This window comes from Nerophis lumbriciformis, linkage group LG28 (genome assembly GCF_033978685.3).
Source record: "Nerophis lumbriciformis linkage group LG28, RoL_Nlum_v2.1, whole genome shotgun sequence".
NCBI lineage: Eukaryota > Metazoa > Chordata > Actinopteri > Syngnathiformes > Syngnathidae > Nerophis > Nerophis lumbriciformis.
Window position 1 is genome coordinate 22233620 of NC_084575.2, and position 72089 is coordinate 22305708.

At 37.8% G+C, this 72089-nt stretch overlaps 5 protein-coding genes across 8 annotated transcripts in view; 4 read left to right on the plus strand and 1 right to left on the minus strand.

Moving 5' to 3' along the window:
- Positions 1-11108: 11108 nt before the first annotated feature.
- On the plus strand, positions 11109-13030 carry LOC133570983 (red-sensitive opsin). The gene is made up of 6 exons (XM_061923887.2): positions 11109-11273; positions 11622-11918; positions 11992-12160; positions 12235-12400; positions 12470-12709; positions 12789-13030. Exons 1-6 carry the CDS (start codon positions 11165-11167, stop codon positions 12885-12887), a joined length of 1080 nt encoding a protein of 359 aa, XP_061779871.2. The 5' UTR covers positions 11109-11164; the 3' UTR covers positions 12888-13030.
- Positions 13031-15660: 2630 nt separating this feature from the next.
- On the plus strand, positions 15661-32963 carry gnl3l (G protein nucleolar 3 like). The gene is given in 16 exon segments (XM_061923888.2): positions 15661-15684; positions 15687-15723; positions 15803-15846; positions 17122-17208; positions 17294-17410; positions 17517-17600; positions 19907-20042; positions 20166-20269; positions 20358-20502; positions 20672-20759; positions 22707-22884; positions 22957-23099; positions 23172-23308; positions 27315-27481; positions 29869-30043; positions 32866-32963. Coding segments are annotated over 16 exon segments (1734 nt in total). The 3' UTR covers positions 32934-32963.
- Positions 32964-33132: 169 nt separating this feature from the next.
- tfe3b (transcription factor binding to IGHM enhancer 3b) lies at positions 33133-54447 on the plus strand. 3 transcript variants are annotated; one of them, XM_061923891.2, is made up of 9 exons: positions 33133-33283; positions 37922-38146; positions 38225-38449; positions 38836-38931; positions 41779-41890; positions 41990-42046; positions 47023-47098; positions 47194-47341; positions 48754-54447. In XM_061923891.2, the coding sequence occupies exons 2-9, from the start codon at positions 37955-37957 to the stop codon at positions 49219-49221; spliced, it is 1374 nt and encodes a 457-aa protein (XP_061779875.1). In that variant the 5' UTR covers positions 33133-33283; positions 37922-37954; the 3' UTR covers positions 49222-54447. The 3 variants fall into 3 exon arrangements, with proteins under 3 accessions (XP_061779875.1, XP_061779874.1, XP_061779873.1); XM_061923890.2 differs by having other exon boundaries at positions 38225-38284; positions 38360-38449; positions 41779-42046; XM_061923889.2 differs by having other exon boundaries at positions 41779-42046.
- A 30-nt stretch (positions 54448-54477) lies between these two features.
- LOC140680192 (uncharacterized) lies at positions 54478-57593 on the minus strand. Its single transcript, XM_072916617.1, has 3 exons — positions 57470-57593; positions 54851-55015; positions 54478-54764 (listed from the first exon to the last, which is right to left on the minus strand). Exons 1-3 carry the CDS (start codon positions 57591-57593, stop codon positions 54478-54480), a joined length of 576 nt encoding a protein of 191 aa, XP_072772718.1.
- Positions 57594-60346: 2753 nt separating this feature from the next.
- cxxc1b (CXXC finger protein 1b) overlaps positions 60347-72089 on the plus strand; it is a 19833-nt gene continuing 8090 nt past the window's right edge. Inside the window, exons 1-8 of one of the 2 annotated variants that reach the window (XM_061923464.2) lie at positions 60347-60477; positions 61823-61938; positions 62056-62156; positions 63449-63588; positions 67100-67255; positions 71012-71158; positions 71252-71362; positions 71444-71622. In XM_061923464.2, the coding sequence (XP_061779448.1) occupies positions 60475-60477; positions 61823-61938; positions 62056-62156; positions 63449-63588; positions 67100-67255; positions 71012-71158; positions 71252-71362; positions 71444-71622 (953 nt within the window). In that variant the 5' untranslated portion in view covers positions 60347-60474. Of the gene's footprint in view, positions 60478-61822; positions 61939-62055; positions 62157-63448; positions 63589-67099; positions 67256-71011; positions 71159-71251; positions 71623-72089 lie in introns of both variants that reach the window. The other variant, XM_061923463.2, reaches the window with a different exon arrangement.

Below are 72089 nucleotides of genomic sequence, written 5' to 3' on the forward strand. Positions count from 1 at the left end.
TGTTTATCAACAACTTTAGCATTTTATTCATTACATTTTGAAGCTCTCAGAAGCCAAGTTATGTTATATTCATTAAGATTTATTTATGCAAGTTTGAAGTATCAATTATCTAAACACAGTTGTGTTTGCATATTTTCAGGATGTGTATATATATATGTATGTATATACAGTATATATATATGTGTGTGTATGGAATGCTTGACTTGGTGAATTCTAGCTGTCAATATACTCCTCCCCTTTTAACCACGCCCCCCACCCCCACCTCCCGAAATCGGAGGTCTCAAGGTTGGCAAGTATGCATAAACACATCACCAAAACATTAGTAAAAAAAAAATTGTTTAGCAAAACTGGTCATTTTCTGCAGTACAAACCAGACCAAAAGCAACTTTGTTATATCAACAGCAGCCGCTCGCTCTTTCTCACTTGCGCCAACACATGCACATATGGCACTTAGCCAGTGATGCGTTCACAGCCACACAAAAAGTCGGACATCTCCAACACCATACATAAAGTGTAATTCCAGGTCGTTACACTATGATTTACCAATCAAATGTGTGCTTATTCTAGTGTAATTTTTTAGGAATCTTAATTTATAAATATTAATCATGAAATGCTGTTAGTATATTAAATAAATACTAATAAAAATATATTTTTTACAAACAGGAAGTTGCAGGAATGTACATATGATCCCCTGCTTACATCTCATTGTGCAACATGTGAATGTTTTAATGGGAACTAAATGCAATGTCTGAAAGGGGTACAAATTACTTCCAAAGCAGGACCTCCACCCAGAGAAACAATACAAGTACACAGTTCATGAAAAACAATATTTTTTGTTATTGTCATTGTAAGTGGGCCTAAACACTTATATTAGAAAATAACCTCATGGAAATGACTGCTGTCATTTGATTATAATAATAAGAGAATGTTGTCTGTCTATCTGTGTTGGCCCTGCGATGAGGTGGGGACTTGTCCAGGGTGTACCCCGCCTTCCGCCCGAATGCAGCTGAGATAGGCTCCAGCACCCCCCGTGACCCCGAAAGGGACAAGCGGTAGAAAAAGGAAGGATGGATGGAGATTTAACTTGTTATTTAGTCAGGTTTGGGACAGGTGTGCTGCTGGTGTAGCCACAGTGTGCACGTCTGATGTTGCTCACATGGGCTCCACTGAATGCTAAGGGAGTTTTTGCATTTGCTCACACACATGAAAAATTAGAGGGAACATTGATCGTGGTGATATGTTTGCACTGTCAAACAGAGCTGGCATTTTACAATAGCACTACATCAATGATGCATATAGAAAGCATTCTTGGTATTCAAGAGCAGCAAACAATATTTTTTAGGGCAAGACGACTTGGTGGAGTGACGGTAGGGCAGGTGGAGATGTGGCCGTGCGGATGGGCAGGGGGGTTGGGGGGGTTAGGTTTAGAGTTAGGGTTAGGGTTAGGGTTAGGTTAGGGTTAACCCTAACCCCTGACATTTTTCGACTGTCATTTGCAGTCTTCTTCAGAAGGGTCACCTGAATTTCATCAAATGTACCAAAAATACTGTCTGACTACAAGAAAATGTTAAACGTATATGAAGAAGAAGACATAATGAACCTTTTTGAGCAACACATGTTTCAAGTCAATTCCGATGTTCGGGGTGATGATTCAATTCAGAATCAGTTCTCGATTCAACATAATTCTCGATTCGAACCGATTCTCGCAATTTATTATTTGATATTAAGATGATAACAATACAACCTGTTAAAAAAAAGGTTATGGATTACAAAATATTATTTTGGCTGCTCATGTACAGTATATGTAAGCAGAGGATATGGCCTGAAAAATGTTATTAAACATATTTTTTTTTTAATTTGTGAAAAAAAACTTTGAAAATTACAAATTGTAATAAATAGGAATTTTGATTCGAGTGTGAATATTTTTTTTTAGCACCCCTACATATATATATATATATATATATATATATATATATATATATATATATATATATATATATATATATATATATATATATATATATATATATGTATATATATATATATATATATATATATATATATATATATATATATATATATATACATATATCATTTTTATTTGTTTATTTTTTTGTTTGCAAAAAAATAAAACTAAAGTCAAAATATCCAACACAGATTTCAGATTTTAAATTGGTTATTTATTTAGGTGTGTTCTGCTATTGGTTGGCGACTAGTCCAGGGTGTACCCAGCCTCTCGCTCGAAGTCAGCTGGTATAGGCTCCAGTTTACGTTTCCTGTTTTCGGCAGCAGTGGCTCTCGAGCGGCTGGGCTGGGGGCGGCCCAGTTTGGGGTCTCAGCTGCATGATCGGCCCGGGTGGTTTTCTCCCTCTTTGGTACAGCTGCGTGCAGTTGCCCTCTTGGGGCCATCCTCGCCACGGTCTGCTGCTATGTGGGGGTGTGGCACAAGGTTCATTGGGGTGTTTGGGCGGTTGGCGGGGTTGCCCCGAAATCCGGCGGGATGTCGCTTCTCTGCTGGGCCTTGCTGTTGGGTGCTCACGCCTCTGTGCCGTCTGCCCAACCCCATTGATAGAGCAAGAAATTCCACTAATCAACCCTGATAAGGCACACCTGTGAAGTGAAAACCATTTCAGGTGACTACCTTTAAAGCTCATCGAGAGAATGCCAAGAGTGTGCAAAACAGTAATCAGAGCAAAGGGTGGCTATTTTGAAGAAACTCGAATATAAAACATGTTTTCAGTTATTTCACATGTTTTTGTTAAGTACATAACTCCACATGTTTATTCATAGTTTTGATGCAGTGACAATCTAAAATGTAAGTAGTCATGAAAATAAAGAAAATACATCGAATAAGAAGGTGTGTCCAAACTTTTGACCTGTACTGTATATGTGTATGTACATAAATATGAATATATACATATGTATATACATATCAGTGACGTGCGGTGAGGTTGATGGCTGGTGAGGCACTGACTTCATCACAGTCAGATTTACAAACATATGAACCCTAAAGAGTATCTTATTCACCATTTGATTGGCAGCAGTTAACAGGTTATGTTTAAAAGCTCATACCAGCATTCTTCCCTGCTTGGCACTCAGCATCAAGGGTTGGAATTGGCGGTTAAATCACCAAAAATGATTCCCGGGCGCGGCGCCGCTGCTGCCCAGTGCTCCCCTCACCTCCCAGGGGGTGATGAAGGGGATGGGTCAAATGCAGAGGACACATTTCACCACACATAGTGTGTGTGTGACAACCATTGGTACTTTAACTTAACTTTACACATACAAACTGTAGCACACAAAAAAGCACATTTAATTAAAAAAAACGTTATTATGGTCTTACCTTTACTTATAAATGAAGTCCATGCGCTGCTCCTTTTGAACAAAAGCATCGATAACTTGTTTATTGAAGTCTTCCTTATCTTTCTTCAGTTTTAAAAGTCCCTCTGTCTCGATGGAGATCTTCCTTTAAGTATTACCTCCTCCTTTGATTGAAAGTCCAGTTTAGAAAATTGTTTTATTTTAGATATGTAATCCTCCATGTTAAAAGTCCAGGCAAGAGGAAAAAATAAACGATCGCTGCTAACTGTTGCTGCTTGTTGTCACTTCTTCTGCCGCCGAGTAGTCGCAGAAATGCTCCTTGGGATCATTACCGCCCTCTACCACCAGGAGGCGGGATTACTGCGAGCCTCACACAGTGCGTCTTCGCAGCAGTTTTATGATTGCTCAGCACAAGAAATACGTTACACACATACAGTTGTTGACAAAATACACTGTACATTATATACCTCAGCTAACTAAACTATGGAAATGTATAATATAATTCATATAGCAATACGGTCTCACTGCACAGCAGGCCAGCAGTTAGCCGAGTCATTGCGCAATCCATGGTGAGGCTCAACTCAGTGACGTGCCTCAACTGGCTGCTGACTCACCGTAAGTCTCTTCTCAGTATTTGAATGGCAAATGTGAAAAATCAGCGATTTTGAATAAAAAATAATCTAAAACTGGTGAAGTTAAATGGAAAATAACTTTATAGTATAATCACTGGATACATATAACAATTACATTTATTTTTTTTTATTTTTAAATGTTTTTTCTTTCCATGATGGCACGTGAGGCCCCGCCTCACCTGCCTCCAGTGACTGCATGTCACTGATACATATGTATATGAACATGTGACCATGTGCAAAGGTGGTGTGTATATATACATATATTTATATATATATATATATACTGTCTATATATATATATATATATATATATATATATATATATATATATATATATATATATATATATATATATATATATATATACTGTCTATATATATATATGAAGAAAAAAAATAACGAGACAGGCGGTAGAAAATAGATGGATGGATGGATGTATATATATATGTTATTCTTCCAGATACTATAAAAAAGTATTTTGTTTAAAAAATATATATATTTTGTACCCCTTTCCTTCATTTTTTGTCATTGTGACATACATTACCATTCATATAGTCCTTTATGGGTTGCTGCATATATCTTTAGTTTTTGCAAATATGTATGCACTCTTAGAAATAAGGGTTCCAAAAGGGTTCTTCTACAAGGGCTGAGGTTCTAACTGGAACCATTTGCTTCTGAAAAACCCTTTCCCAAAGAAAGGGTTTTTCAAGGGTTCTTGGTAACGCTAATGGTTCCAGTAAGAACCATTTTGATCCAGAGAACCCTTTAAAACCCCTTTTCTGAATAATTGGTTTAAAAGGGTTCTCACTAACACTAAGGGTTCCAGTAAGAACTATTTTGATCCAGAGAACCGTTTTTGGAAGAAAGAGTTCTTCAGGGATTGTTGAAAGCATGGGTAAGATCCTGTGTCACCAGGGACATACTTCCTGATAACATTTGCCAATAATGGTGCAAAATACATTTCCTTGTGACTACTGATACAAATACTTTTCATATACAATTTTTTTGTTTATTTTAAAGCAAACTCTTCTACCCCAGATCCTGTTGATCAAACTGTAACATAATTGCCCATCTTGGGATTTGAACACCTGCCACCCAGTCTAAAGTCACTGGCAATAGTGACTGAGCTAAACAGCTGGCTGCCTTCAGTCATCAGGTCCACCATACTAGTCTATTACCTTACACCTTCTGATCAGACATACAAATAATGGCAGTCCTATAACTGAAATGTTCTGTTACCAATTTATTTCCACAACCATTAATTATAAGAAAGCAAGATCTTCATCAGCAAATCTTGTTGACTCAGGCAAAGATTAGCTGTGACTGGGAGGACCATTTTTGACAACTGCTGTCTGGCTGGTGATTCTGTTTGAGAAATAGCTCAGTGATTTAGGAGCTGGTTCTTGGTGCCAAAGAACCTGGGTTCAAGCCCTGACAAAGGTGGTGATGACAGCTCATGAAAATGCCAGATGGTCTTTGTGAAGCAAACATATACATTTTAGAGTCTCGATAGACTAAACATCAGTTATTAACTTATGGAGCAAATTGAATCAATTAAAAAATCAAATTACCAATATCTCCATTCTGTCTGGATGCAATATGTGTATTTTCAGATTTTTGTCTTGATAACTGATATATTTACAGTGGTTTCAAATCTGCATGCACAACAGTGAATGGCTTAATCAATTTGTGAAGCCACTGTTGAATTGTCACTTGCCAATTAGCTCAGCATGATAGACCACAGTCTTTGGTTCTATTGTTGTGGATTTTAGCCTCAACTGGTGCAAAAGGAACTTTATAATTTCAACTGTCTTGCCTTCCTGTTCTCCTGTTTGTTGCTCAGAATTGCCTTAATTTGCCAAAAATCGCCCGGACCCGACCCATCACTGCACAGCAGTTATTATTGTGTTTATTTAGTTTAGTTACACTACTCCCTTCTTCAGGAGGAAATGACACACAGCAAAGAACTAGCAAGATGGTCCCTGCGGCAAGGATATAACCCCTCTTTCTGGGGCATCTAAGTGAGCTATATGACTCACTGGACAAAGGCTTTTGAAAGTTTGTTACAAGTCAGGTGATCTAGGGATACAGTTTGAAGTTGTGAGTTCAAGGCCTGGTTGATGCAGAGTGACCATGTTAATGCATACTGAGGTGATGTGTGGATTAGTGACAGACAATTTAAAAAATATTAAACACTTATTTTACAGACAATTTTACTCATGTATTTGTCTCCTCCTCATACTTTTCCATGATCGGCCTCATCCCATGGCTGCTGTATCCTGCTGACTGGCTTAGTCCAGTTGTGAAGCTGCACATAAGTTCATTGATAGACGGTCTTTGATGTCAGAGGCCAAGCCTTAACTGATGCAAAAAACACACCGTAATGCTGACTTTTAGGCTACTACATCAGGGTTTGTTGATGCTGGGAATTGAACCCTGATCTCCCAGGGGAAAGGGCAAGGTTTGGTGTGTTGGGCCAGGGAGCTGGCATGATGGTGGCTGTCATGTGTGAGTTAAGAGCTGGTTGCCCCATGGATTGCACCACATGGTCTGGTCTTCCCTGCCTACAAACCAGGTGTGACATACCAATAGTGATTACTGTGAACAGAACAGAACAAAGAAGAACAGGAGAGAGAACAGAAGAAACTTCCGAGAATCAAGGTGAGCTAAATATAATATCTAATTTCAGCATGCTTGACCCTAGCTGAGGACTTTTATGGTAAAAGGTGGACTAAGCATTTGTTTCTTGTTATGTTTTGTTTGTTTGCTTATTTGTTTGTTTTCTTGTAGAAAACAAACAAACAAATTGTATTGTGGTCAAACAATACAATACCTGACAAAGCTCTGCTGAGAGCTGCCATAACAAAATAGGTTACAATATGTCTGTACAATTAATCTTAAATCATCCTAAAAAGGTTATCGTAGTTGTTATTTTAATGAAACATTATAGTATAAATTGTCAATGTTAGAAGGAGCTTTAACATTGTCGGTAGCGGCAATGCGGTCGCCATCTAGCTCGTCTTTGGAGGGATGGATGGGCTGGTGAGCACCATGGATCTAATACATCCATGTTGAGCACACACTAATGTGCGGGTAGGAGGAGCAGGGAGACTGGGCTTGAGCTTGGTCTCCAACATAGTGGTAGCAGAAAGATAACACAAGACGAAGGTTACAGAGAGGATGATTCTTCCATATTATATAACTTTTTTTAAAACATGTACACCTCATCTTAATGGTTACCTCTTACTATATTGCTTGTCATTTTTCTTGAATGCATATAGGCTCAGGAGAGTGAAGAATGTAGAGAGGATGAAAGGAGCATTGAAGCTCATATCAATGAAATGTCTACAGAGATGCTTAAGGTACACCCAGATCTGAACTCTTTAAAGGAGAGAATGAGACGAACCTATGCATACCGAAAGACTTTCATGGCAACTGCCAAGGCAGAGGAAATCATTGAAAAGTTTCCCGCACTGAAGCTTCCTAAAATAGTTGGTATCTTCAAGCATTGAATTGACCATATTTAATTGTATGTGTATTATTTCATTTATGATCATCAAGTATTTTGAGATGACACTTTTTATCCCTCCTTACAGCTTCTGTGGGAGATGAAGGAGCAATTCCTTGTAGAAGCTGATTGCTAATGGTCACAGAGTTGGATCGAATGGCAACGAAGATGGTTCAAAGAGCATCTATGTGTGACCTAAAGGACTGCTGCCAAATCAATGCCTGCCTGGGTGATTCAGTAAGACGAGGCATCTAGGCCTATATGTGTATCTATAGGAGCCACAATCTATTTCTGAAAACTAAAAATATTACAGAATAATTTTATTTCCTCAGGACTCATTAGGGATGCAGCAATTCTACTGCTGCCTTCCATTTTCAGAGAGGACTCATCCTTTCTATACACTCTACTGGAGGTAAATACTGCATTTAAGGTCAAGATTTAGGAATTGGCATTATCCATATTATGGCAACATTGAGTCATTTTGCTGTTTTCACAGCAGGTTTTATTTACTGACATGTATCTGTTTTTATTGCATAGGAGCCAAGCGTGCCTACTCCAGCAATCATGCTCCATAACACACACGAGGGGAACCCTTTGCAGGCACAAAGGATAGTCCTATACCTGGATGGTATACAGGTTTTGACTGAGGACAGCAGCATGGACAAATCATATGCTATGAGTGCATTAATGTCACTCTATATTGTTTTTGCTGTCCAGTACCCAAAGGAACTGAGAAAAACTCTTATTTTCATTGAAAGATTTGTGTTGGGGATCAAGGACCACAGTGTTGTACCCATTTCAGTGAAGAGACTATACAACTGTGTCGGAAGTGGGGAGTAGTGAGTAGATGTGTTGCAGCATGGGATTTCATACTTTATGTTCTTGTTAATGGTCAAATTCCTGCTGCTGCCCTTTGTTTGTACATATTGATAAAAAAAAAAATCCCTTATTTAATACATATTTTGGACCAATACATTTTGTTTGATTTTGGCATAGTGACGTCTCTAGATTTCCATTATTGTTACAATACGTAACATTTTGAGTACTTGTTACATAACACTGAAAAGTATTTCAACATTATTTAAATCAATGTGAAAACTTTGTGGGATTCCCTCACTTTCTCATGATTCTGTTCCACTGTCACAATTAGTACATACAGTATGTACACTGATTCTTTTCATTGGACCATGCATTATTTTATTGTTTGTAGATAGCTTACAATAAGGCGCAGTAAGTGCACCTTGGATTGATTGAACTAAAACTATTTTGTGTCTCTTTCTGCCATGTCACCATTGCTGGAGATTTATTTACACAAATTCACCTACTGAGGACAGCATGATGTGTCTGGCCTGTCATGTTGCTGATTCCACTGGACCTATGCTGACTTTTGACCTGTTCTCCCCTGGGACCTACACAGCCTTTCCTGTTTTGTTGGACTATCTTTAAATAAATGTTTTTCTCATTAAAATGTTTTGAATGTTTGTTCAATGTCAACATGATAAATGACCACAACATACTATGAACTAAACTGATCTGTAGAATACAATATGGTTCTTTATAGAACCCTCAGAAGACAAGACGGTTATCGGTGAAAACCTTTGAAAAGGGATGTTTTTAGAACCCCCTGTGTCAGGTCTAGATGAAACCCTTGAAACATGAAATAGTTCTTAGTGGAACTCCCTGTGTGGGTTCTAGATGAAACCCTTGAAACATGAAAGGGTTCTTATTGGAACTCCCTGCATGGGTTCTAGATGAAACCCTTGACAAACGAAATGGTTCTTAGTGGAACTCCCTGTGTGGGTTCTAGATGAAACCCTTGAAACATGAAAGGGTTCTTATTGGAACTCCCTGCATGGGTTCTAGATGAAACCCTTGACAAACGAAATGGTTCTTAGTGGAACTCCCTGTGTGGGTTCTAGATGAAACCCTTGAAACATGAAAGGGTTCTTAGTGGAACTCCCTGCATGGGTTCTAGATGAAACCCTTGACAAACGAAATGGTTCTTAGTGGAACTCCCTGTGTGGGTTCTAGATGAAACCCTTGAAACATGAAAGGGTTCTTATTGGAACTCCCTGCATGGGTTCTAGATGAAACCCTTGACAAACGAAATGGTTCTTAGTGGAACTCCCTGTGTGGGTTCTAGATGAAACCCTTGAAACATCAAAGGGTTCTTAGTGGAACTCCCTGCGTGGGTTCTTTGTAGAACCTCTCATGGGGGGTTCTGGGTGGAACCTTACACACACAGTTCTAGGTATAACCCTTCATGTTGGGTTCTAGGTAGAACCCTCCAAAAGGGTTCCAGGTGGAACCTTTATAAAAAGGTTCTACCTGGAGCCAAAAAGGGTTCTCCTATGAGGATGAGCCGAAGAACCTTATATGGTTCTACTTAGCACTTTTATTTCTAAGAGTGTGCTGACACATCCAGAGGGAACACAAACCGTCACTTTCCTAAAAAACTCAACTTAATGCCAGGTATTTTGCATCACTTCATTTTCTTCTATTTCTCAGCCTGATGCTGCCAAAACTGCAATTTTTCCCGACTCTTATAGCTCATTCTGACCAATCTAAAGTGCTCAAAAGTGCCTTTGAGATCATCTGCTGGAACCAGCAACTCCCTGGGAGTACACAAGTAAATACAAGCTTTCACACGAGGAAAATCATTCCAAGAAAAGGCAAAGGCCAAACGCCTGTGTCAAGTCAGCATGTTTGAACAGCTCTTGGATTGCATTAAATTTCCAAGGTGTGCCTCATGTTGTCTTTTTTGACTGTTTAAATGTTAATACATTTATGCAATACAGTATGCAATGGTACCCACAAACATAATCTGAGTTTGTTTGTTTGTTTGTTTTATTATTTGTTGTATTGAATCAATAAGATCTTATCAATTATGTGTTTGGGTATCACAGAGGAACCACATTTCTAAGGAAGATCTGCTTTACAGAAACACCAACTTACTGGGGACACCCTGAACCATGAGGCTTTGAGCAGACAAAGCTGAAGAAGTCTGTTTCTCTGCTCCATTCCTATCAAAGTGTCTTCCCCGAGGATTGCTCCACATAAATCACGATACGTTAATCACCTTTACTGTGCCCTCTTCGTGAGGACGATGACGCGAGTGTAAAGGATCAAAGGGGGGTGTGCAATCCTGCTCCGAGTTTAACTCTATTTACGAGGGGATTATAGGTGTCTGCATTCCGTCACATGTCAACCACAAAAACTGTTATTATAACAGCAACGTATTTTGTTGCCATCTTCATTTTCATCACGAACTAACTGAATAACATTAAGTGTCATGTTTTTATCGCTATGATTATTGCCATGCTATTCTTGATCCGGATGTTGTATCAAAAATGCAGATTAAATGTTGTCCTATATTTATTTTTCATTGTTTTTTACTATGTGGTAGAACATTTATTGCACATTATAGTCAAAGATCTTTCACTTAATCCTCATCTCATCAGTGAGTGTACGGAAATCCGCTTTCGGACAAGATTATTATGGCATTTTGTGTCTTAAACCAATTAGCTGATGGTTTTAATTACATCTGAGGTTCATTGACTTCTGGATTGCAGCAAGAAAGCACCCAGGGACCGTAATTTGATTTTGACCTAATCCTGTCAGAGTTCTCGAAAGCAGAGGTATAAAAGCTAAAGTCAAGTGGTCGAAGTGATGATAGAGGTGTTGAGGTGCTCCTTGTGATATCATGGCGATGGCACAGGCTTGGGATAAACCAGTGTTTGCTGCCAGGCGATATCACGAAGATACAACAAGAGGATCGGCCTTCGCTTATACAAACAGCAATCATACCAGAGGTTTGGTTTTGTGTTTTCTATCATTTGGGCTTTTAATGACTCCTTATAACAAACATTATGGGAATAGTGCCAACAGAATTTTGAGTGTTTAATGTTTGCCTGGTGTGTTTACTATTCTTACTAATGCTAAAATACAAAAATAAATCTGAATTTAGTTTGCAGTTTGACCTGTATTCCATTGACTACTGGCTGTTGTGTACTAATATGCAACTAATGTGCAACCTACTAATAAAAGTCTCAATCAATCAATCAATCAATATACTTGAATTTAGAGACATGACAGTTCCAAACAGATCAGGTAAAGGCTTCGGGACTCTTAAATCCTATACTTTATTCTTTATTCCTCAGATCCCTTCGAAGGTCCTAACTACCACATTGCTCCTCGATGGGTTTACAATGCCTCCACCGTCTGGATGTTAATCGTGGTTGTCTTATCCGTATTCACCAACGGTCTCGTACTGGTGGCCACAGCAAAGTTTAAGAAACTCCGTCACCCTCTCAACTGGATTTTGGTCAATCTTGCTATCGCTGATCTGGGAGAAACCGTTTTTGCAAGCACTATTAGTGTTTGTAACCAGTTCTTTGGTTACTTTATTCTAGGACACCCAATGTGCATCTTCGAGGGCTACACAGTCTCAGTGTGTGGTAAGTGTTCCCAATTGTTATGAAAACATTCTCAAGGAAAACTAATTTATTGAGAACTATGCTTCTTACACAGGTATCACTGCTCTCTGGTCCCTGACTATCATTTCCTGGGAGAGATGGATTGTGGTTTGCAAACCCTTTGGAAATATTAAATTTGATGCCAAGTGGGCCACAGGTGGAATTGTGTTCTCCTGGGTCTGGTCAGCCGTTTGGTGTGCTCCTCCAATCTTTGGATGGAGCAGGTATGACATGTCCCTTCTCCGTCTGGTTTTATTTCTTCACTGGGCTGCAAAAACATATACCTTTCGTGCATCAGGTACTGGCCTCACGGGTTGAAGACTTCTTGCGGACCTGATGTGTTCAGCGGAAGTGAAGACCCCGGTGTTCAGTCCTACATGGTTGTTCTAATGACTACATGTTGCTTAATCCCTCTGGCTATCATCCTTCTTTGCTACCTGGCAGTGTGGTGGGCTATTCGAACTGTAAGTTTGTTTGATTGCTTGCGTATGCATCATGGATCTCTTTAAGTACGTCCATCTTTTTTGCCACAGGTTGCCATGCAGCAGAAGGAATCTGAGTCCACCCAGAAAGCAGAGAGAGAAGTATCCCGGATGGTTGTTGTCATGATTGTGGCATATGTGGTATGCTGGGGACCCTACACCTTTTTTGCATGCTTTGCTGCAGCCAATCCTGGATATGCTTTCCATCCTCTTGCTGCTGCCATGCCCGCTTACTTTGCCAAGAGCGCAACCATCTACAACCCAATCATCTATGTCTTCATGAATCGACAGGTTGAAACATCATAGTCATGGTCAACAATGACTGACTTTGTCCACCTTTCTGATCTACTTTTTTGTTTTCTCTCATCAGTTCCGCACATGCATCATGCAGCTCTTTGGCAAACAGGTAGACGATGGTTCGGAAGTATCCACATCGAAGACAGAGGTCTCCTCTGTGGCGCCAGCTTAAAGTCCATGCGCTATCTTTTGAGGTTCTGGGAGCCATCCTAATTTGTACACATTATTGTATTGTATTGCTTGCTTTTTGTCCCTTTTTTAGTAAATGTAGTTTTCTGGCAAACAAAAAACTCATTAAAAACAGAGAAAACAGCATTTGTTCTCTGATCTTTTCTCTATTTTAAATGTCAGCGTGTTGTACTGATGAACTTTCACTACTTGGGGAATTTGGGTGTAAAGAGAACAAAAAACGACTCACAATACAGCAGCATTAAACTATGTTCAACATTTCTTGCACATTATTAGGGGTGGAACTCTTACAACAACACAGGTTTCATATACTTTTCAAATTTTCTTGTTGTCAAACTATTTTTGGTATATTAGACGGAATTTTTACCTGACATTTTTTGACTGTCTTCTTCAGAAGGCTCACCTGAATTTCATCTAATATACCAAAAATACTGTCTGACTACAAGAAAATGTAAAACATATATGATGAAGAAAACATAATGAACCTTTCTGAGCAACAAAGGTTTCAATTAAATTCCGATTTTTGGGGTGGCGATTGAATTGCCGATTCTCGCAATTTATTATTTGGTATTAAGATAACAATAAAACCTGTTCAAAAAAGGTTATAGGTTATAAAATATTATTTTGGCTGCTCATGTATAATATGAGTAAGCAGCGGATATGGCCTGAAAAATGTCATTTAAAAAAATTACAAAACCTTTTTTTTTTAGCACCCCTACATATTCTATATATTTTTGGGGGTATTTTTTTTAACTCGCAGAGTTGTTTGCAAAAAACATAAAACTAAACTCAACACAGATTTTTAAAATTGGTTATTTATTTAGGTGTGTCCTGCTATTGGTTGCCGACTCTTCCAGAGTGTACCCAGCCTCTCGCTCGAAGTCAGCTGGTATAGGCCCTAATGAAGATAAACAGGATAGAAAATGGATAGATAGATGGATTTATTTAAGTGACTTTAATTAATTAAAAAGTAAAAGTTAAATAAATCCCTAATTAAAATCAAATCACTTTTCCTACCCACCATTCACAATTTTTTCCATGTACATTTTTATTTATTTTTATTTTTATTAGGAAACGAGCAGCAAAAATCTGTGAAGGCCCTATTGAAATCGCCCTGTTTATTATTATCTTCCCACTTCGATCGCATTTATGAGGACCTTAACATGCACAAAAAAGTTTTGGAGGCACAACTCAGAAGAAAAATTATATATTTTAGGAGGCCATTCATCCATCCATTTTCTACCGCTTGTCCCTCTTTGGGTCATGGGGGTGCTGGAGCCTATCCCAGCTGCATTTGGCCGGAAGACGGGGTACATGGAGAACGTAAAATTTCAAAATTGATTTACCAGCGCCCAGTTAAAAAATACAAAAAATTACGCCCTGCTACCAAATTCTCGTATCGTCACAAAAATCGATGGAGACATATCTCATGAGAGGACACACGTAAACGTCTCGAAAACGCATATTTGAAAAAAAAAAACAGGAAGTCTGTCATCTTGGCTTTCTGTTGGACATTTTTAGGTCAAAAACAGGGGTCATACTTTAACAACTCCACCAAGAGACTTTGAAAAAATGAGCCACAGTTAAAATGAAAGAGATAGGCAATGATACATGTATATATATATATATATATATATATATATATATATATATATATATATATATATATATATATATATATATATATATGTATGTATATATATATATATATATATATATATATATATATATATATATATATACATATATATATATATATATATATATATATATATATATATATATATATATATATATATATATATATATATATATATATATATATATATATACATATATATATATATATATATGGCCTGCGAATGCCTTGGGATCCCCCGGGAGGAGCTGGACAAAGTGGCTGGGGAGAGGGAAGTCTGGGCTTCTCTGCTTAGGCTCAAATAAGCGGAAGAAAATGGATGGATATATATATATATATATATATATATATATATATATATATATATATATATGTATATATATATATATATACATACATTTTCTACCGCGACCCGACCTCGGATAAGCGGAAGAAAATGGATGGATATATATATATATATATATATATATATATATATATATATATATATATATATATATATATATACATACATTTTCTACCGCTTGTCCTGTTCGGGGTCGCAGGGGTGCTGGGGCCTATCTGAGCTACAATCGGGCGGAAGGCGGGGTACACCCTGGACAAATCGCCACCTTATGGCTGGGCCAACACAGATAGACAGACATTCACACTCACATTCACACACTAGGGCCAATTTCGTGTTGCCAATCAACCTATATATATATGTATATATATATATGTATATTTATTTTTATTTTATTTTATTTATTTATTTATTTATTTTTTCATACTGTGTATGTATGTATACATATATATATATATATATATATATATATATATATATATATATATATATATATATACATACACAGTATGAAAACACACAAATAGATGTTTACATTTGATAAAAAAATAGGCTATATATTTTTTTACATACATACATTACATAATAAGAGAACAACCAATGATAGCATGAGTGAGACCAATAATACCAATCGTTAAACAAAGACATTAGGAAAAATTTTAAGTTTCCTTCGGGCCTCCTAAAAATGTCTCATTTTGTTTATGTGCTTGCAGTACTATTTGTTTTTGCTTTTATTTTGAAATAATACCGGATGTTACGCATGTAATTTTGCGCATGCCCACATCTGCGCCTCAGCCACACGTGAGGTCAATGTGGAAGAAGCTATGTCTAAATCAAGTACGTTGTATTTCTATTTCAACTTTGTCTCTAAACTAACCAAATTTGAAATTAATCCGACCACATATTGTTTTTACAGAACAAAGACGAGCGAAGCGTCTTGGTTTACTTGGTAAATGTAAGGTAAGCGCTTTTTGACAAATGTCCGCCTCAGATAACTTGTTGTTGACGATTAACTGACAAAAAATAAGTACAGTTAAGAAGGATTGCTGAAGTGAATACGTCATTATTGTGTTTCATAATAAACGTTTAGCTAGCTACGTTGTATTTGTATAGTATGTTTTTTCACGTGTTGTGAATGTCTTAAAGCTGCACTGCTAGCCTACTTACAAAACCACTGTGTACTCGTGTCAACATTAGGTTTATATTATATTTATTCATAACATATTTTAAGTACGTGACGAAAAAGTTTAAATGCAAAATAGGCCAAAAAATCAAGGGAGCTATGAATTTTTTATGTTAAAAAAATTATTAGTTTTTTTGTCCTGGATTATCCATTAAGGCAACCCTACACAGAGAAAAAGACGATCACCTCAAAACCGCTGCCTTAGCAATAATGATAACTGGATCAGCGGTCGATTGTCATGTACCTACATATTTATATTATATATAACCAATTTAGTGTTGATCATTTAAATAACATATACAATTAGTTATTTATAGACCAAAGCCTCATCCATTTGCTTGAGTATGTATTTTTCAAAACATTTAACTCGGGTAGTATTAGGGATGATGTTCGAAACCGGTTCTCCCGGTTGTTCGATAAGAAAAGAACCGTTTGATAAGAAAAGAACCGATTCAATGGACTCGAATCCCTTTTTGAGAACCGGTTACCGTTATCGAGGCCGCTATAGTAAAGAAAAAGAGTTGGTTCTTTATTCGAATCCCTGGGAACGAATCCCGTCCCACAAAAAATGCCCTGTGGGACATCACAGGAAATGACGTCATTTCCTGTGATGTCACACAAGCAGCAAAAATAATGGACCGGACAAAAACACCTCAAGGCATGGCTATTCACCTATAGTGATCACAGAGACAGGTTGTTTTTGTGTTACTGTATATATTTGTTTTTCTAAAAAAATCCCACTTAATATACTTTAGGTAACAATAGTCAATATTTATTTATTTTATTTTTTTAGGGGGGTAACAGTCAATAATTATTTATTTTATTTTTTATTTTTATTTTAAAATAAAAGTGAGCTTTTTTTAAACCAAATATTGTGTTTTTTTCAATATACAACAACCTGTCTGGATTCGATAAGAGAATGGATAAGGAATCGGTTCGATAAGAGGATTCGATAATGGGCCCGAACTCGATAATTTCTTATCAAACATCATCCCTAAGTATGTGTTCACTTATTAAATATACCACACATTTGGCATGTCCTCTCTCCGCAGACTAAAGATGGGAGGACAACAAATAAAGAGCAGCAATCAGCGCGAAAAGTCAAGGACAAAAAGCCAGAAGAAACTAGGAAGCAAAGGGTAATATATCCATGACACTTTTACCTGATTTGAGGCTGAGTGCTACAGTGTACTTAATATGATTCATTTCTTTTCACCGAACAAGCTTGAAGAGTTGCAAGCAAGGCAGAAGATCTCCAGAGAACAACAGCTGTTGAAGAGGAGGAGTTTACAAAGCTTTCAAAATGACATCCTGCAGAGGCAAAAAGCATTTGAACAAAGGGTAAATATTCAGTGGATGTTTGGGGGGGACACAGAACTGTAGTTCTGCATCAATGTTGTTGACTAAATAAATGCTGTCATTTACACGTGCATATTTGTGATCACAGGAAACAGAGATGCAGAGTTTGGAAAAGCATGTCAACTTTGAAACTGAGAATTCCAGAAAAGCATACTACAGAGAATTTAAAAAGGTATTTTTCAACTTTGTACACATTGTAAAACTCAATAATGAATATTTCCAACTAGGCCTCGGCTGATAACTAATTTTGCTTGACGATATAGTGTCCCACAAATTATTGCAGATAAACAATATTATTGTCAGTGTTATATTGAGGCCAACTTAAAGGGGAACTGCAATTTGGGGGGGATTTTTTGTCTATCATTCACAATCCTTTTGTGAGACAAGCACAAGCACCTTTTTAATGCATTCTAACTCTTAAAGAACTGCTAGCAAGAGACAGCTCACAATATTGGTAATGGGATTCGCTTTATTCTGACTATAAAGCGCTCCAAGAAACATCCAAAAACCTTCATCAAAAAAAGTGCAGTTTTAGCTCTAATGTAATCATTATATGAAATGATAATGAAGGTAACCCTTTTAAACGCAAAAAAACTTTTAATTGGAAGATTTTACTTTTTAATTATTCAAAATTAGTAAACAAAAAATTAAATTGACTCAATCTCTGTTAGCAAAAAATGCACTTTATTAGATTTTAATGCTGTTTTAAAAAATGTAATCTTTTAATCAGAATAATCAAACTTGCATTTTGATTTAACCCAGTAAATTCTTTGCATACATATTGTAAACTTTAAACACCCCAATATTTTGACACAAATACAATTTTATTGTCAGAATGTCATACAGGAACATTTTTAAGTGTTTTACTGGAATGCGCGACAGTTTGTTACTCAAAAGTTGCTAACAGTTGTATCTAAAGTTATATTTGAGTGTATTTTGAAGTGAAATTTGCCAGCGAGCACACCAGTCAAAAGTCTCCTCACTCATCTTTGTACTGACATATGCATGGAATGAGCTAAAAATAAATTGCGTGATTAATCTGTGTTCGTACATGATTAATCACACGAGTTAAATCGTTAACTTTGACAGCCCTAATAAATATTGAACATCTTGAAGTGTAGTTTTTTTTTCCCCATTTGGTAAACTGAGTGTTTTTCTTTGTTGTTGCTATAACTTTATAATTTCGGTTTACTGGCTCATACGTCCGCTTTGATAGGCTAATCTTGCGCATTCGGTTTGAAGCCAAAATATTCCCACACTGGGACATTTGGCTTCGCAATCATCTTTTTTCCTTTCATTTTTGTTACTTGCAGTGCTTCTAACTAGCAAGGCTCCGTTGCTGTCGAAGCTAGCAGTCCCGCATCCACCCACCGAGACAAAGCTTGTGGATGACTGACAAGAGGGTTCACTCTCTTCATTTAATTTTGCCGTTGAACGAATGTGCTGATTGCGATGCAGAGAGTGAAACCTCTTGCACCCTGTTTGAAAGCAAGAGACGAAGAAAACAAAACACAATTTGGCAATTTATCGATGCTATCCAAATTATTGAGTTTGTTTTAATTTATCGTTCAATTAATTAACTTATTGATTATCGGCCCAGGTCTACTTTCAACTAGAGATGTCCGATAATGGCTTTTTTGCCGATTTCCGATATTGTCCAACTCTTAATTACCGATACCGATATCAACCGATACCGATATATACAGTTGTGGAATTAACACATTATTATGCTTAATTTTGCTGTGATGCCCCGCTGGATGCATTAAACAATGTAACAAGGTTTTCCAAAATAAATCAACTCAAGTTATGGAAAAAAATGCCAACATGGTACTGCCATATTTATTATTGAAGTCACAAAGTGCATTATTTTTTTAACATGCCTCAAAACAGCAGCTTGGAATTTGGGACATGCTCTCCCTGAAAGAGCATGAGGAGGTTGAGGTGGGCGGGGTTGGGAGGGGCGTGGTTGGGGTTGGGGGGGGGGGGGATTAGGGGGTAGTGGGGGGTGTATATTGTAGCGTCCCGGAAGAGTTAGTGCTGCCAGGGGTTCTAGGTATTTGTTCTGTTGTGTTTATGTTGTGTTACAGTGCGGATGTTCTCCCGAAATGTGTTTGTCATTCTTGTTTGGTGTGGGTTCACAGTGTGGCGCATATTTGCAACAGTGTTAAAGTTGTTTATACGGCCACCCTCAGTGTGACCTCTATGGCTGTTGACCAAGTATGTCTTGCATTCAATTGTGTGTGAAAAGCCGTAGATATTATGTGACTGGGCCGGCACGCAAAGGAAGTGCCTTAAGGTTTATTGGCGCTCTGTACTTTTCCCTACGTCCTTGTACACAGCGGCGTTTTAAAAAGTCATACATTTTACTTTTTGATACCGATAATTTTGAAACCGATACCGATAATTCCTGATATTACATTTTAAAGCATCTCTACTTTCAACTGTGGTAGAATATTTTTTTTATACCTTATCTTGTAGGTAGTTGAGGCTGCAGATGTGATCCTGGAAGTTTTAGATGCACGTGATCCTATTGGGTGCAGATGTCCTCAGGTTGAGCAGGCGGTCATTCAAAGTGGAACAAACAAAAAGATTGTGTTGGTGCTCAATAAAATTGGTAAGTTCGAGAGATGTCCTTTTTGAATATCATATTTACAATGCTTGCATAAAGCGTTAAAATACTTGAAAATTAAAAGGGCTTGACTAATGTCTGAATTTGAATGTTTAATGTTGATCTTAGATTTGGTGTCAAAGGAAATCGTGGAGAAGTGGATCAAGTATCTGCGGAATGAGTTTCCCACAGTGGCTTTTAAAGCATCGACTCAACAACAGTCCAAAAACTTGGTATTTGTCAAACATTTCTGCATTTTTTTGAACGTTCTCAGGAGAGCATTGCAGACTAAGGCTTAGTTATGCTTCCTGGCTTTGACAGAAACGCAGTAATGTACCAGTCACTCAAGCCACCACAGAGCTTCTGAGCACCAGTGCTTGTGTTGGCGCAGACTGCTTGATGAAGTTACTCGCTAATTACTGCCGCAACCTCGACATAAAGACGGCCATCACGGTAGGCGTTGTAGGTGAGAACACAACTGAGTCGACTGACCTAATTTCTACACAAAGTGTAGTTTGCGTGGGTCTTTGGTTAACCTATTCTTAAATTCACAAAATCTGTGAGTGAAATTCTATGGCAGTATCACTGAAACACAGTCGGTTGAAATCATGGCATGTTTTTATTTTGTTTTACAGGTTTTCCAAATGTGGGAAAGAGCAGTTTGATCAACAGTCTAAAACGTGCAAGAGCATGTAGTGTTGGTGCTACTCCTGGTGTCACCAAGTGAGTAACTAAACAAATCCTTATTGAATGACACCATTTACAATATAATGTGCCTGGAGCGGTTAATTGTTTAAAAATGTAAAAAGATCTTAGAAACAGTCTTTAGTAAAAAACCTTCTGGAAAAAAATGTATGATTAAGCTTCGCTTACGTTATGAGGATTTGTAAAATAATCAATTTTAAAATCATAGCAATTGTTTCATAAAAAAGGCTGTTGGGGGTCATTTAATGCAGCTGTTATCACTTCATTCTCTTGAGAAAGAAATGATGCAATAAAAATGGTGACATTTCCATACTGTCACATGACATCATATTTGCTCTGATAATGTTTTCTTTATAAAGGCTAAAAAATGAATACATTTATTTAAAAACACATTTGTGTTATTATTAATTAGTATTAACATATATTTTTATATTATCGTTTTGATATATTTTCAATTGTTGCTGCTTATTGTACAATGTACCGGTACTTTGAGAACTTTTCAAGTGTCCAGAGACTTTTTTATTCTTCATCAAAATAGACAAGCAACAAATCTAGCATTTATTTTTCTTGTGTTATTATTAAATGTAATCGTGTTTAGAGACTCTATTTCTGTCCCTCGATGTGTCCGACGAAAAGCGAGCTGCAGCGTGCATGACGTCACACTTGCTTGGCGCTGCTGCTCAAGTTGGACTTTCTCTCTTTAAAAACCGCCTCTGTTCTCTTAATATTTGCACATTTTGTAGATCGATGTCCACGGGTCTATCTGGGGTATATTAAAGTTACACCCACATCGCAGACATGCTGACTGCGCTCCAGACAATTGCGTGCATCTTGTTTATGTCATCACAACATCCGGTTTCAGCAGCGCTGTTTTCGGTGATCAAAGTCTTTTTTCGGCGGCAAATTTTCGGTGCATCACTAGTTAATATTGCGCAAATAATAGGCTTTCTACTATATATTTATTTATATTGTACCAACCTGCTGGTAATATTTCTTGTTTGTGTGGTTTTGATTTGATGTAAATTTTTCCCATGATTGTAAACACACAATTCGTGCCTGAAAGCAGATGGGCAAAAAATGAGGAAATGTTGCATGTTGGAAGCAAAGAGACGAAAGTGTTTGCACGGCCGGTAAAACCTGTTGGAATTGGGCCAGTTGTTATCATGCGATTGGCAATAAAGGTTAAAAATAGCGTTAATAACTTTAATTTGTTTTAACATTAAAAAAAAACGTAGTTTCAAGGTGTGGCGGCTATAATTTTGTCGTGGCGGTGCGTCACGCTCAGTTACATTAAGGGGAAAACTTGATTATTGTAGAACGAATTTATAATTTATTATCAATAAATCTCATGCTGTAATATCATTATTCACAGCAAAGCTAATTATTCTTTCTCCGGCCATATTTTGAGTTTCATTCGCGTATTTATTTGGCTGTAAACCACAAAAGAAAATGATAAAAATCAGCCTTTCTTTTTTTATATTTCAAAAATTATTTATATACCTAATTTAAAAAGTTATATTTTGTATCATTTTAAAAGTCCTCAGATCACTTCAACTAGAATAAAAACATTTTTCGAACCCACATAACCTACATACTATTTTAACTCAAAATATAGCCAGAGTATATATACTCAAGTCATTTAATGTATTTCACAACTGAAGTACATGTTCAGCTTTAGAAAGCTACAATAGATGGAAAAGAGTATGGATGGACTTCACTTAAGAATGTTTTTTTGTAGGTTGTAATCGTTATTAGATGTTTACCAAATGGGAAACAAGATAGGAGCCCATCGGTAGGGTCCATGGTGCTATAATCATTAGTTTGTCTGTCTGATGGATTTTTAGTGAATAAGATTTAGTTTGGTGTGGATGGTTACAAAATCACCATGCTACTAACACCTATACTCTATACCTAATATTTACATTGCATATAGATTGTCTTAATTCTGGGTTTACTACATTTTAGGTGCCTTCAAGAAGTGCATTTGGACAAGCACATTAAGCTTCTTGATTGCCCTGGAATCGTCATGGCAACGTCCACATCTGATGCAGCCATGATTCTACGTAACTGTGTCAAAATTGAGCAGCTAGTGGATCCACTTGCCCCAGTTGAAGCCATCCTGCGACGCTGCAACAAGGCACAGGTATATTGTTTCCTCCCCAAACTATTTGTTTTTCATTTAAAGTATTGAAGCCATTACATACATTTTCACCAGATCATTGAACACTACGGGGTGCCCGACTTTAATACGGCTCTGGAGTTCTTGGCATTGCTGGCGCGACGTCAGGGCAAACTAAAAAAGGGAGGACTGCCTGACACTGACAAAGCAGCTAAAAGTGTGTTAATGGACTGGACAGGGTGCGTAAAATGTTTGATTTTAAAGGCCTGTACTGCAATATGGTGTTGATTTCGGTGTGTAACGCAATTCAGGGGAAGGATTAGTTACTTCACGCACCCACCTGAGACACACACTCTCCCAACACACGTCAGTGCTGAGATTGTGACAGAGATGGGCAAAGCTTTTGACTGGGATGAACTTGAAAAAGGAAATCAGGAGGTTCTTGCAGGTAACAATCCTTTAACTCATTCTTTGTATTATGTATTTGCTCTACACATGTGACTACATAATAAGACTATTATTATTACTTGCCATTTAATCTTAATCTTTATAGTTTTTTGTGTTTTTTTTTGTTTTTTTTAGAAATGTACTCAATGCTTTTCCTTTGTTCCTGGTTTTGTATCAGTTTGTTACAGGTACTCTGTGGTAGGGATGTCCCGATCCAGGTTTTTGCACTTCCGATCCGATACCGATATTGTTTTTGCACTTCCGATCCGATACCAATACTGGCCTATCCGAGCATGTATTAAAGTTTAAAGTTATTCAGCCTACTTAGTTGTCAGAATCATGTTGAAAAGGGTTTTAGTACTCTTGATAACAACTAGCCAGCTGAATTATGGGAGTTTGGATAATACACAATGGTTGGTAACAAGAAACTGACCTGTTTATTCAAGGATAAACACAAAATAGACAAAATTATACATGACAAACAGAAATGGCATCATTGAACTAGGGCTGGGTGATAAGGCCTTTTTTTAATATTGCTATATTTTAAGGCCATATTGCGATACACAATATATATCTGATATTTTGCCTTAGCCTTGAATAAACACTTGATGCATATAATCACAGCAGTATGATGATTCTATGTGTCTACATTAAAACATTCTTCATACTGCATTAATATATGCTACTTTTAAACTTTCATGCAGAGAAGGAAATCACAACTAAAAAAAAACACTATTTTTTTCATACGGTGTTGATGTGGAAATGTTTGCCTCTGCATTTTGATGGTGTGGACGTGTGGCACCGAATGGAGATAAGCGTCTCGACAGACGTTACAATATTTGAACAATGATGACGAAAACTGTTTTCTCTGTCGTGTCCGTGTGTCGAAAATTGTTATGCGCTTATTTTTTTATTTGATGTTGTGCGTGGCATAGATTCGCTTTAGCACAGGCGCGCACCTTAGAGGGAAGGTTGCTAACGTTAGCCATGCTGCTACCTCTCTGCTGGGAAAGGGCGTATACGTATGTGACGTATGACGTGACAGTATGTGACGTGTGTAAGAAGGTGCGCTTGCTGTCTGTGAGAAGGAGACACAGGAAAGAGTGAGAAGAGCCTGTCGTGTAATGCCAGCAGCTAAACGCTACTGCGTGAGAATCCACAGACCTGTGGATGTGTTGAAGGTGGGCTGGAAAATGCGGAACGGAAATTAGGGAGCAGCAGAAAAGTGGAATGTAATATTTAAAGCGGTGCGTTGGAAAACACGGACCGGAGTTTTTTTTAAACTGGATCTGGATCGGCATTTTCCCATGCCTTGCCGATACGCATTTTTTTGCAAATATCGGCGGCCGATCCGATCCAAATATCGGATCGGGACATCCCTACTCTGTGGTACGTTTTATTTTTTTTCAAACATTTGTTTATTGATTTTCAGAAACATGCAATTGACATAAGATGGTTAACATACATCAAATGCTGTTTTTACCGCTAACAACGAAAATAAAATAAAGTAAGAAACCACAGACAGATGTCAACATAAAACCACAGACACCTGCATTCCTGAATGGCCTTAGAGAGAAATGGCAACCCACAAGAGCGTAAAAGGCTCATTAACCACCCACTTTTCAATTGTGTTTCAAACAGGATTAATTTGGAGATCAGTCTCGCCTACATATTTCAGAAAGACACCGCACAGTTCTTGAAACTTTGCAGAACAACCATTCAATGTCCGCCTAAACCTCTTCTGTTTGAGAACATACAGAACATCTTTAATCTAGCAGGTGTGGAAAGGAGGCGATGTTGCCTTCCAAATTAACACAATGAGCCTTCTCACCAACAAAGTAGTAAATACTACAAGATTCTTTTTGGATTTGCTAAGGATAGATGACTGAGGTGCTACTCCAAACAGTCCACTTAGATGATTTGGTTCAATCCTTTCACTGGTGACCACAGATATAGTGTTTAAAATATTTGTCCGATAGCTGTTCTGGGATGACCAGAGCCAAAAAACACATGTATAAATTCATCTGGAGCCTGTTGACATTGATTGCATAACACAGATCTGCGCTAATCGGACCTTGGTTTAATAAGTGCGATTAATTAACTTGCATTGAATAAGGCTGTGTCTGGCACAAATGGAAAACTTATGAAAACGTATTTGCTATTCTCAGACAGTCTCATATCTAAACACCCTCCCAAAGTGACTTAATCAAAGTCAGGAAGACAGGGCGTTAAAGAAAAATTTGGTTATAAATATGTGTAATTGATCCTTTGACAGTTGGAAACAGTGTCAACAACTCTGGTACAGATTTGAACTGGTTCCGCTCTTATCTCGCAGACCAATGTTTATATCTAAGTATGGTTACATGTTTCTACCTCACCTAACCCATGAAATAAGGCGTGGGGTTCCCCAAGTCTCAATATTAGGTAAATATTTTTAATCGTATGATACTCGGTTGTACATGGCTGTGTCTCCTAATGACACAGGCCCAATAGATACTGGTTTTAACTGCATTTCAGACGTCAAGTCATAGATCACAGTAGGGCTGCAAGCATCAATTGATATTTTGTTGCTTTAAGGATTCGGTTAATGATTAAAATACTCTTATTGCTCCAGCACAGATGAGAGCATTGCACCTATTAGTGATGAAGCTCGCGCTACTGTTGAGTTGGCCTGTGTGTGGGGGGGTAGGACTAGTGGAGAGAGATGGCTCAAAAAAATGACAAAAGTGGAGAGGGCGCAAAGGGCCCAGACAAGATGAGATAGGTTTTGCGATCATTTAAGTGAAAAAGACCCACATTGTAGTGAAATGTTTGCACAATCAAACGGAGCTGGCATTTCACAGTAGTACTACATCAATGATACAACATTACTAAAAAGCATCTTGCACATTTAAGAGCCGCAAACAAACAGAAAAAAGGTGTACGTCTATTTTGGTAGCTCACATCACATATGTTTGACTGGCATAACACATGTTTTATTCATGTGAGGACATGTTGGCATCTTCAATTTGTATGTTAATCCTAAATAGTTGTTTGTCCAAAATTCAAACACCCCTAACCAACTGATAACTTTTTAAAATGTGTACCGTATTTTTCGGAGTATAAGTCGCACCGGAGTATAAGTCGCACTTGCCGAAAATGCATAATAAAGAAGGAAAAAAACATATATAAATCGCACTGGAGCCCGGCCAAACTATGAAAAAAACTACGACTTATAGTCCGAAAAATACGGTATGTGTTAAATTGTTAAATGCATTGGCCCATAATTTATTATACTTCATCAGTCGTTCTGTTTAGTTTTTTTATTTATTATCTAGTACCTGGTTCATGGTTGTTTGGCTACACAGTTGTTTTTTTACTTTTAAACTTTTTCTTTAATATAAGTATTATAAAATGATGTTCCTGTCCACCTACAGCTCAACTGCAACAAAACATATGGTTTCGTTATAGGTTCTAAAGACCAGAAAGAGAAACTTTACAAAATTACAAGGTTTTAAAACAACACAATCCATAAAACATTTGGGACGTGGTTTTTGATATATCAGAAATAGTTTTTGATCGTTTTAAGAACATAGCCAGAATCTGGCAGATATACTCTCAGCTCAGCACAGAGGTGTTAAGTGTGTTTTTTTACTGGTCTAAAGAACTTTGTGTTGCAACTTGTCAATGCATGAAAAGTGCTATATAAATAAAGATTAATTGATTGAAGTGTACATGTGTTAATATTGCTACTGTGACACCTTTATTTTCCCCATGGGATTATTTACTCACAAAAAATTAGGGATATTTGGCTTTTGGATCAAATTTCCATATGAACCTGAAATGCCCTTCACAGGTGAACTTTATGCTTTTAGTTCGCACGTTGACGGTTTCAGTACTTTTTGCACAACTTGCTATTCTCTAACAAGGTTACGTTGTGTGATCCACACATTGATTAATAGATGTGCTTAGAATCGGTATTAAAACAGTCCTCTTCATTATGTTTATATTTTGACATCGTGTTCCAGATTCATCTTGTGCTGATACTCCGATGGGATTTTGCATGGAAACCACTGGGATGACTCATGGCGAGCAAGCTCAAGCTCCCTGTTACCAGGAAATGGAAGGAGAGTCTGCACAGGAGCAAGAATTAAATGACGAAGCTGAATCTATGGAGGATGATCAGGATCTTGAGGTGTGGAAAGTATGGTGCTTAACCGTTATGGTTGCAACCCTTTTTTTAAAAACAAATCGTATCGTATTTACAATCAAAATTAAGCTCAAATGTATTTGTCTGAAGGGATGCTCTTTGCTCTGTATTTTTGCAAAAATCCAAGATAGTTTGTAAAATGTCAATTAAATGAATGACCGGGTGCTTTGTATGAAAACCTATTACCTGCCCTTTCTTGAATTGTCACCACTGAGATATTAAAATAGCAGATTTTACCCCTTCTCATGTTAATCCCAGATGCATGCTGCTTCTGCCTTCCAAAGCAGAGGGTGAGGGTTCAATCCCCAGCCAGGTTATATGATGTTAACATTAAACCAGAGGTGTGCAAACTTTTTATACTGAAAATATATATATATATATATACACTGAAAAGTCAAAGCATGATGGGGCCATTTTAATATGTTCTTATTTTGTTAAAAAAAACAACTAAAAATAGATATACTGTGTATTTAAAGACAAAACTTTGTCAGTTATGTATTATTAGTTACCTGTGTCAAATGTTCAGCTTTTTCTTAGTATATTACATAATTATGCTGTTTTGTTGTGATTTTATTTTGTCTATGCAGTGGCCCAACAAAACTTGAGCTGCAAGCTGCAAATGGCACCGAAGCCACACTTTGGACACCCCTGTAGCTGAGTTATTGCTTCTAACCGTTTGGAATTTAAACATACACAATTTTATTAAACAGTTACGCCATTGCAGCAACAAACTTCTTGAGTAAAGATGTTGGACACACACTAAGGCATCCTGTTGAATGCCCTTCACAATAAGGTACATCCGGTTCACAGAAATAAAATACATAAACAATACAATTTTGTTGTACCGCCACTTCTGCGCAGGGCCAACACAGATAGACAGACAACCATTCACACACTGGGTCCAGTTTAGTCTTTCCAATCAGCCTATGCCCCGGTGCATGTCTTCGGAATTTAACTAAAACGTTTCCCCAAAACAATGAATATCTATAACAGTGTCGCATTAAGTTGCAACAACCCCTGCATTAACCAAAAAACATAATCATCACGCGACTGCCATGCTGTAGCGACACCTGACGGGAAAAAGTACCAAAAACATTTATTGAATTCTCTTCAGTTTGTTATGATGCAACAAAGAAATTAATATCTTAATCGTTTTTTGGGTTTTTTTTTTTTACATATATTCTTATTACTGCAAACCATGCATATAATTAAATTGAGGTTCAAATCAAATAGTGTAAAAATCTGAAAAATATGCACCAAAAAATCTCCATGCAGGTAGGCGTTAGGACACCAAACTGTTGGTTGCGATTGCCAGTCGAGCTTTGGGATTTTATAAATAGATTCTCAAAATATTCGGAAAAATAAATGCATTATAACGTCGGTGCCCTCCCACCCTAGGAGTGACCAGCACAGCTCTCAACAGGCGTGTATTTTTACGCATTCTGTTGCATTTTGCCGGTTTTATTTTCGACTTTAGTCTGTGAAACTTGGATAACACCTCCTTGTGTCAAGGCGCCAGCATAGGCTACATGGGCTAGAGTTGAAGGTTTTAATCCTGACTTTCCGTGCTTTGCATGGTGGGGCCCCTCAGTACATCACTGATTTGTTATTCCCCTACACTTCAGGGATTAGCCTCCGGTCTTCGGGCCAGGGTCTCCTAAAGATCCCAAAACAGTGGTGACCTGGCGTTCCAGGCTATAGCTCCCAGACTCTTGAATACCTTGCACCAGTCCCTCTGTGAGCTTGACAGTGTTGACACTTAAGAAACATTTGAAGACTTCTCTTTTTAGCAAAGCTTTTAGTTAGCACCTTTTAACTATCATTTTTAATCCACTTTTTATGATATTGCCCCTGTTATAATTGAAATGTTCTTTTAATTCACCTATGTTTTGTACAGCGCTTTGTGATTTTCTGTGAAAAGCGCTTTATAAATAAAATGTACTTACTTACCTACTAGTTTTGCACACTTATTGTGACGTGCACGCTGCGCCTCAAAAAAATCTACGAGCTGACGGCGATGCTGATGGGCTTGTAACAATTTGATTAGTTCCAGCTTCAATTACTCACCTTTTCTCTCTTTAATTACCATCGTTTAGTCGCGACAGGAAGATAAATGAGTGGTGTCCACAGTGTGGTTGGATCTTGCCTTGTTTCAAACAAGGCCGAGATCAGTGATCTTGTACCGGTACTTAAAATGTTTGGTGACCACCAGTTTAGACAATCTGATCGGCTGTCCCTGCCAGCAAGAAGATACCCCTTATTTAGTTTTCAGCGTGTTGGCAACTCTACTAGCAGTGACCAAAATGACTTATTTATCCAATAATTATGATTTTGGTGGAGTGTTGTTTAACTTGTGTTCTGTCCTGTCATAGTTTGGACCAATGACAGTGGCGATCAAATCTCAGAAGCCAAAGAGCGACTTGCCCGAAAGTGAGCCTGCGCCCAAAGCTCCGAATTTGAAGGATATTGTGAACATCAATCCATTACAGCAAGGCCAAGCCCTCGTGGCAGCCAAGAAGAAGAGGAAGAAGCAACAAAAAAGAGCTGGTTTGTGTCTCATTTTAAGTCTAAATCAGGGGTGTCAAACATACGGCCCGCGGGCCTGATCCGGCCCACGGGATGAGTTTGCTAAGTATAAAAATTAACCGAAATTTTTGAATGAAAGAAACGTGTCCACTTGATGTCGCAATAGCAATTATTTGTAGATTATGCTACATATGTAAAAAAAAATTAAAATAAACCACATGATGTTGGTGCACCAGTCGAGGAAAATAAGCAAACTACATAAGTAACATCCTGTCATTTGATTTTGATACAATTTTTTTATCTTGATAGAATGAGAATTAACACCAATTAGTTGACTGATGACCATTATCACATAATTAATTAAGAAAATATAAATAACGACAAATAAAGATATGGGTTATACTTGTATAGCGCTTTTCTACCTTCAAGGTACTCAAAGCGCTTTGACACTATTTCCACACATTCACACACACATTCACACAGTGATGGCGGGAGCTGCCATGCAAGGCGCTAACCACGACCCATCAGGAGCGAGGGTGAAGTGTCTTGCTCAGGGACACAACGGACGTGACTAGGTTGGTAGAAGCTGGGGATTGAACCAGGAACCCTCAGGTTGGTGGCACGGCCACTTTCCCAACCACGCCGTCCCCCATAATTAATACAGAAAATATAAATAACGACAAATAAAGATACAGTACTATTAACCCATACTTGCCAACCCTCCCGAATTTTCCGGGAGACTCCCGAATTTCAGTGCCTTTCCCTAAAATCTCCCGGGACAACCATTCTCCCGATTTCCAGCCGGACAACAGGCACGCCCCCTCCAGGTCCATGCGGACCTGAGTGAGGACAGCCTGTCGTCACATCCGCTTGGCCAACCAAAAAGTGACCACAGAACACTATAGTGTTCTGTGGTTAATTTTTGGTTGGCCAACGGTTTACGTTGTATTGCGTACCCTGACGGCAAGTGTGGGAGTCGGTTCTGAAATATGAACTAAAAAGAAGTAACTTCATCACTTTGCCTGGTTATTGACTCCAACCCAGAATATTACACTGCCCATACCTATGCTCCTTCAAAGGCTGTGCTACTGGCTGCAAAGCATTGCACTTTCAAATACAACAATTAGTAGAGAGGAGGGTTATGTGTGTATATGTGTAAATAAATGAACACTGAAATTCAAGTATTTATTTTATTTATATATATATATATATATATATATATATATATATATATATATATATGTATGTCTTAATAAGGTTATCCAAAAAATAGTGCTCGATACCGTAGTAGAGCGCAATATATGTATGTGTGGGAAAAAAATCACAAGACTATTTCATCTCTACAGGCCTGTTTCATGAGGGGGGGTACCCTCAATCATCAGGAGATTCCTGATGATTGAGGGTACCCCCCCTCATGAAACAGGCCTGTAGAGATGAAATAGTCTTGTGATTTTTTTCCCACACATACATATATATTTATATATATATATATATTATAAAATACATATATATATATATATATAGCTAGAATTCACTGAAAGTCAAGTATTTATTTTATTTATATATATATATAAGAAATACTTGAATTTCAGTGAATTCTAGCTATAAATATACACCCCCCTTAACCCCGCCCACCTCACCCTCCTCCCCCACCCACCCAAATCTCCTGAATTTGGAGGTCTCAAGGTTGGCAAGTATGTATTAACCGCAACATCCATCCATTTCTACCGCTTATTCCCTTCGGGGTATAAAAAAAAACGACATTATGATTTGTACATTTTCAGAATGTGCTTGTTCTATTTTTAAACAAAGAAAGCAATCTGAAGTTGTCTTTACTTTTAAGTAGAGATGTCTGATAATATCGGCCTGCCGATAAATGCGTTAAAATGTAATATCGGAAATTATCGGTATCGGTTTTTTTTTGTTTTTTTTATTAAATCAACATAAAAAACACAAGATACACTTACAATTAATGCACCAACCCAAAAAACCTTCCTCCCCCATTTACACTCATTCACACAAAAGGGTTGTTTCTTTCTGTTATTAATATTCTGGTTCCTACATTATATATCAATACAGTCTGCAGGGATACAGTCCGTAAGCACACATGATTGTGCGTGCTGCTGGTCCACTAATAGTACTAACCTTTAACAGTTAATTTGACTAATTTTCATTAATTACTAGTTGCAATGTAACTGTTTTTATATTGTTTTACTTTCTTTTTTATTCAAGAAAATGTTTTTAATTTATTTATCTTATTTTATTTTTATTTTTTTTAAAGTACCTTATCTTCACCATACCTGGTTGTCCAAATTAGGCATAATAATGTGTTAATTCCACGACTGTATATATCGGTATCGATTGATATTGGTATCGGTAATAAGGGACGGCGTGGCGCAGTGGAAGAATGGCCGTGCGCGACCCGAGGGTCCCTGGTTCAATCCCCACCTAGTACCAACCTCGTCATGTCCGTTGTGTCCTGAGCAAGACACTTCACCCTTGCTCCTGATGGGTGCTGGTTAGCGCCTTGCATGGCAGCTCCCTCCATCAGTGTGTGAATGTGTGTGTAAATGTGGAAGTAGTGTCAAAGCGCTTTGAGTACCTTGAAGGTAGAAAAGCGCTATACAAGTACAACCCATTTATCATTTAATTAAAAAGGTGGACAATATCGGATATCAGCAAAAAGCCATTATCGGACATCCCTACTTTTAAGTTATCACACAGTGAATTTACCAGTCCGGCCTACTTGGGAGTAGATAAAATGAGTTTGACACCCCTGGTCTAAATGGTCATAATACCCCTCTGTATTTGTACAGTTGACTTGTATTTTGTTTCTTCCGCAGACAAAATTGCTACCAAACTCTCAGACACCTTGACATCTGCGATGGATTTCTCATTTTGTGACAGCTGATTAAAAAGAAACAATAAAACGATTGTCTATTTATCTATTACATTGCTTTTTTTTTTTTTGGTTGTTGCATTTTACCCCAAAATGTTTTTGGTGCGCTCTGTGGTAAAACGTGTTGGACAAGACTACTATTAGATGATTCAACTAACAACGTCTCGAATTAGTCAACAACTTCCGGGTAAGATTTGAGGGATGACCTCAGCGCGTTGGCCCGAGGTAAACAACGATGTTCGGGGCGGCCATGGCTAGCGGCGCCTACTGCTGCTATTAATGAAACTATTTCAAATGGCCAGAGACACCGTGGAGTTTACGGATTCATGGCTCTGATCAAGTCGGACACTGGTGTTCATACAGTATGTTCTAAAGTCCTATACTATTTATTTAACCCAGTTAGCTACAGTTAGCTTCTTCGGCAATTAGTCATTGTGGCTAGTTAGCTAGCTGTACACAACTTCCCATTTCATACAAACCTTGTGCTTTTTAATACAATACACTCTTATTTATTAGACGGTAAATGAAAAAAAAAACCGTGTTGTATCCGTTATATTGTTGAACCTCGTTGAGTACTGGGTCTATTTTCATCACGTTGTGATGTAGTGGGCCTGTCAACACACAGCTGTCAATTTTGTGACGTTGCGTATATTATCAAATGCGTGCATAGGGGAAAACAGTTTGTACATTTTTTAAAAGTGCGTAACTATTGTAAAAAACTATTGTTTAGTACCATGTATTGTCGACCAATAATGACTAATAGTAATGCGAGTCAAATAAGGTAGTTTGGCAAAGTGGTAGCTTGTTGAAGACATCCATGAGTTGATCAAGATAAGTACATGTTTACTAATTACTGATAGAAACATGACTGTTCCAGTTTCACATACACAAATGTGTTCATTTGTTTTCTGTCATGTTCCCAAACTGTTTTCATATACCACCTCGGAAAACACTTGGCTCTCCAAGTACCACCCTAATGACCTACATTAAAATACAATTGCAAAGTTAAGCCTAACTATTCATTCAAACATGGCATTTTTGGCCACTGGAACATTACACACAGTTTGAACAGTAACACTGTGTGTGAATATAGGAAAATAAAACATATTTTAATCTTTTTATTGATTTTGATTGATTGAAACTTTTATTAGTGGATTGCACAGTACAGTACATATTCCGTACAATTGACCACTAAATGGTAACACCCGAATACGTTTTTCAACTTGTTTAAGTTTCAATTCATGGTACAAATATATACTATCAGCATAATACAGTCATCACACAAGTTAATCATCATAGTATATTCATTTAATTATTTACAATCCGGGGGTGGGGGGTTAGGTTGGGTTGCTATCAGCATACTTCAGTCATCAACAATTACCGTATTTTTCGGACTATAAGTAACAGTTTCTTTCATAGTTTGGCCGGGTGCGACTTATACTCAGGAGCGACTTATGTGTGAAATTATTAACACATTACCGTAAAATATCAAATAATATGTGGCGACTTGTCCAGGGTGTACCCCGCCTACCGCCCGAATGCAGCTGAGATAGGCTCCAGCGACCCCAAAAGGAGAAAGCGGTAGAAAATGGATGGATGGATGGATTATTTAGCTCATTAACGTAAGAGACTAGACATATAAGATTTCATGGAATTTAGCGATTAGGAGTGACAGATTGTTTGGTAAATGTATAGCATGTTCTATATGTTATAGTTATTTGAATGACTCTTACCATAATATGTTACGTTTACATACCAGGCACGTTCTCAGTTGGTTATTTATGCGTCATATAACGTATACTTATTCAGCCTGTTGTTCACTATTCTTTATTTATTTTAAATTGCCTTTCAAATGTCTATTTACCCAAAAATGCGACTTATACTCCAGTGCGACTTATATATGTTTTTTTCCCTTCTTTATTATGCATTTTCAGCAGGTGCAATTTATACTCCGGAGCGACTTATACTCCGAAAAATACGGTATATCATCTGAGAAATGGACATTGTAACAGTGTAGGTCTCACCTGGTAGGATATGTACAGCGAGCGGTGACCATAGTGAGCTCAGAAAGCATATGAACAAGTATATACATTTGATTGTTTACATTTGAGGGGAGGGGGTTAGGCTAGGGTTGTAGTTGCTTGGAGGTGTTCTTTTAGTGAGGTTTTGAAGGAGGATAAAGATGCACTTTATTTTACACCGGTTGGTAGTGCATTCCATACTGATGTGGCATAGAAGGAGAATGAGTTAAGACCTTTGCTAGATTGGAATCTGAGTTTAACGTGGTTTGTGGAGCTCCCCCTGGTGTTGTGGTTATGGCGGTCATTTACGTGGTTATGGCGGTCATTTACGTGGTTATGGCGGTCATTTACGGTAGTTTGGCAAAATGGTAGCTTGTTGAAGACATCCATTAGTTGATCAAGATAAGTACATGTTTACAAATGACTGATAGAAACAGGACTGTTTCAGTGTCAGTTTCACATACACAAATGTGTTCATTTGTTTTCTGTCATGTTCCCTCTTGTGCAGTGGTTCCCAAACTGTTTTCATATAGCACCTCAGAAAACACTTGGCTCTCCAAGTACCACCCTAATGACCTACATTAAAACACAATAGCATAGTAAGCCTAACTATTCATTAAAACATGGCTTTTTTTTTTTTGCCACTGGAACATTACACACAATTTGAACAGTAACACTGTGTGAATATAGGAAAATAAAACACTATTTTAATCAAGTGATTCTTTGGCGTACCACTAGATCAGATAAATTAAGACCCAAATCAAGCTTCTAAATCTGGCCCTCCAGACATTCCCAAATAACTTTTTTAGATCTTTAAGATGGAAACTGTAGCTGCCATTATGATGTGCAGTGATGTTTTCAAATGACCGTAAGTCTTGAACTATACAAAGTACTTCAATGGTTGGAATCTGCGCTTTTGCATTATATACTAGTTACTATGGTAATCTAAGTCACAGCAGCTCAGACGAGGCACCAAGCAGTGTGGGTGGCGAGTGTTTCCACAGAGTGTTTCCAGAGCGAGCCTAAAAATGTGGGTGTCAGGGACAGACGCGGAAGGAGATTTTTACAACAACGTTCTAAAGTTTAGTGATATATCAGATTGTAGGTGGGGTTTTTTTTACCCTTCGCTTTCATATTTTGCTGCTCAGTATTCAGTGTTTTATCGTTCATAGTTAATATTGTAAATCCCACATTCTTTATTTTCATGCACATTCTGGGTGTCTCATTCAGTAAAAAAACGTAAAATTCCATTCCGTTTTTTAAGTTGGTCTGTCATAAAAATTTTAGCATTCATTCAGACATTATTAAAAGTAGATATACCGGCCCCCAGACACATTTTTTCCTAAAACTTTAGCCACCCCCCGAGTCAAAATAATTTCCCAGGCCTGCACTAGATGAAGCCCGTGTATTACTAGTGGTACACGTACCACATTTTGAGAATCACTGCGATAATGTACTCTCATCTGTTTTCTGTCATGCCCCCACTAGAGGTCATATTTTTGCATTAATCAGTAATTATTAGCATTTATTACCTTATAATGTACTTGTACAATGGCATCACTGAAGGAAAATCCACAACAAACTGTTTTACTTTTTATTATTTGCTTACAATTTCTTTACAAAACAACATCCACTGCATGCGAGTTGCCCTGCTGTGATCAATGTTATTGATGCCTTCTGTCAATGGGATGTTTTTAAATGTGGGAATAACTGTTGAAATGTATGCTACATGTCGATGGGTGGTCTTTTATTGTCCAAGTGGAAAAAGTAGAGAAATGATAACCTATTACCCATTTAGATCATTATTTTCATTATTATCAGATGCCGCACAGGGGCATCCAAGTTAGCGGGGGTTTGTAGTTTGAATATTTCTTTCTGCCATTAAAATATGTAAGACGAAAGGTAAAAACATACTAAAGTTGCAGTATCTTTGGCAGCATAGGAGAAAGTTATGTACAATTTTCACTGTGCATTTCATTGCCCATAGCTGTGGTGCATTCAAAGACCCTCGATTACAGTTAGAAACAGAGCCGTCACTGACTTTTAAAGACAAGGAGAGACCCAAACCCCTAAAGATGCACTGATAATCGAATGATTATGATGTACTGTTATGATTTGTATTATCCACTGATGTAAAATAGTGTAGTAGCTATCTCTACTTTATTCTCTGAAATAAAGGAAAACCTGACAGATTTATAGTATTATCTAAGTGAACAATGACAGGTAATATGATTATTTAAATTCATATTCTGGCCACTTTATATTGGATTTAGTGGCACTTTTTGTAAAAAAAAAAAAAAAAATTAAATAATACATATTGAGACAGGTTTATGTTAATCCCATCTTTAAAACGTTTTGTTTTAAAAGCCTAATTTAGATTTGTATGTATTTGTATAGGCTGATTTTAACCAAATCCATGCAAACACAATTTTCTTAGTGCATGTAAACAAGTGTGTGTGTGTGTATGGGGCGTCAATGTTGGGTTTAGGTTGGGATGAGGGGGCCCTTTAGGGTCTTGGGTATGGGGGCACAGAGTTTAGTGCTACACCCCTGGTGCCACATAAAGAGTTAGGCGGTGGCAAAATATCATGTAAGAAAAAAAACAACAAAAAAAACATTTGTGATGAAGATGAGTTGAAAATATATTTTTTTACGACTTGGTGGGGACAGCTGTTTATAATTTTCTACTCAATATTGCCGTGAACAAATGATGGAGACTGAAGCCTACTGTAGGTTTTGCATTGTCAAGCTGCTTAATCTTGTCATTGTATTTATTTGTATAATTTTGAGCTTCTTTTGTTTTCCTTCTGTGGACATTCTCCTGGAAAATAATATGCATCACAATTTATTTTTTATTATTTAAAGTTTACTTATGTGTAAAAGTGCAGGCCATTATATTATATCATTACTGCATGTTTTTTTTACCATAAATGGTGCTGCTTGTCTAATACGTTTCTGTGCTCTGTGGTGGTTTTGTAGCTCCATATTAGATTGTGATCGCGCTCCTCCGCCATGTCGTCGCGCGTGTTGATGCGGCAGCAGCTGATGCGAGAACAAGCGCAGGAGCAGGAGAGGCGGGAAGCCCAGCAGCATGCTTCTGCCTCCCAGCTCCGGGCTTCCGACTCCACTCCAGCCATCTCCGTCACGCTGCCTCCAAACGCTGCCCGGCCACCTCCAGCGCAGGTGCCTGTGGAGGTGCTGAAAGTAAGAACGTCCTCCACGTTGCCCATCGCGGTGTATTGGGTATGTCTTAAAAGAGAAGCTACTGTTCAATTGTTGCAGGTGCAGACCCACTTGGAGAACCCCACCAAGTATCACATACAGCAAGCACAGAGGCAGCAGGTGAAGCAGTACCTCTCTACGACGCTGAGTAACAACGGAGTTACTCAGATGCTAGGTGTGTCACCTCTGCCACAGTGCCGTTCTGCCCCTGAGATTGCCACCACTGCCAACAGTGTCCCCAACAGCCCAATGGCCCTACTTAACATCGGCTCCAACAAGGAGGAAGTATGCCAAACTCTTGATTTTCTTTCCTTTGCTGACACAATCTAGCGGTCTCTGTTACCTTCCAGTAAAGTTTGAAGTGAAGCCTTTTGCACACTTCATACCTAATTACTTTCTGTTTGTCCTGCGGTGATGTGCCCCTGAGTCCCACTGTGATGTTGCATGCCTGTTGTCATCATATACTTGTTGGCCTGGTGTCACAATATGATGTTAAATACTGCACCCGCTGATTAACGATGCCAGCTCTCCTCTTGCATGAGGCCTCTCGACGGCTAGATTTCTACCATTCAAAGCGACCTGTATACACTACGTATCGTGTGTGAATGTGCAACACTGTCATTTTTACTCATATTATCCCACGTATGTTTGTTCCCATTTACTTGACCTAGATTGAAGATGTCATCGACGATATAATTAGTCTGGAATCCAGTTTTAATGATGACATCATTACGTTGATTGACTCAGGCCTTCAGTTACCAAGCACGGTAAGCAAAATGTTTCCACATTTACATTTTCAAAGTGTTTTCATAAATAAATGACTTATTAATAAATGTGCGTGTCAGAAACAATTTTACAACCTTTGTAGTATGGATGTGCCACAGATCAATATTAGCTGATTTTTGTGTAATAGTATATGATTCATCTCTTTTAATGATCACAATCTCTGATGTGATCATTAAAAGACACTGTATTTATTTTTTTGCCTTAATTTATGTTTCTCCACACACTACATCCTCTAAGCCAGTGTTTTTCAACCTTTTCTGAGCCAAGGCACATTTTTTTCTTTGAAAAAATGCGAAGGCACACCACCAGCTGAAATCGTTAAAAAACGAAACTCAGTTGACAGTAAAAAGTCATTGTCGCAATTGTTGAATATGACTTTAAACCATAACCAAGCATGCATCAATATAGCTCTTGTCTCAAAGTAGGTGTAGTGTCACCATCTGTCATATCACCCCCTGGCTTATTTGGAGTTTTTCGCTGTTTTCCTGTGTAGTGTTTTAGTTCTTGTCTTGCGCTCCTATTTTGGTGGCTTTTCTTCTTTTGTTGGTATTTTCCTGTAGCAGTTTCATGTCTTCCTTTGAGCGCTATTCCTCGCACCTGCTTTGTTTTAGCAATCAAGACTATTTAAGTTGTTTTTATCCTTCTTTGTGGGGACATTGTTGATTGTCATGTCATGTTCGGATGTACTTTGTGGACGCCGTCTGCTCCACAGTAAGTCTCTGCTGTCGTCCAGCATTCTGTTTTTGTTTATTTTGCAGCAAGTTCAGTTTTAGCTTCGTTTTGCATAGCCATCCCTAAGCTTCAATGCCTTTTCTTAGCGGCACTCGCCTTTTGTTTATTTTTCGTTTAAGTGTTAGATACCTTTTTACTTACCTCCCGCATATTGTGATCACGACAAACCATGTTCCCGACATCTACAGAGCAATTAGCAACCTGCTGCCACCTACTGACATGGAAGAGTATTACACGGTTCCAGACAGCACAGACACTCAACAACAACGGCACATTTGCGGATTATAATTACTGGTGTGCAAAAAATGTTTTTAACACAATTAGGTGAATTTACTTAATCTCCCCACGGCACACCAGACAGTATCTCACAGCACACTAGTGTGCCGCGGCACAGTGGTTTAAAAACACTGCTCTAAGCTAATAATAATCACCTCCAGTACAGAAAATGAACTGCATGTTTTGTATCTTACTGTATGTATCATTATCCGGTGGCATTATCACTGGAGGACAAGGCTAAACATGTTACACACCGACAGCAGGCCAAGAGCAAGCATGCTAATAGCTAAGCAAACTGCTAAGCTTGCTTTAAACAACACCAAGAAATGAGTGCTTATTAAAGTTTAAGAAGTGTAGATGGAAATTAAAAATTAGAACAAACATAGTCTAGAGAAAGGCTAATATAACAACAATTGTTGGTGTATCAGCATTGTCACAGCCAGCGCAAGATGTTCCATACATTGATACCAAAGGTAGTATCCATATAAGGAAAGTAACAATAAACATTATTATTAAACTCCTGACAGTTAGTATTACCGCTTTAATTAAAATTTTTGAAAAACTGTGACTGATAACTTCACTTTGATAAACCCAGACTGGTGCCAGCTTAAATACTAACATGAAAACAATAGACATTATCGTCTTTCTCCATTAGGAAAGAACATATCCCAATCTATTCTAAACATATATAAACACATTGCTGTCTGAGCAACTAATATATTCAATTGTGCACATTGAACCTACAGGCTGTGCAGTCTTAGAATAAAGTGATCATTCTATACTCAAAAGAATATGAGACGGCGATGTTTTTAAGGTGCATTAAAGGATCACTGAACAGAGAAGGACATCACAACACCCGGCAGAAATAATAAATAATAATAATATTGTTTATTTGTTACACTCCTTTGATTTAAATACGTTTTAAAATGCTACAGTAAATAACAATATTTGAAACAATAAAAGTTTAGCCATAGAACAGTTAAGGATAAAGCACTGTCAGTGAAGCATAAAAACACACAACACGCAAAATTGTGGGTTTTCGAACAGTGTGTCTATGTATTTTTATTTTTTTAAATAACTTGGTCAACAGACCAGCGATCTGTGTGTAAAATTACTTTTTAAGCACATTTAACATTGCGATAATAATGATAACCGTGATCATTTTGGTCACAATAACTGATATGAAATATTTTATATTGTTGAACCCCTAATCAGTATACTGTTCGATACTACAGTTATTAGATTTATATTTTTATTTTCTCAAATGTTTTTGTTGTTGTTTTTGTTCATTTTTACAAACTCAGGTCACGTGTTTGCTCATATATATGTGTATACATATATTTTAGTTTTGTTTTGTCTTTCCTTAAATGGACTGTCTCCTTAATACGAGGAATTCTGAAGCAGGAATAGTTGTAGGAGTAAATATATGCTTTTGGCACTTGCTCGCCATTTGTCACGAACGTGCTGCCTGGGCGGGGTAAATTATCAGAGGGTACAAGGCAAGAAGTCCCACAAAGTGGTTAGCGCTCATTAAAGACCGGATTGTAAAGCTGCCAGGTTTACAGGCACATACAACTTGCCAAACTATCGACACTTAACAGAAAATGAGGATTATGGTGATGTTGGAAGAAAGAAAAAAGAAGCACAGCGAGGTAAAGCCAGTTTGTGATCTTTGAAGATTGTTGTTTACACATAGCAAATGAATAGAGACACTTGAATAAACGGATCTGATCTGAGACCATTGTGAAACCAGAAGTGTGGTTTATGCTTTTACAATATGATTTTATTATCAAGCATGTTCTTAACTTTGTTTCATTTAGCTCCCAGGAAATCTACTGGATGTTTATCACAGCCCTGGAATGGCAGCACCCACCCTCACTGTTAGCAACTCCTGCCCTGCTGATCTTCCGAAAATTAAAAGAGAAAATACAGGTATAGTCAAATATTCTGTAATTTTCTTCAAAACATTGGGAAAAACCTTGTTTAATACACTTTTCAAGTCATTACAGAACACACAATTTTTCTTTTCAGAAGTTGACAGCAAAGCTTTTATGAAGGAGAGACAGAAAAAAGACAACCACAACTTGAGTAAGTTGAGACTATTGACTTGAAACGTTTAGATAAAATTATATTATTGAATTTACGTTAAAGGGGACCCAGGATGATTTTAATGTACATTTAAAACACTTCTTTATGGTGCACATTATATGATTGGATATGCTTTGGTGTATATTTTGCATAAGGTTTTCTCTACAGTTATATGCATAACCTGTTTTTTGAGTCTTGTCTGCAAGATGTGCGATTCTGTAGGCGTATCCAGATTGCAAATTAAACCATTCCCCACCCTCTTTAAAAGTATCATAATTTATCTTTTGAAAATGTACACCGCTTCGCAACTGGACTGTTTGGTTTGTCTTAGAAGATGTTTCGCCTCTCATCCAAGTAGGCTTCATCAGTTCATGCTCATAGACTACATTGGTCAGATCTAGTTTTTGACTTATATTGGTCAGATCTAGTCTAGCAAGCAGTTGGTGCAACTATTTATACTCCAACCTCTTGTAGTGGAAAAAAAACAACTGTCGAGATGCAAAAGACAAACCTTTCTGTCAATACAAACGATAAAGTGGAAAATAGAGAATATATTAAGAATACAATGACCTGGATGAATGAGATAATCTATAAACACTGTTTAGATATACAATCTCGAAGTTGTTACTGCAATTGTTTCCAGACACGGTCAAAAACAAACTTCATAAACATTAAAATGGAATCTCGATTTCCGAACCCCTCTATTTGCCAAGTTTTAGAGTTACAAACTTTTAGATCTAGCCAAGTATGCCTCCGTGTGAGAACCATGTCTCTTAGTACAACCGCTTAATTCAGTCATGCCTGCCAGACAAAACGCAGGGAACATTATTGTAACAGAGGCGGGGCCTTCCTCTCACTTACAGGAGACTTCTAAAGGCTGGAATATACTCTTGCGTGGCATAGCTTGTGTCCCCCCTGACGGCGTCTTGTTTGATTTATAGTTCTTTCGTGGGGGGTGGTGCCAGACTAGTAATTCTCTTCCAAAACACTAAGGGGCAGTGTGTCCAGAAGGAGCAACTGCAGCTGTTGTTGACAAGATATTGTGTGTTTCCTTCCTGTGCCAAGTGACGTCAACCACTGAACCACATTGTTGTTGTCTACACTGAAACTAATAATTTACAATTATCAGTTTACTTTTAATGGAAGTTTTACTTATAAACCAGAGGAAAATACTTTCGTAAAGATGGGCTGTGCAACGCTATTCAGCCATTCGAGACATGGGACAAGAGAGAGCTAACATGTAATTGTAAATAAACACAACTGTTAAATAACTATTGTAATTTAACCACGTGCTGGTGTTAATCTGTGTGGTCATGTTCAGAGTTCACAAATGTTTTCGAAGTATACCGTTTCTGAAAGATGATTGAAGGACAATGAGAAGTGTTATGTGTGAGAGAAAAATAGGTTTGCGCACGTGAAAGAATGTGTCGGAATTGAACCTGTTGTTAGCACAAGATTGACAATAAAAGTTTAAAAAAGTGTCGTACTTTGTACCTTCTTCTGGGCGGAACCACAAAACAAACCGAGATATTGAGATTAGATTAAAAACCTCTTAAGGCCCAAGCTGTTTGTTTACATGCTTTTTTTAATTTCTCTTTGCTATTTGGGCTTATTGGACCCCAATTAGAATAAAAACTAAGAATCATCTTTTGATATGATGTACTTAGTCCATAAGTAACAAACGTGTACATCATGTTTAGTGACACGCTAATTCTTATTTTTACACTTTTTTTTCCAAATTCCATTGTATGTTATGCTCTTCTGACACCACCATGTGGCAGTATAAGTGTCCACATAAGGGCTATAAGACCCCAATTCAGTAGTGTACACAATTTTGGAAATAAGAACTCAAAAGTGCTGTCCACGCATGTGGCCAGCTATGCCTTTAGAGGTTTTAAGATATCAGTTGTCATGCAAGCAGACTTACTTTACAGGGAGGAAAAGACACCATAGGTACTGTACATCTCCTATAGAAGCACAAGAGCTCACACACGGATGGATTACATTTTTTTAAATGTTTATTATTGTATCAATATGGTTATTAAAATGATTTTGATCGTTTGTGAGGGCACCATAATGGCTTCTGTGTGTGTGTGTTGCCAGAGCAGCGCATACAGCACAGGTCACCTTGTTATTGTGTAAATGCCTAAAGGCATTTGCACTATATTATTCTACACTAAAATGCATCTATTTATTATTTTTCCGTAGCATTTTTCATCCGCAACTAACTCCCAAACCGTTCATCCGTTTGATCCTGTTCAAGCTTCAGAACGTTCAGCGCTTTCAGGATATGCAGGCTCATTCAACAAACGTTCCCCAATATTTCCGGTTTTACAGCAAATCATAATTTTCATGTTTATTTGCCCTTTTTTTTTTTTTCAACTACTCCACCCGCATTTTTCAACTAATTCAAACCATTGCACCATTAAAACATTTGTCTTGATTAGGACAATAAAACTTGGTATTTTTTTAATGCCCACAAATTCCCAATTTTTTCCAAAATATTGGACAATACAATTGGTACTCATCCCACCATTCTTATTAACGGTTGTCTTTTTTCTCCCTTAAAATAACTTTGAATGCAAGTAAATGTTCAACGCTATTGTAAAATATATTTGTTGTAGTAAAAAAACATTTATTTAGTCTGAAATTAGCAAAACACCATGTAATTTTGACCTATTACATTAAGATTCAACATTGGCATCCACCTGTGTATTTCAATCAATAGTCACCTTAAGGGCTCATTTGCAACATGTTAATGTTAGTTTATTTAAGCACTACAACTTTTATATGTGCTTTTGTAACATCCATCCATCCATCCATTTCCTACCGCTTATTCCCTTCGGGGTCGCGGGGGGCGCTGGAGCCTATCTCAGCTACAATCGGGCGGAAGGCGGGGTACACCCTGGACAAGTCGCCACCTCATCGCAGGGCCAACACAGATAGACAGACAACATTCACACACTAGGGCCAATTTAGTGTTATCAATCAACCTATCCCCAGGTGCATGTCTTTGGAAGTGGGAGGAAGCCGGAGTACCCGGAGGGAACCCACGCAGTCATACTTTATGTTAAACTTCACATTGAATTAATTATGTAAAGGCAATCATCTAGCAGCAACATATGTAATGGTGCAGTATTTCATATTGGGTTATATTGATTCAAGCACAAGATGGATACAATTTAGACTACAACCTATTTATCTCCCTTATCATTGTAAGTAATGGTTTCAACTTATTTGTTGGCTAAAATTAGCTGAAAATGTTGTACCGTTGCAGCAAAGAACTCCCTCCCTTTAACAACAAAAGTTGGACATCACTTTGACAGCTAGGACATTTGGCTAGATGGATAACACATCTGCCTTTCACACAGGAAACTTGGGTTCAAGTCCCAGAGGGACTGAATCCAGTTGTTATATAGTCATATAGTTTAATGCCAACTATTAGGACATAAATTTATCATTTCTATAGTCCTAGTACATTTCAGTATAGTTTCCAATCTTCAACATTAAAGTCATTAAAGTATTTCTATATTCAATCCATTTCACAGTCCAACTTTTCTATCTTTCCTTCTATAGTCCACTAGCATTTTAACCAGCATTCATCAATATTTCTAACCATTCCTAACATATTTTATTTGACTGTTGCAGCAAAGAATTCTAGGTAATTAGATGTAATTTCCAACGGCTATGTTCCTCCCTTTAACATTCAAAGTTGGGCAACATTTGACAACTAGACAGTTTGGCTGAGAGGCTAAAACATATGCCTTTCACGCAACTGATGTGGGTTTGAACCCTGGAAGGGACCTTTTAAACAAATCTTTGTTTACATCTATGAGTCATATGAATAAATGAATTTTATTATAAAGAAAAAAACCGTAGTCCTGTCGCACACATATCATTTCTAACCAATGTGGCAAACAGATCTGATAGCTGGGCTGTTCAGTACAGTTAACATGATCAGCTTCCAAGCAGCGCGGGCCTGGTTCAAATCCCCAACTGTCCGAAAGCATTTAGTAAGTTCATTCTGGGATGCATGCTTCCATGGCCAATTTCGCAGCCATTCTCATAATAAAATTCCAACTATTATACATTTTTAATTTCTAAATTCATAGTACGTTGCAGAACAGTTTCCTATCTTCAACATTCAAATTGTTCCTATAATCCCAGTATTTCTACATTCAAACCATTTCACAGTTAAACCGTTTACATCTTTCCTTATACATTTCACTCACAGTTAAACCGTTTCCACCTTTCCTTATACATTTCACTCACATTTAAACGATTTCTACAATTTCTACAGAATTTGTATTTTCTAGTTAAATAGAAAGTTGATCCATCACCCCTTGTTATGTTTGTTTTATATACAGTTCTGTATTGCACTTTATATTGTGTTCAAAGTCTACAAACCTTTACTAAAATAGTGACTTTAGTCGAAGCTTGAACCCGTTTTTATAATAAATTGTTTGTCATGGAGAACTCTGCTTAACTGTGCAAATTTTTCAGTTTTCAAGAACCGAAGTTTTACGTTTTACACCGTATACTGTATAGATTCACGCGGTCACATCATTAGGTACACCTGTACACTCTCTGATTGATTCAGACTCTGCATAAAAAAGCTGCTTTTATTAGCATTCATGTGTTACGATGCGCATGCCGAGATTAAATGAAAATATTACTTAATCCTACCTGTGTTTTCTCATAGCCTGAGGTCCTCTGGCTAAAAGTTTGACTTAATGCCTAAATAAGTATGTCCACCTCACAGTGACATCGCAACGTAGCCAGAATAACACCTTGAACCGAGGCAGCCAAAATTGCGTGCAAGCTTCCCCCAAAATTCTTGAACCTTATTATTTAATGCTTTGGCATTGTTTATCACGAGTATGCAACCACATTTGTCAGTCTGAAGAGACAAAATTAATCGTAAGTCCTCTTTAACATCAGTAACAATGTTTTTACTGTTTGTTTGTTGTTAACAGTTGAGAGGAGGCGAAGATTTAATATTAACGACCGTATAAAGGAGCTGGGTACTCTCATACCAAAGTCGAGTGACCCGTAAGTATGACAAACTAAGTCATTGCAACACAACTCAATTAATTCAATGTAATTTTCCTGCCTCTGCATAATTGCTCTTACTGCATTTTTAACAGTGAGACGCGCTGGAATAAAGGCACCATTCTGAAGGCCTCTGTGGATTACATTCGGAAGTTACAGAAGGAGCAACAGCGAGCCAAGGACGTCGAACTGCGCCAGAAAAAACTGGAGCATGCAAATCACAGTTTAATGTTGCGTATCCAGGTTGGTATTTTTGTGTTTATTTAAACATGTACATTTGGGTTGGCTCACTGGCTTTAAGGGTTGTTTGCAAGACAACTTGTTTACAATCAACTTTTAACTTTTTGTTTAGTCTTCTTTTTAACCCAAACCACCAGTTAGTACTTTAGGAAGTTGTAGTCGATTGAATGCTTTAAAGAAAAATGAGAAGAACATCGCTGTAGAAGAAGGCTGACATTGGTTCCTCATTTTAGACTGAAGTGTTATATTACTGCTATTTATTTATCTATTTATTTGCACAAGCACTCACACACACAAAACAGTTCATATACAATGCAAAGAAAAGGACATTTGCAGGAAATACTCATAATAGTTCACTGTAAGCCAACATAGCCTTCAATAGTTTTTTTGTTTGTTTTTTAATCGAAATCAGTTGTGGATTGAAGAGCTGGTGGTAGTTTATTTAAAAGAGAGGGTCGTTCTATATAGTGGTCGATAAAAGTCAGTGTCTTTTTGAGTATGTATGTATTTGTCTTATAAAATATGGAAAATATTGGTAAATCAGTAGATACATGTAAATACTTATACATAAAAATCGAAATACAATGAATGTCAACATTAAATGTTGTCTTTTATTAAAAAAAAGAAGCAGATCAAAACAGTCTATTGAAAAATGTCATTATTCAAAGGTGTGAGAAAATGAGGGCAGACAGTGTTGACAAACAATGTTGCAACCTTGTGTGGGAACCGCAGGTGCAAAAACACAAAATAAGAATCCCTGTGGGATGCAGAAACTGGCAGAGAAATTTTCCGTACAACGTTCATATTGTTGTTACTCAGCCAGCGTTTGTGGGTCTGATTGACTTTTATGTTAAAATACTGAACAGATGTTTACCTAATCCCAATAAACATCTGTTAAGTATTTTAACATAAAAGTGTTTGATTGTGAGGCATTAAAAGCCACAAAATGCAACGGGTCCATCAGACCCACAAACGCTGGCTGAGTAACAACAATAACAAGGGTTAAACCATTCAGAAATATCAGACAGCTCTACTGTGATACTCAAAGCGAGTAATTCAAGGTTAATCTCAGCGTAATCCATCAACATCATCGCAATGTGGTAATAATGACAGTCATTTAAATATCACATTGATGATAATAATGATAATGTCGTCTATCATCTAAAGCAGCTGTGTGGACTCTTGAGTGTTGCCTTTCATTTTTGCACAATTTGTTTAATTTAAAAAAGTGTAATCAAAATGTTGAACATAATAAATGAGGCTTTTCATGTTTAAAAGTTGGATATCCCCTACAAATGCAATTTAACGTTAGTGGTCACTGTGGTTTTAAAATAAATTGTTGCCAATGCCAAAGGAGCTGCAGTGTTTTTGAGATAATTTGGTTGTATTAATACTGATATTGTTGTTCTTTGCAGGAACTGGAAATTCAGGCACGCCTCCATGGCCTCTCCTCTGCGAGCAGCATCTCCTCTTCCGTTACCGGTCTGACCTCCAGTCCCGCCATACTCCAGCAGCAACAGGTCCCACAGAACGGCCAGTGCTTACCCCACAGTGCAGAAGCAACATCCGGGCATAACCTCCTCAGTTTGGGTTCATCAGCCATTGGACACCCTTTGCCCAACTCCTTCCTGTCGCCGCCTGGGTCAGAGTCCCCCGCCGGAGTCACCATCAGCAGCCCTTTGGACTTGGGCAGTCTGAGCTTTGCTGAGCTGGACGACACCTCTGCCTCAGCGCTCTACCCTGATGTGGGCTTGGGAGACATTCTTATGGACGACGGGTGCACGCTCCATCCTGAGGCCATAGCCGAGCCACTGTTCTCTCCTTTGTCACCGGGTGCCTCCAGAAGCAGCAGGAGCAGTTTGGATATGGATGAGGACTTATGATGAGCTCTGAGTGGCCCGCAGAGACTGAATTACAGCATGCAGTGTGTCTTCATGTTAGGTGAGTCTAGACCAGGGGCGGGCAATTGGTTTTTCCAAGGGGCCACGTGAGAATCAGAAGCTATTGTGAAAGGCTGAACTAAATTATGCTTAGTGTCAATTCTGTCTCTTTAGACAAGCATGCAAAATGCATTGTTTTGACAAGATGCGACTGGTTAGAGTAAATGCAATGATTAAGCAATGGAAAATAAACACAGCAAATTTCATCTAAACTTCACAAAGCAACTGTTAAAAAATGCAGGCATTTGAAATGTAACATTTTTGAAAGACCAGTATTAAATTAGCTTTATAGAAATGAGGGATGCGCCGGTGAATCGGTATTTCAAGAAAACATACGTGATCGGCCAAACGCCAATACTCTCTAGCTGACATGCGGCTAGCAGCTAATTATCTCCAAAACACAATGCGGAGACGCTCCCCATAACTAATAATAAATACCTCCCATAGTAAATAAGCTGCATTTCTCAATATCTAAAGTATTATTATCAAGCATTATTATCACCGGACGAGGCTAAACATGTTACACACCAAAATAAACCAGGGCAGGCATGCAAATAGCTAAGCTAAGCTATCTTGAAACAACACAAATAAATAAGGGCTTAGTAAGCTTTTAAGAAGTGAAGATGGAACCATGTTACAACAGAAAGTCAATGGTTATTAACAGGAAATTAACAAGTAGATTAATAAGAGTGGGCAGCACGGTGGAAGAGGGGTTAGTGCATCTGTCTCACAATACGAAGGTCCTGAGTAGTCTGGGGTTCAATCCCGGGCTCGGGATCTTTCTGTGTGGAGTTTGCATGTTCTCCACGTGACTGCGTGGGTTCCCTCCGGGTACTCCGGCTTCCTCCCACCTCCAAAGACATGCACCTGGGGATAGGTTGATTGGCAACACTAAATTGGCCCTAGTGTGTGAATGTGAGTGTGAATGGTGTCTGTCTATCTGTGTTGGCCCTGCGATGAGGTGGCGACTTGTCCAGGGTATACCCCGCCTTCCGCCCGATTGTAGCTGAGATGGGCTCCAGCGCCCCCCGCGACCCCGAAGGGAATAAGCGGTAGAAAATGGATGGATGGATGGATTAATAAGAGTCTAGAGACACAATAATATAACAACAACTGTTTGTGTGTCAGCATTGTCACAGTCTGTGCACAACATGCATATGATTGATACTAGAGTGATCATATAGATGTTTTCCATCCATCCATCCATCCATCCATCTTCTTCTGCTCATCTGAGGTCGGGTCGCGGGGGCAGCAGCCTAAGCAGGAAAGCCCAGACTTCCCTCTCCCCAGCCACTTCGTCCAGCTCCTCCCAGGGGATCCCGAGGCGTTCCCAGGCCAGCCGGGAGACATAGTCTTCCCAACGTGTCCTGGGTCTTCCCCGTGGCCTCCTACCGGTCGGACGTGCCCGAAACACCTCCCTAGGGAGGCGTTCGGGTGGCATCCTGACCAGATGCCCGAACCACCTCATCATAGATGTTTTCATTTTCTTAAAATCTTTTTTTGTTTTTGTTCATGTTTACAAACTCAGGGAATAATTCCTTGGACACAGGAGGACTTTGAGGGCAAACCCCAAAGGCTTTAAATGAGGCGCAGTTAGCAGTTTTTGCTTTTGTTTATTATTGTGTTCTGTTGACTTAGTTTTGTGTGGAATATAATAGGGAACTAGTTTATATATTGTGAAACTGTCAATAGCCCTCACTATAAATGCAATTAAAATATACAATTAATACATACAATCGGTATCGGCCGAGCTTACTCATGGATGATTGGAATCGGCATCATAAAACCTTCATCGGAATATCTCTGATACAAATTGTTACAACCTTTTTGCTTGTAATATAACCACCAAGCCATTTTTTTTTGTTCAGTCACAGAAATCGAGTTTATGTTGGCCTGAACAAGTTCATGGACGTCTGGCTGGTGGATATGATAACAGTTTTTAGAGAGTTGATATAATATCGCAAAGGTTTATAAAAAAAAAAGGAAAAAACATGAAGAAAAACGTATTCAATCTATTGCAGTCTTGAAACACAACCTGAACAGTTGGTGTAAAGCTTCAGTAAACAAATACAGTCAAACCTGACCGCACATGGGAAACAACAAACATACGCTATAGACCGGTGGCCACTATACGCAGTCTGCCATGATGATCTCACACATTGCGGATTATGGAAGGAAGCACAACTCAAGTAAAATTTTAGTAAAAGTATCCTAATAATAGTTAACATTTAAATAATAACAACAAACTGATCACTGAATTCCACCTAGTGCGTTTGTTTCACAGCTGCAGAGCCTTCCAGCGGCTCCGCTCTGTTGCGCGTCTACTGTGTCCTACGCTCTAAAGTTATCCGCAGCAAATACGCAAGGGTTCTATTTTTACCGGATGCTGCAGCAAAGCGGCAGACATTTTGCAGAGCTGGGGTAGAGCGGTGACAGGAAACGCGACACAAACAAAGTAAATGTGGTTGATTTTCAGAATAAAACGCTGCATGTTAACCAATAGCTTGTTTTTTTTCTTACAGTGTTAAAAGCACAAAAATGTTGGAAAAAAAGACAAATAAAAGTAAGAACTTCTTCTCCTTATCTAGTTGGATCTTCAGCCGGTTAGTTGTTGAATTTATCTCCTTGGCCGCTCCACACTAAATTGGGGCCCTAAGCAAAGTTTTATTTAGAATTATGTGATACAATTTTTATACTTTTTAAAATCAAACTTGAATTTGATCTAATGAATGTTTTCTACTCAAACAAAGTCATTGGAAAAACATTGTTAAATAATGTGCTGATAACCAATATTAGAGGAGCTTTTATTATTGTTTACACTAAGAACAGCAATCTTTAGAAGACAACTCGGGTGTGGCGAGGACTGTACGATTTTCCGAGTATCCGACCTCGGGTGGCGTTCCAGTTAAAACTTATGACGAGGAACTCAGAATTTCTGAGTTCCCAGTACAAAGGGAACTTACCATACGAATTAAGCCAATGGTCCCTAAACTATGGCCCCAATTTGGCCCCCGAGTCAAAAAGTTTGGGGAACCCTGAGTTAAGCTACAGTATCAACATCATGCATCATCGCAGAAAATGTTATATTAGTGACCGCTAAACAAAGTAGAAAAAAAACCTATTCTGAGATACAAAAAAGTGGTTGCTGGCCGCTATAGAAAAGGTTTATAACAATACTTATCTTATGGAGGAACAGTTTTATGGCTGCTTGCACAGGTTTGACTGTACTTTGCAGTCCATCATTTGTCAAAACAAGCATTTTGTTTTCAGTTTCAGTTAACCTTACACGGTCCAGTCAGGGATAGGCAATGTGTCAGATGTGCCCCTGGGGTTCGTACTTTGCCCAGATCTGGTCTAGAGAATTGGTCAAAAAAAAATGTAAGGAAAAACTTAAAACAGTCCGATTGAAACTACGGTAACCTTAAATGTCAGCTAGGCTAACTTTTTTTTCATGTTCTATAAGATGTAAATGTTATTGTTCCTTTTTGGAGCTGGTTGAATGATTATGTGTGGGTTTATAAATGCAATAGTAAGTATATAAATATATATATATATATATATATATATATATATATATATATATAATATACACTTGGGATGCTTAAATTTTTATTAACATTCACAGATATTTTTTAAAGACTAAGAGTACTATACGTTTTTGCTTGAATTTCTTATGTGTTCATTTATAGGGATTTTTTTTTTTAATCACATGACAATATTGGCAAAAACAAACGAGTGATATGAGTTGTTTTTTTACTGGAATCAGGGTTTCCTTGCTTGCTCTTGCGGTGTGTGTGTCGAGCAGGTATACAAGGGATATTCTTCAAGTGAATTGGCACATTGTAAAATACTTTCTTTCATATTGTATATAAGAATATTTTATTTTCATCAATGTCACTGCACCTTATGTTATGGTCTATGCATTTATTGAAATATTTACTACGACAGAGTGGAGTGCAGAGACCCCGCCTGGGATGCAGGTTTTTCTATGTTACCTAATGAGCTGCTGCAGCTATTTAGCCAAATCAGGACGTATTGTTGTGTAGCTACAATATTCAATATTTTCACGATGAGAAATGCAGATCAGTTTTACAATGCTGCTGTAGTTCATCATATTTTTGATACCTAATAATTGATCACGGAGTCGTTCGTTTTCTTGTAACTCATTTTGATTATTTGTCTTCGTTGTCTGTGGTGATCACTGGCGGATTTAACCTTTTTTTTTTCTTCCGGATGTGGATCAAATCTACGAATGCATCATGTTCCAAGTAAACCACTATTTTCTACAGTGAAAACCTGCATCTAAGACATACCCATAAAAGGCATTTAATTCAATACATGTGTTATGCAACTTTTGGTAATGAATGTGTTGCTAAAAAAAAACACTTCTGTACTGTAAATGAGATTTTTTATACAAGTTACCGTATTTTTCGGAGTATAAGTCGCACCGGAGTATAAGTCGCACCTGCCGAAAATGCATAATAAAGAAGGGAAAAAACATATATAAGTCGCACTGGTGTATAAGTCGCATTTTTGGGGGAAATTTATTTGATAAAACCCAACACCAAGAATAGACATTTGAAAGGCAATTTAAAATAAATAAAGAATAGTGAACAACAGGCTGAATAAGTGTACGTTATATGACGCATAAATAACCAACTGAGAACGTGCCTGGTATGTTAACGTAACATATTATGGTAAGAGGCATTCAAATAACTATAACATATAGAACATGCTATATGTTTACCAAACAATCTGTCACTCCTAATTGCTAAATTCGATGAAATCTTATACGTCTAGTCTCTTACGTGAATGAGCTAAATAATATTATTTGATATTTTACGGTAATGTGTTAATAAGTTCACACATAAGTCGCTCCTGAGTATAAGTCGCACCCCCGGCCTAACTATGTAAAAAACTGCGACTTATAGTCCGAAAAATACGGTATATGCTTGAATTTATCCCAAAAAAACACACTGAAACAGCCAAATTTGTTTTAAAGGCATATTCATTATTATTATTTATTGGAAGAAAATTATTATTATTAGTTTTATTTCCGTCATTCCCAGATCAAGCACAGGATAACTATTATAGCACGTCCAACCCTTTCACAAATGTAAGTTTTTATCTTCCTCAATAGAGCAGATTTTAACAAATAAACATGTTTTTTTTCTCCAGATGCCTAAGTGTAATAATATGCTAGTGATACAGCATTTGAGATATTTCCATCGCTAGGTCCAGGCACTCTGTAGCCTGGAGGCAGAGGTTGCCGACGCTGCATTCACAACAGGAGCAGCACTGTTCCTGACACGTGCACGCGTCACATTGTTGGCTGGCGTCCAGGAGAGGCTGCAGAGTAGCGGACTGGCAGCAGAAGAGCGTGGAGCACAGAGACCAAAAGCATTGGTTACACCCGCTCACTGTGGCCACTAAACAGTCCAGGGGGTTGCAGAACAGACAGGCCAACAGGATGGAAGCGCAGATATCTCGGGGGGGAAGGACGTCATGAGAGATGAGGTGAACATCTGAAGGAACAGCCAGGTTGTGTATTCGAAGTGTACGCTGATCTTACCATCATCATCCGGTGGCTTCATGTTGAAAGTGTTAGTTGTGACTCGCTCGTGACTCTGCTCATCAGATGCATCAGACTGACTTTGCTCCACAGAACTTGAACCATTGATGGACACCGCTTGGACTGCTCCCCCTTTGCCATTCTGCACTTTCAGTTCTCGGGCCTCTGAATAACACACAAAAACCAGAAAGGCGCTGGGAGACCACAGACCTCCGCCAAGCACTATCTCCCAATAGTGAAGTCTGCTTTGAAATAAAATCCTGAATCCATACAGAGATCCGAATCACGCCAAAAATCCAATCACTTGCGCATCTCATTTCTGACTAGAGATGTCCGATAATGGCTTTTTTGCCGATATCCGATATTCTGATATTGTCCAACTCTTAATTACCGATTCCGATATCAACCGATACTGATATATACAGTCGTGGAATTAACACATTATTATGCCTAATTTTTAACGCTGGATGCATTAAACAATGTAACAAGGTTTTCCAAAATAAATCAACTCAAGTTATGGAAAAAAATACCAACATGGCACTGCCATATTTATTATTGAAGTCACAAAGTGCATTATTTTTTTTAACATGCCTCAAAACAGCAGCTTGGAATTTGGGACATGCTCTCCCTGAGAGCGCATGAGGAGGTTGAAGTGGGCGGGGTTGGGGGGGGCGGGGTATTTTATAGCGTCCCGGAAGAGTAAGTGCTGCAAGGGATTCTGGGTATTTGTTATGTTGTGTTTATGTTGTGTTACGGTGCGGATGTTCTCCCGAAATGTGTTTGTCATTCTTGTTTGGTGTGGGTTCACAGTGTGGCGCATATTTGTAACAGTGTTAAAGTTGTTTATACGGCCACCCTCAGTGTGACCTGTATGGCTGTTGACCATTCACTTGTGTGTGTGAAAAGCCGTAGATATTATGTGACTGGGCTATATGAAAACCATACAATAGAACCAGAGTCGTTTTTTTAAGTAATGTAGTAATTAAAGTTGCCCAAAAAAATGCTTTAAAATGTAATATCGGAAATGATCGATATCGGTTTCAAGAAGTAAAATTAATGACTTTTTAAAACGCCGCTGTACGGAGCGGTACATATCCGATAAAACACGGACGTCGGCCCTACGTCCGTGTTTACTCTAGTATAGTCTAGTATACTCTGGACTGAAGCTGTGTGCCTTCATGGTTTTTGTAGCTGTTGTTTTGAGGCATGTTTAAAAAAAATAAAATATAATGCACTTTGTGAAATTCAAAGTATAGTACTTCCCAGAGTTGTAATGGGTATCAGGATTATCTCAGGGAGAGCATGTCCCAAATTCCAAGCTGCTGTTTTGAGGCATGTTAAAACAAATAATGCACTTTGTGACTTCAATAATAAATATGGCAGTGCCATGTTGGCACTTTTTTCCATAACTGGAGTTGAAGTTGTTCTCTTATTTTGGAAAACCTTGTTTTTGATTGATTGATTGAAACTTGTATTAGTAGATTGCACAGTACAATTGACCACTAAATGGTAACACCCGAATAAGTTTTTCAACTTGTTTAAGTCGGGGTCCACGTTAATCAATTCATGGTAAAGTTACATTGGCATCACAACAACATTAGGCATAATAATGTGTTAATTCCACGACTGTATATATCGGTATCGGTTGATATCGGAATTGGTAATTAAGAGTTGGACAATATCGGATATCGGCAAAAAAGCCATTATCGGACATCTCTAGTAGTAATAATAATGTACAACATTTACCTTGTAGAGTGGACTTCTACAGTATCTCTTCCCAGCTGCTACTCCGTCAAACACACCCATCAGCAGCTTTTCCATATTTTCATGGATAAATGTCCCGTTTATATTACTTTAACACCCTTGGCTGGCATTGGAATCATTCTGTGTGAGTAAGGTGCAGACTAGCAGTGATACACGCCAATTGCTACATCAGGTTGGTGACACAAACTGTCATTTTATCGAGGATTTCTTTCTTTAGTTTAACAAATATTATCCACTTCCTCTCGTGGCTCTCCTTCACACTATCTTCCTTCCCATTATTGGGTGGGGGAAAAAGTTACTTAAAAGGTAGTTGCGAGTAAAACCAGATGTTTTGGAAGGATCTTAAAAGGTTTTTTCTTGCAACTTACAGCATTACATTTAGCCGAGAGACAGCTCTTATCTCAAAACACACCTAATTCGGGGCACTCTTAAGTTGAGGTGCCACTGTATTTTTCCGACGACTCTGACAATAACGCTTTTGTGCACGAGCAAACTGAAACAAACCTGAAACGGGTGTAGAATCCATGTTACACCTGCCAATGCTTTTATTCTGAAGCCTACTTTGCACTGAGCTGGAAGTCACTGTGTAGATTTTGACATAAAGGGACCAATTTTCATAGAAATGACCCCTTTGAGTCTTACATTTTCAAGGAAATCGGTGTATCATGTACGTCGTCGTCCATTCAAGCAGATACTTTTTAATAATCATTTTAAAACTTGATGACACAAGCGGGTTCCTCGATAACATAAAGATCAGTTAAATGATAATTCAGTGAAGTTCTGCTTTAAACGCTATAGATTTTGTCACATAAATCACAATGTTTTTAATATACTTTAACCAGCTCTGACAAATACCTGTGTCACTGGAAATAAAGCTTTTAGGTTCTACGGACGTCTCCGAAACGGTTGTTTCTTCCGTCAAGTCTTTCCGTCCATTATCCGGCTCTTCAAAATGTCCTGGATTGGGTTCAGAATCCATGACATCCACTACGACAACAGGCTACGTAATCTGCTTCACTTTCTCCAACTAAAGCTGAAATAAACAGGACAAAACATATACATTTCCCTTGTGGATCATTAAAGTTTGTCTAGGTCTAAGTCTAAATGCACTTTTTTGGGGAGGGACAATATTTAATGTAGTTGAATGTACATCCTAGAAAATACTTAAGAAGTAGTATGTAGTTGATTTAAATAATCAATCAATCAATGAATGTTTATTTATATAGCCCTAAATCACGAGTGTCTCAAAGGGCTGCACAAGCCACAACGACATCCTCAGCTCAGATCCCACATCAGGGCAAGAAAAAACTCAACCCAATGGGGCAAATAACGTTCTTATTAGTATAGGGTTATGCAATAATTAGCCCTATAATAAAATGTTTGTTGATTGATTGATTGAAACTTTTATTAGTAGATTGCACAGTGAAGTACATATTCCGTACAATTGTTTATTTATATACTGTCCGACAACATGATAAAGATTTATCACCAATATAATTTTCATCATAGATTTTTTTTTCTTATTCTATATAAAATCTAACTATATAAAAAAAAAAAAATTATATTTGTTTGTTTGGATAGCTGCCCCATAATACTGTGGTCAATATAGTTTATTGACAACACAATAAACACACTGTAATTAAAGGGAATACATAGATCCTAACATCAACTTTGTTTAGTTGTATTGCAAAAACCACAATGTATTCCCTGCTTTTCCTACACATTGTCAGATGTAGTGCATGGGCTTGTATATAATGTCAGAACGTCGCGGAAAAAAAGCAGCAAAGTTAATCTATTATTAATATCCATTTTGGAAGCATTTATAAGATGAAAGGCTGCACACCGATATGCTGACAGCTGTATGAAAATTGCTATTCATTAATAAAACATGATTTAATATCAACCTCTCCCACAAGACGAGGGAAAGGTTGATATTTCTGTGCTTTTAATTTGAGGATAAAGACTATAATAACACTAACTTCAGCCATCTGAAATATGATTTGGAGGGCATACTGCCATCAGATGGGTTCAACTTTCATCCCACTGGCTAAAATCGCATGTATTATTTTGCCTGTCAAAAATGAAATAAATAAAAGGTTCAATTTACTCATGGATTTCAGCTGTATGAATATTTTTTTTATAGTACCTGAATATACAATATTTTGTTGTTGATGCATTTTGAGTGTGTGAAACTATTATTATCAGATATTTCATCTCTAAAACTGCATCATTTAAAATGTTTCTACCCAAGAAACAAATAATTGTACTTACTTGGAGTGGCATCATTTACTTGACAAAGGTGCAAGCTGATTTAATCACCAAAAAATAAAAAAAGATGCTTTGCGATATATCCCTCATGCATAAGGTGTAGCATGATGCAGGATTTCCTCCCCTCCCTGTCCCTCTTCAGTTTTAGTGTTCATACTGAATGTGCGTGCGTGTGTGTGTGTGTGTGTTTGTGTGTGTGTGTGTGTGTGTGTGTGTGTGTGTGTGTGTGCGTGTGTGTGTGTGTGATAATAGGAGCAAATTCCTTTAATAAATATGATATGGCTGATATATATATATATATATATATATATATATATATATATATATATATATATATATATATATATATATATATATATATATATATACTTTATTTAGCATACTTTATTTATGCTCACTATTTTTTTTTATTTTTTTTTGATAATATTTATTTATTCATTTGATATGGAAATCATAATACAGGTACTGAAAAAAACAGCCCCACCACCCCCCCAAAAAAATATAATACCAAAAAATACAAAATTTAAAAAATACAAAATAAATACAACAAAAATAATAAAAGTAAAATAATAATAACACCCTCTCCCACCCCCCGTCCTACATTTCAGTCACAGTGGGTAGCAATGTACTGCTTTCCTCTTCACCGCAAGCAGATAGAGAATCACACGAACTGACTAAAAGGGAAAAAAATTAAATAAAAATAACAATTATTATTTATGCTAACTTGATGCCATTCAACACATAAGTAGGATCCAGGTAAAATCCCTCTTCAGTTTTAGTGTTCATACTGCATGTGTGTGTGTATGTGTGTGTGTGTGTGTGTGTGTGTGTGTGTGTGTGTGTGTGTGTGTGTGTGTGTGTGTGTGTGTGTGTGCGCGCACGTTAGTGTGTGTGTGTGTGTGATTTTAAGAGCAGATTCCTTTAATAAATATGATATGGCTGGTAAAGGTGCATTTTCCACACACAAAAAAAACAATGATGATAATAATAATAAAAATAAAATAATATATATATATTTTTTATTTATTTATTTTATTTTATTTATTTATTTATTTATTTATTTATTTTATTATAATTTTTCCCCCGACAGATACTTTATTTATGCTAACTTGATACCATTCAACACATTAGTATAGGAACCAGGTAAAATCCCTCAGAATTTACCATTTATTTTCCACCATTTATAATAACAATAATATAACAATCTATTTTATTTTCTAAACCAATGTTGCTTTTTTTCTCGAAATTATTTAGCTAATCAAAGCCATACTCACCTCTTAAAGGTTATGCACATGTCCATTAAACATGACAAAATTAGGCTGCAGTTTATCATATCTCAAAACATTGCAGTAAATGTCCTGAAGGAGGCGTGCTGTTTTGTAGCTACTTATTTGCAGCCGTAGAAGAAGAACATTGACCAATGAGAATTGTGTTTTCTACGAGCATATACGAGTTTGACCGAATGTGATGACGTAGTTTTCGTAGGCGACGCGCAGAGCTAGTGTTGGTTAGCGCGCTAAGAGGTTCCCTGATTACGCGACATTAACTATTGGATTTTTTTCTACGACTCCAGGCACCACAAATCCTATTCAATGGTAAGTAGTTACATGCGCGTAGGTTTTCCAAATGAAAGACCTAACTACATTATGTCTTTTTGGTTAGTCCATCTAAATATGGCCTAATTTCCGCCACATCTTAAGTGTTTTCCATGGTAGCACCCTAGCACGGTAACTCGCATTATGCAGACATTGTGATTAAAGTACCATTAACGTCAACATAAATGGTATTTAACCCTAAGTTAGCACGCAGGTGTTGTAATTGTGTAGCAATTTAGCATAGCTACTGGAAAGTGTATGTAAACAAACCGGTCGTTCTGTTTAAATACGTTTTGTGTCGTGCAATTTTTCATTCATTCATTTTTCATGTATTTATTTATTTCAGGCAATGACATAAAAAAAATTACAAAGTTGACAACACATAATAATATAAATTGCGAATATTTGGGTGTCCCACGATTTGATTAAATATTGATTTTTTTCGATTCAACGCGATTCTCGATTCAAAAACGATATTTTCCAGATTCAAAACGATTCTCTATTCATTCAATACATAGGATTTCAGCAGGATCTACCCCAGTCTGCTGACATGCAAGCAGAGTAGTAGATTTTTGTATAAAGGTTGTATAATTGTAAAGGACAATGTTTTATCAACTGATTGCAATAATGTAAATTTGTTTAACTATTAAATGAACCAAAAATATGACTTATTTTATCTTTGTGAAAATATTGGACACAGTGTGTTGTCAAGCTTATGAGATGCGAGGCAAGTGCAAGCCACTGTGACACTATTGTGCTTTTTTTTTTTTTTTTTATAAATGTCTTATGATAATGTCAATGGGGGATTTTTAATCACTGCTTTGTTGAAATTGTAACTAATATGGATACAGTTGTTGATAATATTCATTTTTGTTTCACTACTTTTGGTTTGTTCTGTGTCGTGTTTGAGTCTCCTCTCAATTGCTCTGTTTATTGCAGTTCTGAGTGTTGCTGGGTCGGGTTTGGTTTTGGAATTGGATTGCATTGTTATGGTATTGCTGTGTATTGTTTTGTTGGATTGATTAATTAAAAAATGAATAAATAAAAAATAAAAAACGATTTTTTTAAAATGACAATCGATTCTGAATCGCACAACGTGAAAATCGCAATTCGAATTCGAATCGATTTTTCCCACACCCCTAATGTATAGTATGTAATGCATGATTATCCAGTTTTGCCTGAAAGGGAGTGGGAAGAAGATAATTTATTTAATCCCACCCCCAGTTCTCCATTCAGTGATTATTCCCATTACTTTAAGGATTATAATACAAATGTTGTATCATAGTGGCATTACCACAGGTAACAATAATTAAATGCAATGCAATAATATGTTTGTGTTTCTTAGGAAAGCGAAGCATCTGACGTTGATCCTGTACCAGGACCAGAATCCGGCAGTATGGATGTGGAGAATGCACCACTGTATTGCATTTGCAGGAAATCGCACATCAATGGTTTCATGATGTATGCACACACACACACACACACACACACACACACACACACACACACACCTGTTTAATTATTTCAGTCTGTGCACGTGCATTCTCATTAACTAAGTATTGTTTTTGTTCCTCACAGTGGCTGTGATAACTGCAACGAGTGGTTCCATGGCAACTGTATCAATATCACGGAGAAGATGGCCAAGGCGATCCGGGAGTGGTACTGCATGAGCTGCAGAGGTGATTTATCAAAACATCTTAGCCCTGCTTACAGTTAGTTAGTTTATTATTTCTTCGGTCAGTGGTCAACAAAATAAACAAACAGTTTTACATAAACAAACAGTTGTACATTCATAAATTGACAATGTTACATACCGAAAGGGTTTAGGCTGAAGTTGAGCACTTATTTCGCCTAACCCTATAAACAATGTCAAATACACGATGAGCTTCCTAGAAATATGACATTTCCTTTACACAACATAAACACTGTTCAAATATATACACAGTAAAGACATGTGAAATATCCCTGTACATGTGTTGGTTAAACATTTGTACCAATAATATACTATATACAAACACTTATACTTACATTATTATTATTATTATTATAATTAGAGATGTCCGATATTATCGGCCGATAAATGCTTTAAAATGTAATATTGGAAATTATCGGTATCGGTTTCAGAATTATCGGTATCTGTTTCAAAAAGTAAAATGTATGACTTTTTAAAACGCCGCTGTGTACACGGACGTAGGGAGAAGTACAGAGCGCCAATAAACCTTAAAGGCACTGCCTTTGCGTGCCGTCCCAATCACAAAATATCTTCGGCTTTTCACACACACAAGTGAATGCAAAGCATACTTGGTCAACAGCCATACAGGTCACACTGAGGGTGGCCGTATAAACAACTTTAACACTGTTACAAATATGCGCCACACTGTGAACCCACACCAAACAAGAATGACAAACACTTTTCGGGAGAACATCCACACCGTAACACAACATAAACACAACAGAACAAATACCCAGAACCCCTTGCAGCACTAACTCTACCGGGACGCTACAATATACACTCCCCGCTACCCCCTCCCCGCCCCCCCCCCCCCCACCCCACCTTAACCTCCTCATGCTCTCTCAGTGAGAGCATGTCCCAAATTCCAAGCTGCCGTTTTGAGGCATGTTAAAAAAAAATAATGTACTTTGTGACTTCAATAATAAATATGGCAGTGCCATGTTGGCAGTTTTTTCCATAACTTGAGTTGATTTATTTTGGAAAACCTTGTTACATTGTTTAATGCATCCAGCGAGCATCACAACAAAATTGGGCATAATAATGTGTTAATTCCACGACTGTATATATCGGTATTGTTTGATATCGGAATCGGTAATTAAGAGTTGGACAATATCGGATATCGGCAAAAAAGCCATTATCGGACATCTCTAATTATTATTATTATTATTATTATTATTATTACAGCATTCATTACGGGGCAAATTGGGACAAATATCGATGTCTTCCTCCTGTCACCAGATGAAAACCCATTCCTGGAAATAAAGTATAGAAAAGAGAAGAAAAACCGAGAGAGGGAACCGGACTCTGATAGAACGGAACGACAGTACAGCACCCCGAGCACTCCAGACTACAGGAGTGAAAGGCGGCGTGGATCAAAAGTGAGTTATCTAAATCTGTATAAGATAAGAAAAGATGAGATGAACTACAGTAGAGGCCAAAAGTTTGGACACACCTTCTCATTCAATGCGTTTTCTTTATTTTCATGACTATTTACATTGTAGATTGTCACTGAAGGCATCAAAACTATGAATGAACACATGTGGAGTTATGTACTTAACAAAAAAAAGGTGAAATAACTGAAAACATGTTTTATATTCTAGTTTCTTCAAAATAGCCACCCTTTGCGCCGATTACTTTTTCGCACACTCTTGGCATTCTCTCGATGAACTTCAAGAGGTAGTCACCTGAAATGGTTTTCACTTGAAGGTCATCGAGCGAATGCCAAGAGTGTGCAAAGCAGTAATCAGAGCAAAGGGTGGCTATTTTGAAGAAACTACATTATAAAACATGTTTTCAGTTATTTCACCTTTTTGTTAAGTACATAACTCCACATGTGTTCATTCATAGTTTTGATGCCTTCAGTGACAATCTACAATGTAAGTAGTCATGAAAATAAAGAAAACGCATTGAATGAGGAGAAGGTGTGTCCAAACTTTTGGCCTGTACTGTATATGTATCCCACATCAGGGCGGCGTGGCTCAGACGGTAACGCAGGACGAATCCAGCTTTTGCCATCCTAGTCACTGCCGTTGTGTCCTTGGGCAAGACACTTTACCCACCTTGCTCCCAGTGCCGCACACACTGGTGTGTGAATGTAAATGAATGTTTGGTGGTGGTCGGAGGGGCCGTAGGTGCACATTTCGTCAGTCTACCCCGGGGGTCTGCAACCTGCTGCTCTAGAGCCACATGAGGCTCTTTAGCGACGCCCTAGTGGCTCCCCGGAGCTTTTTCAAAAATGTATGAAAATAGAAAAAGATGAAGAAAATAAAATAATTTAGTTTTAATATGGTTTCTGTAGCAGGACAACATGTCACAAACCTCCCTAATTGTTAGAAATCCCACTGTTTATATTAAACATGATTCTCTGATGAGAGTATTTGGTGAGCGACGGTTTGTCCCACTGATTTTGGCGGTCTTTGAACTCACCGTAGTTGGTTTACATGTATAACTTTCTTCAAAGATGCCAGAAAAGGACACATTTTATGCCACTCATTCTTTGTCTCATTTTGTCCACCAATCTTTTCATGCTGTGTGTGAATGCACAAAGGTGAGCTTTGTTGATGTTATTGACTTGTGTGGAGTACTTATCAGGCATATTTAGTCAGTGCATGACTGCAAGCTAATCGATGCTAACATGCTATTTATGCTAGCTGTATGTACATATTGCATCATTATGCCTCACTTGTAGGTATATTTGAGCTCATTTAATTTCTCTTACTTATGTCCTCTGAGTATTTAATTTATATCTGCATTTCAAATGACATATTATCAGTACGTAATATTGCCTGCACTTCTGAAAGTGGTTTGTGTGCCATTATAGACCACAGCAAACGTTACCCAGCTTGCATAGATTGTTATAAATCCATTAAAAGAAGACAGCCCGCCATTTCCTTTAACTTAGAGACACACATCTATACCTTTGGTCATTCTAAGCCAGTAATGTAGAGTTATCCCACCCCCTGAGAAGCCTGTGTTTTACTAATGTTTTCCAATGTTGTAAAAATGGGTAGAATGAATAATACATTTCAACATTTCTGTCGAAGAAGATTTGTGTCAGCCTGCGACACATAGTCATTTTGATAGTAGGCTATTATAGCTAATACAGACACTTATATCATGTGTTGACTTCATTATATCACTTATAGAAAGTAGGCTTTTAATTTTTTGCGGCTCCAGACACTTTTTTTTTTTTTGTATTTTTGGTCCAATATGGCTCTTTCAACATTTTGGGTTGCTGACCCCTGGTCTACCCCCAGTGCAGCTGTGGCTACAAAAAGTAGCTTACCATTGTTGCTGAGTGAATAAATGTTGGGTTCCCAGTACATACATATAATCCATCATCAATTGAATCCATGACTGCAGTAGAAAATGTATAGTAGTACTAATGAAAATGAAAACTGAGTAAGCGAAGAGCAATGCTTAATAAAACACATTTTGCATATCAGAAAAATGATTATACTCTGTGCAGATTTGTACAAATTTGTGTTATAAGTGGAATGACCTGCGGTAAATATGCATTTGACAACAATACCAGGAATACACGGGTGTGTTCTCTTCAGTTACATTCCACGTACATTGCTGTCTTTTTATTTGTGTTTAGTGTAAATTTACATTGTATTTACTTACTTACTTAGTCATTCCTTTTTTCTTGTGTTAATTGTATTCTATAGTCTATCCATTCTATAGTTTTCTTAATATATTCTATTGCTTTTGTATAGTTGGTGTTGTTTATTCCTTAAATTTTGTTTCTTCTTTTTTAGTGTTTATCTTTTCTTCTTGTAACTGAGCTATTGTGATCAAACAATTTCTCTTGGGAATCAGTACATTTTGTCTAAGTCTATGTTAGCAACGTCATCATCAATATTTTTCTATATAAGTGACTCGGGCTGCAACCATTAATCAATTATGTCAATAATTTGATTAGAACAGAGCTTTAATTTATATTATGTTGCTTTGATTAATCATTTAATGAGTAACAAATGAAAATTGATTATCTGGATTGCTAGAGTGCCCGGAACCTTAAATATGTAGAAATACAGTACAGGCCAAAAGTTTGGACACACCTTCTTGTTCAATGCGTTTTCTTCATTTTCATGACTATTTACATTGTAGATTGTCACTGAAGGCATCAAAACTACGAATGAACACATGAGGAGATATGTACTTAACAAAAAAAGGTGAAAAAACGGAAAACATGTTTTATATTTTAGTTTCTTCGAATTAGCCACCCTTTGCTCTGATTACTGTTTTGCACACTCTTGGCATTCACTCGATGAGTTCAAGAGGTAGTCACCTGAAAGGTGTGTCCAAACTTTTGGCCTGTACTGTACTTTACGCGTGATCGCTGCAATAGAGCGCACATGAGAGCGGTGGTGTGTAGGTTGTTTTTTTTTAAATCTGTTTGTTTTTTTATTATTTATCAATGCACACTTGTTAAAAATGCAATATCAATGTTGATGATGTGCATTTATTAGGGGAAAAAAAGAATGACTGTTATGGCAAGCAGGAAAACCGGGACGGCGTGGCGCAGTGGAAGAGTGGCCGTGAGCAACCCGAGGGTCCCTGGTTCAATCCCCACCTAGTACCAACCTCGTCATGTCCGTTGTGTCCTGAGCAAGACACTTCACCCTTGCTCCTGATGGGTGCTGGTTAGCGCCTTGCATGACAGCTCCCTCCATCAGTGTGTGTAAATGGGTAAATGTGGAAGTAGTGTCAAAGCGCTTTGAGTACCTTGAAGGTAGAAAAGCGCTATACAAGTACAACCCATTTATCATTTAACTGTTGTATTGTCTGATATTAATAAAACACATATTTTCCCTAAAATACACATTGAAGCTATGAAGTGTGTTTTATCCAGTTACTTACAGCTACTCTTTTAACGTGTTGCAGGTGAAGCGTTCTGTTCGAATGTGTGGTGAATGTGAGCCGTGCCGAAGGACGGAGGACTGTGCCCAGTGTGACTTCTGCAAAGACATGAAGAAGTTTGGGGGTCCCAATAAAATAAGGCAGAAATGCAGATTTAGGCAATGTGAAGTCCGAGCAAGGGTAAGTGTAATAATATAAAACAATTCTGCCTTGTTATAGGAATATGCCGACCGATCAGATTTGAGTGAAAAAGTACGTGATCGCTATTGCCGTATTTATTTTTAGTCCACCGGCTTACAAGCTAGCAGATAATTCTGTGTCTCCATATACAGTGTGAAGCTCCTCCCCTAAGCTAATAATAATCACCTCCATTACGTCAAATAAATTACATTTCTTAATATCTTAGATATCATTATCCCTGGAGGATGTGGCTAAACATGTTACACACCCAGAACAAGCAAGGAGCAGGCATGCTAATAGCTATGCTCGCCGCTGTGTTTAGTAAAGTTTAAGAAGTGTAGAGGGAATCACGTTACAGCAGAAAGTAAGCAGCTATTAACAGTAAATTAACAAGTGTATTAATAAGAGTCTAGAGAGAGAACAGCTGTTGGTGTGTCAGCATTGTCACAGTTAGTACACTACACTTAAAGGGGAACTGCAGTTTTTATTTTTATTTTGCCTATCATTCACAATCATTATGAAAAACATGACGGATGTATTTTTTTTTTTTAATGCATTCTAACTCGTATGTAAACATAAATAAAAGTCCGCTTACAGCGGAGCCAATGGGAGGTTCTGTATTCCGACTATAAGACCCAATTAAAAAAAGCGACAACAATACTCCATTTACATTTCGTGATTTGAATATTAACCAAGTATTAGTGTAGGAGCCTAAATGCTGTTTAAGTTAATTTACATTTTTATGGAAGGTGCTTTATGTTTATTCAGCCAAAATAGGACTATTTACTTTATTTGCATAATACGAAAATGTATATATTTGCATGCTTAGAATAATTATAAGGTACACTTTATTTGTAATTATTACATTTGTCTAAATTTGATGACGTAACAGTTTGATTGCATATATGGCAGAAGGATCTGTGTGGTTGGTTGGTTTTTGGACAGAAGGTATTATGGGTGGGGTAGCCCGATTGTAGCTGAGATAGGCTCCAGCGACCCCAAAGGGAATAAGCGGTAGAAAATGGATGGATGGATGGGTATTATGGGTAATGGCAGTCAGGTGCGGGGGAATTCAGCCACACAGTTTTTTGACCTCACTCTTACTTTTTCTTACCCTTACTTTTTCCAACTCTTTTTTTACTGTAACAAACTCGCTTCATTTTGCCATTCATTTGTTCACACATCGTTATTGATTTATGTTTTTGAATTAAGTGACGAGTAAATTATACAAAACAAAGAAGACTGTCTGGAGTTTTGTTTGTTGTTGCCGCAGCAAGCGGAGCAGGAGAAAGTAGAGGAGCGTCAAGCTAAAGGCTTGATTAGGAATCTACAATTAGTGATATTGTTATTATAAACGCTAAAGCAGACAAACTATTTACAGTGGCGCCTGTGTTTACATCATCGAGCAGTAAGATGCTTCCGTTGCTCGTGAAAGTTTTTTGTAGATCATAAATCATGCCTCTCACCTGGATAGTAGAAGGATGAAGACGTAATCCGACAAGTTGGTACACTTTGACACCCAATTTAGACCCGGAAATGTCGAAAACGACACGAAAAGACACTTGGTGTCACCCCCCGTTTCTTCACAAGGACTATGAGTTATTCTTCATCTAAATGAGATTATATGAACATCCTAGTGACAGCAGACATTGTATACAGTAAGTGATGTTTTATCATGATTATTAGACTACTCACTGCAGACTTCATGAGTCTGCAGTGAGTAGTAATCTTTCATCCATCCATTTTCTACTGCTTGTCCCTTTCGAGGTTGCGGAGGGTGCTGGAGCCTATCTCAGCTGTAATCAATGATCTTTATAAAAAATAAAAAAAAGCGAACGTCGTGATGCGTTTTTGAAATTAATGCGCAACGTATACTTAAAATGAACAAAATACGTACATATTAAATGTTATTATAAATGTGTCCGTTATTACATTACATATATACTTACACCATGTATATAAAACCTTAATGGGGGTGTTTGGGTGTTTTTTAAGGGTTTTAATAGGGAGAATAGAGCGACTCCCATAGGCTCCTTAGATTGCATTTATTTAATATTTAGAATGGATAAAAAAAAGAAAAACATGTGTTCTTGTCTTACATAAGGATTGTAAATGATAGGCAACATTCCAAAAAAAGTGCAGTTCCCCTTTTATAAGGAGGGCGGATCGATCCGGAAATTGGTGGTGTCGATATCAAGGGTAGTATCAGTATACGAGCAATACTGGAGTGATATTTTAATTCCTCAAAATCATTTTTTTGTTGTTTTTCTTTATGCGTGCAAACTCCGAGGATAATTCCCTGCGTACAGGAGAACTACAAGAGCAAAAACCCAAATATTTAAATGAATAGCTACGATTTTGTGGGTGTCAAACTCATTTTAGCTCAGGGGCCGCATGGAGGAAAATCTGTGCACTCTAGGGGCCGGACTATTAAAATCATGGCATTAAAACTCAAAAATAAAGACAACTTCAGATTGTTTTCTTTGTCTTACTTTTTAGAACAAACACATTCTGAAAATATTACAATAAAAATATAGAAAAAAATACCGGCAGCGGTAAAGTTTAGATGCATGAAGGAAAGAAGAAAGTGAATAAATGTTTATAACTGAATACATTTACATATGCATAAAAAGGTATTTTCTTTTGTATTATTTTTTTAAACGAATTAACGTTTATGACAACCTTTTTCCAAAACACAATATAGAATGTGAGATATAACAGGATAATGCATACATTTATCATTTGTTTTCAAAACGGGTACAAAAAACTGGGACCCCAAAAATTTACTGTGGGACCCATCCATCCCCCATCCATTTTCTACCGCTTGTTCCTTTTGAAGTCGCGGGGGGTGCTGGAGCCTATCTCAGCTGCATTCGGGCGGAAGGCAGGGTACACCCTGGACAAGTCGCCACCTCATCGCAGGGCCAACACAGATAGACAGACAACATTCACACACTAGGGCCAATTTAGTGTTGCCAATCAACCTATCTACTGTGGGACCCCATTTTGAAAATTCCTAGCGCCAACACTGATGGAGTATTGGTGCGTGCAAAACAGCTGCAGGCAGCTGTGGCCTGCGGGCCGGTTCTAATACTAATCAAATATCATCCCTGGGGCCATACCCGCGGACCTTGATTTTGACACACAGGAGTTAATGTGTACTATTAACTATGTTTTGCTCAAACAAGTGTGTGTAATAAAAGAGAATACGGAGTTAGTTTAAATATTGTGTTGATATTGTTAAAATTGCCAGTAGCACTCACCGTGAATAATTTAAAAAAAAATTACAGGCACCGTATTTTTCGGAGTATAAGTCGCACCTGCCGAAAATGCATAATAAAGAAGGAAAAAAACATATATAAATCGCACTGGAGCCCGGCCAAACTATGAAAAAAACTGCGACTTATAGTCCGAAAAATACGGTAATATATGTGCTTGGTATCGGTAAAGGCCGATCTCACTCATGGATGATTGGTCTCAGAATCTGCAACATAAGTCCCTAATGGGAAACATCCATCCATTTTCAACCGCTTGTCCCTTTTGGGGTGGCGGGGGGGGGTCGCTGGAGCCTATCTCCGCTGCATTCGGGCGGAAGGCGGGGTACACCCCGGACAAGCCGCCACCTCATCACATTGCTAATCAAAATGTTTTAGTGGGCACATTGTTTCAGTAAAAGTGTGCAGTAAAAACCTTTTAAAAGTTGGCAGTAACTCTAAAATAATAATTATTGTTGTTGTTGCTTCTTGATATATACAGAAAATGCTACGTGTGAAAGAAGAGGAAATGTCTTTGCGAGAGAGAAGGGACAACTACCACCACAGACGCAGACGCTACTCTGAAGACTACGACAGCGAGGCCGATCTCTACCGCCAATACAAAGCAGCGGGGATCAACAACAACATGGTAGCACAACATTTTACTCTCACGCCAACTCAATTCAAGGCATTTTGTTAGCAACCGCACGCTGAGCCATTTTTTGACTCCCCTCCCTACCAGGCGTGGGGGACTGACGACGATGACGACGAGCCACCTTTTAGTTCTGTCGTGCGAAAGAAAGCTGTGAAGGTGAAACATGTGAAAAGACGAGAAAAGAAGTTCGACAAGAAAGTAAGATCGGTACCTTCTTATGGAAAAATGTATTGTGCTCACATACAAGATAACACTCGGGACAATAATGATGTCGTTCAGAAAGAGTCCCGGCGCCACAAGCAGAAGCAGAAGCACAAGGACCGAAATCGACACAGTGAGAGGGGCGATGTGCGGGATCACGGAGGGCGACGTCAGTGTCTTGGGCCAAACTGCGTTACGTCTGCAAAAGTCAACTCCAAATACTGCTCGGAGGAATGTGGCATGAAGTTAGCTGCCAAGTAAGACCTTTCACTTCTTTTTTCAGATCTATTAGTGCCGTGTGAGATGCGTACAGAGAAAACACACAAAAAAGGATTGTTTTATTATTATTTTTCGCATTCTTGCTGAATTTTGTTGTAGTTTAAGTCAGCACTTTTGCTCCCCCTAGTGCAGGGGTCGGCAACCTTTACCAGTCAAAGAGCCACTTTGATCAGTTTCACAAATTATAGAAAACAATGGGAGCCGCAAAAAAATTTTGAAATTTAAAATGAAATAACACTGCATACAAAGTTTTTTTTTGCTTTGTGCTATGTATAAACCAGGGTTCTCAGACACACTGCCCACACCTTAATATGGAATTTGAATGCTGGTGCGGCACGCGGGTTTTATATGATTGCCGATTGTCAGCGTCATGCGTGCCGAGATGGTACAGCATATAGCAGCCACTACCAGCAGCGTGCCTGATCAGCCACACGTTGTGTGGGCT

What these genes read in the sequence shown, in the direction of transcription:
- LOC133570983 (XM_061923887.2), top strand. Translation starts at nt 11,165, where the DNA reads ATGGCGATGGCACAGGCTTGGGATAAACCAGTGTTTGCTGCCAGGCGA. An exon ending in AAACAGCAATCATACCAGAG is followed by an intron (nt 11,274 to 11,621) that starts GTTTGGTTTTGT and finishes TTTATTCCTCAG; the next exon opens with ATCCCTTCGAAGGTCCTAAC. An exon ending in CTACACAGTCTCAGTGTGTG is followed by an intron (nt 11,919 to 11,991) that starts GTAAGTGTTCCC and finishes CTTCTTACACAG; the next exon opens with GTATCACTGCTCTCTGGTCC.
- tfe3b (XM_061923889.2), top strand. Translation starts at nt 37,955, where the DNA reads ATGTCGTCGCGCGTGTTGATGCGGCAGCAGCTGATGCGAGAACAAGCG. An exon ending in TGCCTGTGGAGGTGCTGAAA is followed by an intron (nt 38,147 to 38,224) that starts GTAAGAACGTCC and finishes CAATTGTTGCAG; the next exon opens with GTGCAGACCCACTTGGAGAA. An exon ending in GTTTAATGTTGCGTATCCAG is followed by an intron (nt 47,342 to 48,753) that starts GTTGGTATTTTT and finishes TGTTCTTTGCAG; the next exon opens with GAACTGGAAATTCAGGCACG.
- LOC140680192 (XM_072916617.1), bottom strand. Translation starts at nt 57,593, where the DNA reads ATGGATTCTGAACCCAATCCAGGACATTTTGAAGAGCCGGATAATGGA. An exon ending in CTTTATTTCCAGTGACACAG is followed by an intron (nt 55,016 to 57,469) that starts GTATTTGTCAGA and finishes TGTGTTATTCAG; the next exon opens with AGGCCCGAGAACTGAAAGTG. An exon ending in GAAGCCACCGGATGATGATG is followed by an intron (nt 54,765 to 54,850) that starts GTAAGATCAGCG and finishes TTCCCCCCCGAG; the next exon opens with ATATCTGCGCTTCCATCCTG.